The sequence below is a fragment of the Nuphar pumila genome, chromosome 2 (genome assembly GCF_984573655.1).
Source record: "Nuphar pumila chromosome 2, dmNupPumi1.hap1.1, whole genome shotgun sequence".
Lineage (NCBI taxonomy): Eukaryota > Viridiplantae > Streptophyta > Magnoliopsida > Nymphaeales > Nymphaeaceae > Nuphar > Nuphar pumila.
Genome location: NC_143250.1, coordinates 14,539,293 through 14,606,785, shown reverse-complemented (window position 1 = coordinate 14,606,785; position 67,493 = coordinate 14,539,293). Strand labels below are relative to the sequence as shown.

Here is a 67,493-nt window from a genome sequence, read left to right as displayed (position 1 = left end):
GCTAAGATTTGGAGTTCCTAAATGAAGTCCAGATGCAATGAATGGAAAGCTCCAGATCCAAGATGTGAATGAAAGGTTGGATACGGCCATGCGAATCTGAGCCAAATGAGGCAAGTAGGTTGCTAATGAAAATCTAGTGCTAATGACAATTTGTACTAATATCACTCCAAAAGTGTTGAAGACAATACAAAAGGTGGTAGTGACAATCCACAATTTTGGTCCCTTTTAACAACAATTCAAAATATGCTAACAACAATTCAAGATATGGTAATGGCATTTGAATTGTTGCTAGCAAGTAGATTGAGACTCAAATGAACTTTTTTTTGCCATTACTTCCTACTCATATATCATATCAAGGTGATTTTGATGCATTAGGAAGCTAACATCCTCTATTTTAATCATCATTTAAGTGTAAACTCAAATTTGATCATTTTGGTGGTGAAAATCACACTCAAAATAAGCCCTACCTAAACATATGGTTTTATAAAACAAGTCATTTTGCTTGGTCATAATTTCTTACTCTAATGTTGAAAAGACTTTTTTTTTTAGAGTTGAGATTTTCTATTTTATTTCATCTTTTGGATGAAAATCTTGAACATGCAGTTTTGAAAGCGAGAAAGCCAAAAATATGATTGAAAACAGAGAACTTAGTGAACTAGCTAGAGACATTTGATTTTGATGTATAATTCTCGACTAGAGACAACTTGGGCAAATTTGGAGTGTCTATAAATGTCCTTTTTGTTATCAAACATGATAAGCTATATTGATAACAAAGAAGTAGACATATTGATTTTGAGAAGATGAATTATTGACCCTGACATTAGACTTTTTGAAAAAGTCTTGTGAAAAGACATGACATGACTATAAATTATGCATGCTATAGCTAAAGGCATTGTATACACCCCATTTTTTATTGAATTATTTCATATATCAAAGACATCATGTTTTTTTTTAATTTCAAAACAAGGTTAAATTCAACTTCATGTTTAGCCTCCAAAACATCATCCTTAAGATTTTTATTCAAAAGATCAATTAAACTAGAGGATTTTAGTTTTTCAACAAACTAAAAATCAGGTCAATCCGATATTAAAATCCAAAGTTATGACAAAAAAGAGTATATTTATAATGACACATCATATGTTGTTTGTAAATCTAATGTATTGTCATCAGCAAATTACCAAATCCATGATGTGTCATTAGTACTTTACTAACGATATATAAATTGTCGTTAAAAGTCAGTCAAATCTCACTACAAGAAAATAGATGATTAGCGACGAAATTTAGCGATGGAAGTATTCTGTCGCTAGTTAACGACGGATTAACGAGAGAAATACATTTGTCGCTATAATCAATGGAATTTACGAAAATAGTGACGGAATATATTCCCTCGCAAAATTCGTCGCTAATTAGCGACGAATTTTGCGAGGGAATATTTTATCGTAATTGACGCACCATTTAGTGACGTATTTTGCGATAAAAATATTCCATCACGATTTAGCAACAGAATATATTCCGTCGCCATTTTTGTGTTTTTATTTACGGTGGCTTAGCGACGGAATTAATCTGTCGCTAAATGTCGCATAACCCCTAATCCCAACCCTCTTTTTCTTTTCTTCTTTCGCTGCTCCCTCCCGCCGCCCTCTCCCTCCTGCCGGCCTTTCTCCAGCCCCACCGTGGCTGGCTCCCGATCCCCACTAGTCGTCCGCCGTCGACGCCAGGTAAATTTTAAAACTCCTTGCGTTCCGGCGTTCCTACAGGGGGTAGACTTTCTGCGGTTTCTACAAGGGGTCGACCCCTGCAGGAATGCTGGGGGTCGACCCCTTGTTGTTCCCGCAGGGGGTCGAGCCCCTGCTGTTCCGGTAGGGGGTCGAGCCCTTGCTATTCCGGCAGAGGATCGACCCCCTATGGTTTCCAGCAAGGGGTCGACCCCACGCTGTTTCGACAGGGGGTCGACCCTATGTGTTTCGGTAGGTCATTAGGTGCTAGGCTTCTCAAGGCCTATGCAAGATGTTTTTATTTGCCTCGGTTTTTTTTTTCGGCAGGTGGTGACTTGATTTTAAAACTGCGTTTTTTGCATATTTCTCAACAGAACCAGCTTGTGCTCAGCCACCCATGGTAAGTAAGTGACAAAAATAATGCAAATTGGGTAAATACTCGTGGTGAGTAAGTGATGCAAGTGCATCACATGTTATTTAATTTATTAGATATAACACTTTATTGTTCACACACTCACTTAGTTGTTGATATCTAGGGCTGCTTTGTTGGAGTTCAGAGATCATGCTGAGCATAATTTTAATGTATAAGAATAAAAGTGTTCTTATTTTTGGAGTACGGATTTCATGCTAGGCATGGTAGTAGTTAGTGGAATATTGAAGTGTGTTTGTTGCAGGTACATGTTTGACATTTATTTGCTATGAATGATTTCGATGTATTGCAATGTTTGATGTAATTGTATCCATGTTTGCATGTAGTTACTTTCAATTTGATTATGACTTCCATATGAAATTATATAATGAAAGCATGCTTCAAATGAATGTATCATGTCATTAATAGTTTGCACATTAAAATATTAAGTTATCAATGCATGCATCATAATTCTTGTTATTGTATGACATCATATATTGCATGATAAATTTGATATTTTCTTCATTATAGCATTCTGATGGTTCTCTTTTAATTGGTTAGGTTATTATTCGTAACATCATACGAAAATGACTGCAAACCGTGAATGGATGTACCGTAGGATAGTGGACAATGAGTTATCGTATGTTTGACCTCAAAAAAAAGGTTTGTAATAAAGCAATAGTAAAAGGCTCTATTTGTGAGGCATACACTTTAGAAGAGATTTCAAATTTCTCATCTATGTACTTTGAACCTCACATTCCAACACGTTATACATTTCCGCCTTGTAACGATGATGGAGAACAAGTAACTGTAGCTGACAAGCTGTCGATATTTCAACCACTTGGGCATGCATTTGGTAGTTGTCGATCAAGGCTCTTGACAGATCGAGAGCAAGACGCAACACACATCTATATTCTTTTTAATTGCTCAACGATTGACCCATACATCGAGTAAGTATATATAGACTTAATACAATTATAAATCCTTTTATGTTCTATACGTGCATACATGGTTCGGTAATATAAGTATTTATGGTTTTCAGACAATTTGATCTGGAGTTGCGAAGAGAAGTTTCACATCTCACTGATGCAGAAGTACAAAAAGAACGTGAAACTAAGTTTGTGGAGTGGTTGAAACAGTTGGTAAGGACACTAACATAAATTTTGTACTTGTAAACAACACTAAGTTACTTAATTGGTCGTGATCACAATCATTGTTTATGTCTGTGCGTAGGTCCGTCATGGTGATGTTAAAGATCAAGGAATATGTGATTTAGAAAATGGTCTGACCAAAGTTGTGCAATGCTATAATGGGTACATCGTAAATGGTTATCGATTCCATACAAAAGATTACGATATAAATAAATCAACGATGAATAGTGGTGTGTGTGTCAAGGGTAGCAGCTATGGTGAAAATAAACATAATTACTACGCTGTTATAGAGGAAATAATAGAGTTGACTTACTTAGGCATAAATAATAGAGTAACTTTATTCAAGTGTCATTGGTTTGATCCAACTGCAATAAGACTCGACAAAGCCTCAGGCATTGTGGAGGTGAATCATAAATCAAGATTTGGAACATATGAATCATTCATATTAGCCTCGCAAGCTCAACAAGTTTATTATACTTCATATCCGAGTATAAAAAAGTCAGATAGAAATGAATGGTGGGATGCAATGTGCGATAAGTGGGCGGGGGATGCATTTCGAAATCGCTCTGCGAAGGCTGCACAAAATCGAGTGAAAATGCCCGAAGCCCATCTACACACAGGTGGATCTAAGACATTTGGAAGCCACCTGAAGAAAATGGTAACTCATTAATATATAATATCAATTTTATAAGTATTGTTGCAAACTTGTTAACTAAATCTTTTATCATTTAACTTCGCAGGAAGCAGAAAAAGGAGACATTGTACCATATAAGGATGTGTTTGTTGAAACACATAAATGAAAGACCACAGGAGACTTCGTATCAGAGAAGGCGAGAACGACAACGGTATGTATTTATTCTCTTAATAATCATTGCAATATGCAAGTTATCATAATGTTATCATTAATTATTAGTGCATACTTTAAACATTATTTTGTAGGAGGCATATAAGCAACAGATGGTAGAGCGATATGGCGATGACGTTACTCAACATCCATCATTTGATCCTGCAGCATGGGTGACTGCAGCAAGTGAACCCAAAAAGCGTCGTGTGTTCGGGTTTGGGAGTAATATGAACACTTCACTTGTTATTGCTTCTTCCAGTTACGGCTCACAGACTTCTTCTGTAAGCATAAGCTCCAAGCAACATCCTATTCTTTTTGGTGATGATGTACGCCAGATTGTTAAGGACACAATGCATGACTACTTCCATGAAACCATCGTCAATGTTCTCCGAGCTGAGTTCAACAGTTTTTTGCTAAACAGGGAAACTTCAATTACAGGTCCCTTTTAGGTATGAAAGTTTCCTGCAATATATTGCATGTCGTTAAATTTCATGTAACTTTGATTACCTTAACATATTCAGTTTTTTTGACTGCCTTAAAACATATATGAGCATGCTATAATCACATATTTAGTTTTTGATTGTCGTAGAACACATATGAGCATGCTAGAATCACATATACAACTTTTTGCCTGCCTTAGAGCACATATGAGCATGGTAGAATCACATATAGAGTTTTTCTGACTGCCTTAGAACATATATGAGCATGCTATAATCACATATTCAGTTTTTTGACTGCCTTAGAACACATATGAGCATGATCGAATCAAATATATAGCTTTTTGCCCACCTTAGAGCACATATGAGCATAGTAGAATCACATATGGAGTTTTTTGTCTGCCTTAGAGCACATATGAGCATGCTATAATCACATATAAAGTTTTTTGTCTGCCTTAGAGCACGTATGAGCATGATAGAATCACATATAAATTTTTTTTTTATTGCCTTAGAACACATATGAGCTTGCTATAATCACATATTCAGTTTTTTGATTGCCTTAAAACACATATGAGCATGCTAGTATCACATATAGAGTTTTTTTACTGACTTAGAACACATATCATTCATGATAGAATCACATATAAAATTTTTTGCTTTGCCTTAGAGCACATATAGAGTTTTTCTGACTGCCTAAGAACATATATGAGCATGCTATAATCACATATTCTGTTTTTTGACTGCCTTAGAACACATATGTGCATGTTTGAAACACATATATAGCTTTTTTGCCAGCCTTAGAGCACATATGAGCATAGTAGAATCACATATAAAGTTTTTCTGGCTGTCTTAGAACACATATGAGCTTGATATAATCACATATAGAGTTTTTTTACTGCCTTAGAACACATATCATTCATAATAGAATCACATATAGAGTTTTTTGCGTGCCTTAGAGCACATATGAGCATGATAGAATCACATATAAAGTTTTTTACTGCCTTAGAACACATATGAGCACATGATAGAATCACATATAATGTATAATTTATTTTAATATATTTTGTTTATCAATACTGACTGTTCTTTTCTTGTGTAGGTTGCTAGCGATAATCAGCGTAGCGGAGTTGAAGGGACAGATCAAGGCAATGAACAAGAAGACGCACAAAATCTTGGCAATGATTAGCTTAATGTGTTAAATTTGTTCTGTTTTTTTGTTTCGAAAATATAATTATTGAATTGTAAATAATTAAACTGGAACGATTAATTGTTTTGGTTTCCTTTTATATGAAATTTTACGTGTACTTTGTTTTTTATTTACAGAAAATATAAATTGTACAAGAAATATAAATTGTAGCGTTCTCGATATTTAATTTTCAAATAAATTTTTTTATTTTTTTTCTTATTTGCGACGGTTATATCTGTCGCTATATATATAATTTAGCGACGGCTTAGCGATGATTGTAAATCCGTCGCTAAGCCAAGGTCGCCGTTTAGTACCAGCGGATTTGCGACGGAATCCATCGTTCGTTATTCCATCGCAATTAGCGACGAATTTATTTCGTCGCCAGTTAGCATCGAAAAATTCGCGACGTAAGTTATCTGTCACTACTTCATCGCTAATCCGTCGCTAAGCCTGTTAGCGATGGAATGAGGTCATCACTAATCCACTGCTTTGTTGTAGTGTCTATGATGTGTCGTCAACACTTTATTAACAACACATGAATTATCATTAGATGATGTTGATTGTCTTAGTGCCAATTTTCATTAACAATAATTGTCATCAACAACTCTTTGAATTAAAAAATGAGGACCACTTTGAAGAAACCACTCATTCCTCTTATCCTATTTCACACAAAAAAATCTAGCCTAATCCTAATTCTCTTAAATCTCATCTAATCCCTAGATTTAGGCTAATAACCTCCATGACCAATCAAAAAAGCCACTTTAAGCCTTGACCAATAGGGTTCTGCCAACTCTTTCATCGATGGATCTAGATCCATAGATTTTGGATTTGTAATTTAAAAAGTGCCTCAAGGCACTTTAAAAAGGCTCAAATCATTTTTTTTTTGTGTTTTAAGGACATCTTGAGGGATGATTCCTTCATTTGTGTAGAGGCCATTAGAGAGGTATTCATGCACCCTAGGAGTTGTGAGAGCGGTTTAAGGGCAATCCATGCACAAGGGAGAGGGTTTTTGCAATTTCATTAGGAGTGTATTTTCATTATTTTTTCACTCAAGAAAGTGGGTTCAGATAAAAAAGCCTTATTTTTTTGTTCTTATTGAGTTTTTTTATGTGAAGATGACATCAAATGATCCGACATGGTAATAGAACACTCAAGTTATAAGTGAAAACCTATTTTATGGTTGCATTTTGTGCAATTTTGTGTGAAGATTTTTTAGAATTTTTGCTATTTTTTTTAAATTTTTATTTTTTCCAAAATTTATGATTTTTTTACAATATAATATGATACATATATTATTTTAGACCCGATCAATACAGATTACAATATAATATTTATAACCTTGAATAAAACTAATAGACTTAGAACTCAAAATAGACTTGGGTAATAACTCATTTGAAACAAGTTTCTTAATAAATGACCGACTACACTGACTCAAACAACCATTCTATGTATTTGATTTATTACAAGTAGATAGACTCAGAACACAACTAGAAGATAATGACAATGATGACTCCTTCTCCGGCTTCAAGTCATAAACAACAATGCTTGGCTAAGGGGTCTTCCTTGAATATATATATATATATATATATATATATATATATAATCACTCTCCTTCAACAAACATCTTCTTTGTTCAAAGTTCCTTGACATTCGAAGAGAGAATAAATTCAATGTAAGAATTTGTATCATCTATAAGAGTTCCTTGACATTCGAAGAGAGAATAAATTCAATGTAAGAATTTGTATCATCTATAAGTTTAGAAACGAAAACTATATTCTTTTTAATATTAGGAATACATAAAACATTAGAAAGATGAATGAGATTAGAGGTAGATAAAGGAATGAACGTATTTTTAACATGTGATATATAATGACGAGATCCATCTCTGGTAATAATACTATTTCTACAAAAATAAAGAGTTAATTTAGAAAATTTACCTGAATCCCTAGTAACATGATTTGCTGCACCTGAATAGATATACCAAACTCCTTGCTCATTCTACTTCAAATTTAGCCCAACAAGAGCAACCAACAATAACTCCTTGTTTGCCCTAGGCTTGAAAGCTAGCCTTCTATTGCGGATTCCTCTAGATGTTTTAAAACAAAAATAATAAGGCTTCCACGAAAAATATATTTAAAAAAAATGGATTCAGAACCCGAATCCAAACTTGAGATGTAGGGGTTGTTCTTCAAGATCTTGCGTCTTTCCTCCTCTGATGAGCAGAGAGCTTCAATCTTAGTTTTTGAGACGGCAACATTGCGAAAGTACTTGCCTTGGGTGAAAACCTATGAAAAATAAGAGTTTGGTGGTGGGAACTCAATTAACGATCACATAACTACCTTAATCTTCAAGAATGTCTGAACCTATATGTCGTTTATCCAACATTATCGTTGGTAGTTTCTTCAGATTTTTTATCCCAAGAGTTCGTGTTGTGCTTATAACATGAATTTCATTGCTTCTGTGGCTTTTCCTCCGTCCTGTGTGCATCAACCTCATCATGGTGTGAATTGAGAAGAGTAACGTCTTTTTGCAATTTTAAACTTTTATCACTATGGATGAGAGATAATGATTTATCTGATCAATGTTTGAAGAGATTGCTCAGATGCTTTGCACTTTTCAATGTGGCCTTTATTGTCTTTGAAGAGAGCCATGGGTTGATAGATCTTAGCCATGTGCATCTTCTCAAGAATTGTTTATTTATGATATGGGAAGCGTCTTACTTTGGGCATTGACTTACCTTTACTAGGGCTTGGGCTTGAGTATGTCAAAATTATTTCTTTATTAATGTGGTATTTTTATATTTTATATGCTTTCTTATGTAAACATTTAACTATTTTCTACTCCAAAAAACTACACTTGTTTAGCAGCCAACACCAATTCATGGAAATGCCCAAACACCCTTAAATCTAGGAAGGGTCTGAGATGTGATCGAGTCGGATCTAGGCAATACTGCGTAATCAGATTTGTAATCCGATGGGATCAGCTAAAACCGAATCCATATCCTAGTAACTTAAAGTCTGGTTCAGAATCAGATTCTAGTAGGATTTGGATCTTAGTCAGACTTCAACTCATATTCGGATGCAAAATCCAATACCCATTCCAGATTTGTACACTAACCGGATTCTACTTTGGATACCGTATCCTAATAACTGGATTCGGATTTCGGGTCGGATGTCTGTTGATATCCCCCACGAGAGAGAAGGGCGACCAAACGTCTTGAAGAGAGTTGGCAGCACCAAAGCCAGTTTTCGGAAACACATGCGGACCACGGTTTCCATGTAAATTGCAAGGCTCCCAAACATAGCAGTTGGCAAAGGGGGAAGGCGAGCCCTCCCTGCAGCGGGTGAGCGAGAAGAAATCGGAGTCTCGACAGAGCGGAGGAAAAGCGAGAAAGCTCCGTCGTTTCTTGTCTAGCCCCCATTCTAACTAAAGGTTCGACTCTCTCTTTCTCTCTCTCTCTCTCTGTGAGTTTGGGTCCTAATGCTTGTAATTTAGGTTCTCATTTGCTTTTGGTGGGAATTTAGAGCATCGGGTTGCTGAACGGCGTGTGATTCAGTTTGCTTTGGTAGGAATGAGAAGCCTAGAGTTTGTGATCAATGGGTGATTCAGTTCGTTTCAGTAGGAAGTCAGGGCGTGGGTTTTGTCCATTAATGGGTAGGGTTTTTGATTAATGAGTCATTCAGTTCATTTTTGCTTGAATTTGAGGGCGTAGGGCTTGTCAATGATGGGAGATTCGTTTGGCTTGGGCAAGAATTCGGGGTCTAGTGTGTCTGAATGCGCAGATCTATGCGTTCTAGGGATTTTCTTCGCTGCACAGGTTTAGGCTTCAGGCAGCACACTTTTCCCAAGATCATGGGACTGAACTGAATCCAGTTGATGAGAGTTTTTTTTCATGGAAATTCTTAATTTCTTGTTAATAAAACCTAGTTTTGTAGTGCATTTTGGGAGCGTTTTTGTTTGATTTTGTGCCTGATGCGGCGCTTATTATAGAGTCTTGCACTTTTGTGTACAATGTGCGTTTTTGTTTCAATAACATGACTTTCTTTTTTCTGTTTTTGTGGAAATCTACAATTCGTGGTTAAAGGGCCATAGCTTCTACACATTATGGGTTTAGTGTTTTCTTGTCTTGCATCTGGCACTGATCTTAGTGTCATTGTTAATTGTCTGGGAGTGTCAGTTTCTAATTACTGTTATTTTTAACGGTTCCGTGAAGTGTCGTTAACATGTTCTGTTTCACTGGTACAGCTAGGATGCTTTTAGTGAGAAAAACATATACGCTTGATAAAATTCAGGAAGTTTATCCCCTGGATGAAGATAATATCTGGTGTTCATAATGCTCAAATATTTTTCATTTTTCTTATTAGCAAGCGGAACTTTCCCCTTTTTAATTTTCTTTAGTGCAGGATGTCATATCTTTAAAGTGCTGACGGCAACTGTTTCATGTAACAAGCTTTTATTGAAAAGATTTTCAACTTATTGCTTGACGTCTTTGTGCATTGATAAAATGATGTTTACACTTTGTTTCTTGTTCAGTGATCTAGGTTGATAACAATGCTATCTACTTTTCATACATTGTTCTAAATAAAATAAAATCATTCACCCTAGTGCGAGAAGCTTGAGTTCCCTAGCATAGATGCATATAACTTGGGAAGTTTGTTTACTAAAATATTGTAAACCACAGCTTTCAAATTATTTTGATGTCTAATTTGATTTTTATTCGTCACTTTTTCCTTATAAAATTGGAACATCATTTTTTTGGAGAAATCCGTCACTTTTAAGCTGGCACTTTTAGGCAAGAAAGTTAAACGTGTTTTACTGTGCTAACTAAATAGGAAATAGCTGTGGCTACAAAATGGAATCATGATTCCCATGTGATGGAAATCCTGATTTATTTTCATTGGAATTCTAATACCCAAGTTGAGGAATTATATTCCTTATACATAGGAATTCTAGTTCCTTACCATTTGTAGTGTGATTTTTTCTAACACAACCACAAACCCCTCTTTTTTTATTGCTCATCTCAAATAAATGCACATATTTACATTGTATATAGAATATAAATGCACAGGACTTTTGATTTTAGTCTTATTGTTTTGATTGCAAAAACAATTCCTTTTATTTTTTTGAATTACCATATCTAGTTTGATATTTTTTTGCTATATGCTTGTTGGACTGTTACTCTCTCGCTTAATTGCAGCTGTTTGTTCTCTATTTCATAATATAGCTACATTTGTTCAAAACTTCAAATTGCTGAATTCTTGAACAGTGGAGAAATAGCTTATCAACTATGTCACAGGGACTCTTCAACTAGGTGCCGCACCCGCACTCGATGCGGTCAACCTGACCCTGGGTGCAGTCAACGCACCCAGGATCATTTATGTCCAACTTTTGGACTATATATATATATATATATATATATATATATATATATATATATATATATATATATATATATATATATATATATATAATTTTTTATATTTTTGCCGCACCCCCGCACCCAAGTTTTTTGAAAGTGCCGCACCCCCGCACCTGCACCCATGTGACATAGCTTATCAACCTAATTTGGATTACTTTTTGCATAACAAATAAATTGCTTTAGATATCTTATATGCAACTTTATTATATTACAATTACTATATTCATACCTACATTAATGTAAAAGCATTAGCAATATATAATTAGCCGTATGTTGTTAGATGTTTTTGTTTTATTAGCATATGACACATATATATAGTAACCCGTAACGTCAAATACTCAAAGTGTTCGACATTACGTCGGATGAGCGCACACAATCAGCAGCGCACACTAGTTTTGAGTAAAATGACCTTTAGGGAATTAGCTGTAGTCAAGGACCGCCACTAATTCCTTTTTTTTTTCAACACATTGACAAACGAGCATCATTCGGTGCTCATTCAAGGAAAACCCATTCGGCGTTATGAGTTTTCCTATATATATAACATTGTCCACTCTTGTACATTTCATATTGTTTAAAGGTATCATACAATAGTTGATTATAATATTATATTGTTAGGCTTAGTTGAAGTTTCTTAAAATTGTAATATGTGTGATACGTTACACATCAATTGTTGCACAAATTTTTTGTTATTTCAATGCTCTGTGTCCAAACTTTGAAATAAACTTATGAATTTGTAGTTTAAAGGTTTGGTATTTTTATTGATTATATGTGTTATTTAGTTATTCTATTAAATGATCTTAGGTAGTTTTTCTAATAAGATGATGTAATTGTTCATTGTGGACATCATTTCTTAATTATTCATTTTGGCTCACCTCTTTTTTCTTCAAAGAACTTCATTATTTAAAGTTTGTCTTTTTACATCAATCATTTTATCATTATTTCTCATAATTTCTTATGACACTTCCTGAACGATTCCCCCTACCGCTTCCTATTCGCTTCCCACTTCCTGATCCTCCAAAAATTTGGATTGACCGCTTCCTGCTTCCGATTCCCATTCTGACTATGGTTCAGGGCATATATATTAATTGAGAACAAGATGTAAAATTTATGATGAGATAGAGATCATATTTTTTAATAATTGGCAACCATCAGCCTATGAATTCACTCAAACTTCGTTCTGTTTTATTTATACTCAACATCATATCAGAGTGTACAACTTAGATGTGTGACTGATAATCATTCTAAGTTTCTAAACCGTCCCCTTTCATTCTTCACACACATCTGCCTTCTTCAAGCCTTCAACATGGGTTTATCTTTTGAAACTTGTACAACAAAATCAGACATAAGAAAGAGAGGACCACATGCATATTCCAATAATGAAACATGATTGCTTAAGACGTGAATACTACTGCCCACTTTACCTAAAGTCATATTATAATAGTCTAAATCATTGCCAGTTTGCCACTAATATAGAAGCATTTAAAAGAAAACAATCACAAACATGTTCAAAACCTCAAAAATGGAAAATATGATGAAATCTGTATATTTTCAGAAAAAAATACTTTCCTTATTTTCTTTATAATTTATAGTTTTTACTCATTTAGGCCCTGTTTTGGATCTATTTTTTTTATTGCTTACAAATATAAATTTAAGCACATTTTGTAAAGAAGAGTCTTGCCTTTACTTTTAATTAAGTGAATGTTTGGATCATCACTACTTAAATTATAATAAAGAAGAAAGGAAGATTAGTGAGTAGCGGTGATGATGGTGACCTAATGGTGGTGGTGATGATGACAAAGGTGGTGGTGGTGGTGGTGATAATGGATGACGGTGGTGGTGATAATGGTGGTGATGGCAAAGGTGTTGGTGGTTGTGTGGTGGTGATGATGACAAAGGTGGTGGGTGGTGGTAATGGATGACGGTGGTGATGGTAATGGTAGTAATGGCAAAGGTGGTGGTGATAATGGATGATGGTGGTGGTAATGATGGTGATGGCAAAGGTGGTGTAGTGGTGGTAGTGATGATGATCATGGTGATGGTGGATCTTATCAGTTCAAAATATTAGTTCATATTGAATATACCCCACCCAATCACATCCTACTTTTTGTGAAAAAACATTTAGACCCACAGTTTAATATACTTTAACTATAAATAAACTTTTATATCACTTTAAATTGTTCCTTTTCAAGATTAATTGATGAAGGCTGCAACCTATGCATTTAGTTGGTAACTGAATTATCATTTTTGTACATTTTAATAGCCTAAATAACCAATAAATAACGATATATAAACCATAGTAACAAATCTCGTTATCAGGATTCTTTCAGCAAAAGAAAATCTTAGCATAAATTAAAAAACTGTTAGGAATTCTTGAGAAAATATTGGTATATTGAAAATTTTAAAATATATAAGAAAACATAAATAATATAAAAAGCATGAAATATATACAAAATATATAAAGCTACAAATATTGCATTTTTTATAGGAAACTCTGGGGGATGAGGCCCCATCCAATTCATTCATAAATAACAATCAATTACAAAGTGATCTTCCTACTCAGGAAGCCAATCCGAGGGTTTATGTTTCTAATACAAAGCAATCTTCTCTCTAGAAATCCTAAAAAGAACATGAACCAAGGCTAAGTGAGGATCAGATTTTCTCACTTCTATACAAGATCAAGACATAAGAAAATTATGGAGACTGCATGTCTCTATCACCCATCTCAAACAGACTTGATTGCCGCAATCCACCTGGAGTTATTGGAGATGATAGTGACCTTTTCCCCTACTTGGATCGAACCACAAATTTCAGAGAGGTGGTTCATCTCAGGAAATAACAAATCTTGGGAACTAATGGTTTCGCCAATCAACAAAAACTGGTTTTCCCGGAGTACCTACTCCTACCTAATAGAAGCATTAGATTTTCAATTTTCTTAAACTTTTTTGGTTGATCAGACCCTGTAGATATTATCTGTAAGCATTATTTAGTACAAAGCAAGTTTTGGATCATGTGCTTATAGCATACATGTAAGTTTTTTAAGACCTTTAAAAATCAAACGGCTCACAATGTATCAAAATTTTATGACTTAAAAAATCATATTTTTATGTCCAAAAAACATGATCCAAGGCATGATTCCTATCAAATAAACTATGTTGAGTACACCCATAAGGTTTAATTGAGAAGATACAACTTACAACCATGATTTCTAGCATGTGAGAGTAGTTACTGCCGGAGCACCATAGCATTAGTCATCATCAATAACTGAACATGCAACTGTTGGCATCTGATTAAATGCATGTCAGGGACAAAACAGTCATTCAACTTAGATGTTATATTGTATTTTTGTATGGGATGTCCCCTATGGGGTATGGATGTAATATTTAAAAGTTTATTTGTACTATTTTGTAATCTGCCCATTAGCTCTTATTTATAATAGAAATCACAGGTGCAGCCCTTAACCTGAGAAAGAATCTCAAGGGTCAACTGCATAATACGTTCCTCTCTCTCTCTCTCTCAAGGTATTGAGTCGGTTTTCATGGTATCAGAGACATCGATTCCTAGCTTTTGCTGATTTCAGTGCTGAGTAAGGGTAAGGCTATCTTCTTCCTATTTGCCTCTTTCATCCTATTCTTCTTCTTCTTTTCTTTCTATTTCTCCCCTTTTACCCTTATTTTCTGTTTATTTTCCGAGTTTCCTTGTCATCATGTTGAATCAGATCTGTTTGCATGTTGCTGAATCTGATTCTCTTCTCTAAATCTAGCCTGTTATTGTCTTTCTTGTCCACCAATCTTTTCTTTGTAAATATCGAGTGACCCAACTTTCGTTATATCGTTTCTTTCTTCATATTTTATTTCTTTTCTCTAGATCGTCATATTATCTCTCAGTTTTTCTTAAAAATAATTTTCTTTCTGCACCTTATAGCTGTTCTGTCGATTTTTATTCTGACATCACTTTCTTGGGAAACATGCACTTTCTTAGGAAGCGTGCCACATAATATTTTGGCACTTAGGGCATAACCAGAATTAATATTTCTCTAATCTCAAAAAAAAATGTGCGACCTATGTTTTCTGGCCCTGTTATTTTTTATATGGCGTCATCTTGTTCTATTCCAATTCAGTCATTTACTTCTGTTTCCTTTATTAAAGTCAGTGTCAAGCTTACTTCCACCAACTATATTACCTGGAAGGGAGTAGTCTTGCCTTATATTCGTCACATGAGGTTAGCAGAGCATATTGATGGAACCATGGTGGCTCCACATGAGTTCATCACTTTAGAGGAATCAGATGGAGAGAGTAAAAAGCGCAAAGTTGTTTCACAAAACCCTGCTTATGAAGACTGGCTCTCTAAAGACCAAGGCTTATTACGTTGGATTAATTCAACCCTACCTGAAGACATACTGGTGCAAGTTGTAGTTCTATCCACCGCGAAAAAAGTTTGGGACAAGCTACAAAATTGCTATTCTCAGTAGTCTCAAGCTAATGCTTTGCATCTCAAGGAGTTAATCGAGTGCAAGAAGGGAGATCAATCTGTGTTTGAATATTTAACCAAGAATAAAGGCATATGTGACCAACTGGCCATGATCGGAAGCTTGTTGAGGATTCAGAAAAACTGAAAAAGTAATGTATGCTTTACGTGGCCTTGGAGAAGGATATGAGCCATTCGTTGCTATAGCTTCTTCTCAGACTCCATATCCTACTTTTGCTGAATTACGCCCAAAGTTACTTCATCATGAATCCATGTTTCCAAACAGGCATAGCAATAATTATAATGCTAATCAAGCTGCTGCCAGTAATGTTCTATATGATGCCAACATTAACTTTCCTGGCCAGGGTGGAAGAGGCCACAGAGGCGTCTGTTATAATAATTATAACGGCCGAGGACATGGAAGAGGAACAAAAATTATGGCAGTTACAACAATAACAATTATGCTGGTCGTGAAAACTTACAACAGAATATGGGCCATGGTATTCTTCCCACACCAAATCAGAATTTTGGTAAGAATTACAATCGGCCAAATGCGAATTATGGAGGAAATAATTACAGCCCTATGCCATGCTATATTTGTGGTGCTCGAAACCACCTTTCTGATTATTGCCATGAGAAGCTAGGTGCAAGGAATAATGGTAGAAATTTGTGAGTGTATAATTCCGGCTATCAAGGTGAAAGGAGTGCCAATAATGCAGATAATAGCAACATTAATAATGTGACTCATGCTCTTGAGAACATGTCTATGAATGCGCCATCTGAAGCTCATGCTTGATTCGTGGACACTGTGGCTGCTAATCATGTTACCGGAAACTCAAATTTTCTCTTTTTCATTGTCCCTTATAATGGTAAGGGTGATGGCATTATTGGTGATGGGTTGCAGCTGTCCATCACACATGTTGGATGTGCTAAAATTTCCTCCCCTTCTGGTACCCTCATTCTTAAGAATGTTTTTCTTGTCCCTTCCTTTAAAAAGAACTTGATTTCTGTCTCCCAGTTGGGTGATGACTTTGGTATTTCATGTATATTCACTCCTAAATATGTTTTCTTGAAGGACCAATCGGAGACAACATATGTTAAGGGAGATTGTCGAGGAGAACTCTATGTTATTCATAATCATGAGTTTTCGGAGAAGTTTCCTTCTTATGTCGTTAGTTGTTTTGGGTCTGGCAGTCATAATAAAGATGTTCATTTGTGACATCATCATTTGGGGCATTGTTCAATTGAGTCTTTGAATAAGTTATGTAGAAAGGGTTTCATTTCGTCCATTAAATTTGGTATTAGTCCTTTGATGTGTCATGGTTGTTAGTTAGGAAAACATACCAATCTTCCTTTTCAGTCAAGTAATAAAATAAGTGATTTTATTCTTGATCTTGTCCATACTAATGTTTGGGGCCAACCCTTACTTCATCCCTTTTCGGTTCATGCTATTATGTTGTGTTTGTTGATGATTTTTTCAAATTCACATGGATCTATTTTCTTAAGTGCAAATATGAAGTGTTCGATAAGTTTAAGAAATTTGAACCTATGTGGAAAATAGATTCAAAAGATGTATAGGTATCCTTCAATGTGATAGAGGGGGAGAATACACATCCAAGATATTCACTCAATATGGAATGGACAATGGAATAGAAAGACAATTTTCTTGTGCGGACACCCCACAAAAAAACAAGGTAACCAAAAGAAAACATCGACATATAACCGAAGTGGGTCTCATTAATGTTTTCCAATGGAGTTCCAAAAATGCTATGTACGGAAGCATTTCATACTGCCACATTTCTTATAAATAGATTGCCAATTGATGGGATTGATAATAGAACCCCATACGAATTGATGTGAGGTTTTAAAGCTGATTCCTTGATGTTGAGAAGTTTCAGATGTTTGTGTTACATGCATGCTGACCAATACCGCAGGAAGAAACTTGATCCTAAATCTGAATTATGTATTTTCATGGGATATTCTGATCAACATAAAGGTTAAGGGTTCTTTTCTATTCAAAGAAGACATGTTTATATATCTTGACATGTTACTTTTAATGAAGCTTTGTGTTATAGGGACATTTTGCATATTAATGTTACTGAGCAAAATCCGATAGTGCATGACCATCATAATGAACCATTCTTCACTTGTCAGCCTCCTAAAATCATCATGCTATCAGCTGAATTCCAAGAGCAGTAGTATGTTGTAGACGAGTTTGAGCAGTTCATTGAGTTGAATAAGGAAGATTAACCCCAACAGGATGTTCTTTATGAAAATCAGCATAACCTTGCACTTGATAAGGGACAACACCATATGGAGATCATAACATAAAAAGAAAAAAATTAATTACAACATAAAAAAATCAACAGGTTTAACAACATAATACAATAGTAGGCGATCAGAATTAACATAAAAAATTAAGGAGGTCCAACAGAGCCAAACATTCGATTGAAAGATTTGTTTCTTAAGAAAATAGATTCATGTGAATTTGAAAAAATCATCAACAAACACCACATAATAGTATGAACTAAAAATAAATAATGTAGGAGCTGCCTCCAAATATCTATATGGACAAAATAAAGAATAAAAACACTTCTATTATTACTTGTCTAAAAGGAAGTTTGATATATTTTTCCAATTGACAATCATGACAAACAAACAACATGATATAGTAGTAGGCGATCAAAATCAACATGAAGAATTAAGGAGGTCTAGCAGAGCCAAACATTCAATTGAAATGTTCGTTTCTTATGAAAATTTTATAGTTGATTTTCAAGTTTTTATCAGTGAAGTATTCAAAGCCAAAGAACCAAACACTTATAGTGAAGCCATTAAGAATAAAGGTGGTTAGAAGATATGAAAGATGAAATTGAGGCTATGGATCAAAATGATATATGATTCATTATTAAGAGACCCAAATACATGAACGTAGTTGGCAACAAATGGATATACAAAATAAAGTATAAATCAGTTGACAGTATAGAGTGGTTCAAGGCCAGGTTAGTTGCTAAGGGGTACAACCAACAACATGGCATAGATTATGAAGAGGTATTTAACCTAGTGGCAAAGATAGTGTCAGAATTGTGTTATTTCTTGCATTATCATTTGATTGACCAATATTTCAGTTAGTTGTAAAAAATGTTTTCTTGCATGATGAATTAAAAGAAGAGGTTTACATGGACCAGCCAATTGGATTTTCACAGGAAGACCTAAGAAGGTATGTTTACAGGTTGAATCACTCTATTTATAGCTTGAAACAAGCTTCAAGAACATGGTTTGAAAGCTTCTATCATGCTATTAAGGAACGTGGATTTGCTAAAATTCATGTTGATAAATCCTTATTTCTATATCATAGCCATGATGGTGTTATTATTATTCTTGTTCAAAATATTAAGAATTTTTTGAATGAAAGGTTCAAAATGAAAGATCTTGGTCATCTTATGTATTTTTAGGCATTGAAATTAATAGAAATTTTGATTCTATGAAGCTGTCACAACAAAAATATGCATATGACATGCTCACAAATTTAATAGGCATGACTCTAAGACAACCAATACACCAACATGCATGAATAATAAGTTGTCGATTAGTGAAGGGATTTTGCTGGCTGATCCAGAAAAATACCAAGTATGGCAGGTGCTTTGCCGTATTTAACCATCACTAGACCAAATATTGTATATGCCGTGAATCAGATTTGTCAGTTTATGCACTCACCCACAATTGTTCATATGGAGGCCTTAAAACACATAATGCGGTATGTTAAAGGACCACTGAACCATGGCTTATTGTATTACAAGAATGATCCAAGAAAATTGTGTGCATCAGGGCATTTGGCTATTCATATGCTGACTGGGCCAGAGACCCAGACCAAAGGAGATCTGTATAAGGATACTGGGTTTATTTGGGAAGGAATTTAATTTCATGGAAGAGTAGAAAACAGAAAAGTATTGCAAGATCTAGTACTGAAGCTGAATATAGAGCTTTGGGGAGTTTGGTCATAGAAATTTCCTGGGTGAGAGATTTCCTAAAGGTGTTGAAATTAAGAATCTCAAGGTCAGTCCTATATTGTGATAATAAAAGTGTCATTGCACTCACTACAAACCCTGTTTTGCATGACATATCGAAGCACTTTCAGATTGGCTTTCATTTTATCATGGACAAGATAGACTCAGAGGAGATAGAAACAAAGTTCATTGATTCCGATCAGCAAGTGACAGACATTTTTACAAAAAGGATTATCCATAGACAGACATGAGTTTCTGAAGAGCAAGTTATACATGTTAGATGACTGCATAACTTGAGGGGGAGTGTTGGAATCTGTATAAATGCATGTCAGGGGCAAAACAATCATTCAACTTGGATGTTATTATTGTATTTTTGTATGGGACATGCCCTATGGGGATATGGATGTAATATTTAAAAGTTTATTTGTACTATTTGAAAGTTTTTTTTACCTGTAGAGAAAAGAGAGAGAGAGGAAGGGAGAGAGAGACGAAGAGGAAACCCAAAGCTTTCGGCTGTTACGAATTTTTTTTCATCATCGAATCGTGACCTAAATAGTGTGTTTTATAATGTTACAACCATGGTTGCCAGTTGAGGAAGCGGGAGCGGGAAGCGATACGGGAAGCGGGAAGCGAGGCATTTTCAAAATTTTAGGAAGCGGGGAAGCGTGGGACCACTTAGGAGCGATTCGGGAAGTGTCTCTGAAGCGACCTAGAAAGCGTCTCGGAAGCGTCTCGGAAGCGAGGGGGAAGCGAAAAAAATAAAAATAAAAAATACAAAAAAATTGGAAAAACAAGGGAAGCGAGGGGGAAGCGTGGGGGAAGCGTGATGGGAAGCGCGCTTCCCATTAAAGGGAAGCGCGTCCCCCATTAAAGGGAAACACATCCCCCATTAAAGGGAAACACGCTTCCCAAAAAAGGGAGACGCTTCCCCCCACGCTTCGGAAGCGCGAGGTTTCGCGCTTCCGAAGCGCGCTTCCCCTTTTAGCTAGGTGCTTCCGGTAACCCTGGTTACAACACATAGGTATGGATCCGGGTCTGGTGTATCCAGACCCGACAGTCAAAGTGAGTTACAATGCATAAGTATACGTGGATCGGATCGGATCCGGATCCTTTTTCACTATTTTGTAATCTGCCCTTTAGGGCTCTCTTATTTATAATAGAAATCTCAGGTGCAACCCTTAACCTGAGAAAGAATCTTATGGGTCAACTGCAGCATACGTTCCTCCATCTCTCCTTCTCCCTCTCTCTCTCACTTTATCAAGGTATTGGGTCGGTTTTCAGCAACGACTCCTAATCTTGACTCCCAAGAAGCAAAATATATAGTTATGCTGCAAGGAATACCAAGAGTGCATTTTCCTACCTTAGGTCCACCCGTTGCAAAGCATTTAATAGCAAGAGTCACCCCTTTAGGCTAGACCAATTTGAGAAAATTTTATGAGCATGCTGACCAGACTTCCCTCTTGACTTGAGCTAACAATAACTCTTGATTCTCATGCCCTACCCTGTTTCGAAAAGATAATGACTATGTGGAATATTTGGTCCCAACATTTTTTGAAAGCTTGCTGTTCGAATTTGATTGAAAATCACCACTTAAGTTCCTAAACCAAATTTGTAAGAGGCGACCTCTTTCCAAATCTACTAGCCATATCTTGCCAAATAGTAGAAGTAATTTTACAATGAAAGAATAAGTGTTCATAGTCTTCTTGTTCTTCCTTGCAAAGGTAACATCTATTGGGGAAAAAGACACCATTTGATATATAGGCAAACTTCTTTTAACTCGTCATTCAAAAAAGCATTTTTAACGTCCATTTGATATATAGGCCAACTCCTAATGTAAGCTAAGGGCTACGAGAGTCAGTCATCATTATTGCTACAAGGGTAAAGGTGTCCTCATAGTCTATCCTGTATTTTTGGGCATATCCTCTAGCAACCAACCTAGCTTTGTGCCTTTCTAATGATTCATCACTTTTAGTTTTTACTTTATACACCCACCTACATCCTATTGGCTTTTTCTCATTTGGCATTTTTACAATATCCCAAGTCTTGGCTCTTTCTTAAGGCTTCTAGTTCAATTTTCATAGCTTTGACACACTCATGAAAGTTTTTGGCATGGTTATAGGTATTGGGTTCAAAGTATGAGTAGATTCGAGTTAGACAGGTTTTATGGTGGGGCTATGAAAGACTCATAGGATACAAACCAATTTGGAGGTTTTGAGATTCTAGAAGATCTCCTTAAGATTTGAGGATTTATCTTGTTCTGTTTGGTTGTACTTTTTAAAGCATTAGATTGGTTCTTAGCAGTTCTTCTAGAGTAAGTAAGGAGAGATGGCTCAACTTCAGAAGTGACATTCTCATTTAGATTATCGTCTACTTGAGGTTCTACATTGGGAACGTTCTCTACTTGGTCTAGACTATCGACATCGTTATCAACATCAATTTTAAGTAATAAATCCAACAAAAACAAATATTCATCATCATTCTTAGGCATACTAGAGTCAAAGTAGCTTTCCTTTTCAATAAAGTAGACATTTCTTGACATATACAATTTATTATTTTTAACATCCTAACATTGAAACCCTTTTTTATTTTCAGCATAACCAATGAAAACACATGAAATGGAATTTGGGGAGAGTTTGTCACGTTTTTCATTTAAAACAAAGCATTTACAACAAAAAAACTCTCAACCTACTATAATCTGGTTGAACACTAAATTTTTTTTTAACAAGAATAATATTTTTTAATGAAGATAATGGCATGTGATTTATCAGATAAAGGACAATGAGTGCAACATTAACCCATAAATATTTTGGAACATTGTTTGAAATCAAGAAGGTTTTAGCAGTTTCAATAATGTGTCTATATTTTCTTTCTGCTAAATCATTTTGTTGAGAAGCATTAGGACAAAACCTTTGATGACAAATGTCATTTAAATCAAGATAATTTTTAAAATCATTTGAGCCCTGAATCAGTTCGAAGAACGGATAAGTTAGAAATAAATTGGTTTTTAATCACAACATAAAAGATTTTAAAGTTATGAAAAACTTTTGACTTAATGCTTAAGAAAATAAATTCAAGTATACTTAGATAAATCATCAACAAACATAATATAATAAGAAAAACCTCCTTAAAGGCAATGGGGGGCGGACCCCAAACGTCCGAGTGCACAAATTCAAATGATTGAGAAGAAACAAAATTATGTTTGGCAAAGGGAAGAGACCATTTTTTTCAAATATGCAATTGATACAATTAGAATTTTCATTAATACAAAAAATTTTCAAACATGGAAAATATGGAATTTTAGATACACAAGGATGTCTTAAGCATTTATGCCAGTTCATAGTCACTATTTTTGGCAATATTACAATTTTTTTTGAATAATTTAATGAAGTCCATGAAGTAGAGGCTTCCTTGTCTATAACCTTGCCTAATGAGCTTCTCTGACCGGCGATCCTGCACCAACAACCATTTGATGAGAATGAAATATCACATCCATGATCGAAAATTTGAGAAACAGAAAGAAGATTCGAACTTAATTTTGGAATATGCCTAACATTTGAAACCATTTTTTTTTTTTGAGTTTTCAAGATTTGGTCAGTATTTCCTATACCTTTTATGTGTAAAGAAGTCCCATCGGCCATAGAGACAAAAGAATCATTTGAATTGGTGCGACAATCGAAAAAGTGTTCAGATTTAGGGTCATATGAAAAGATGCCTCTGAATCTAGGATCCAAGAATCCATACCGGGAGGGGAAGAGGTGGAAACCGTGGCACCAATGGTGGTGGAAGGAGCTTTGAGAAGCGGTTGGAGGGCCTTCATTAATTGGGACAAGGAGAGAGAGAGAGAGCCAATGGTTTTGGACCCATCGTCGAACCCTCTTGATTGTCCTTGATAAGGAATCAAAGCCACCCTCTTTTTGTCCATCTTCTTCATTTTAGGGTAGTTCTTTACAATAATGGCAAATAATTTTCTTCTTTCCTTCATCGTCTTGTTGATATTTATTGAAATGAGGAGGTTTGTAGGTTCTAACATTCGAACCGAGCCTAGACACGACCAACATGGTTTCTTTGGATTCTTTAGGCTCTATAGAAGCTTTGAACATAGTTCCTTCCATACAAACTTCCGTCAAAATTTTATGTATAGATCGGTCCTCTCTTCTATGTATAATAGCAATGCAAATTTTTCATATTTGAGTCTCAACCCTTCCATGAATTGAAGGAATTATTCTTCTTGAACACACTTCTTCCATTTATTGGCACCATTGGGTGTATTCCATATTGGATCATGCCTAGCCATCCCATCCCATCCCATCCCATAGTCTTTTCAACTTGTCATAATATTCTCTCACGGATTGGTTACCTTGCTTGCATGAATGAATTTTATCTCTAATTTTTCACAAGTAGGGGTATCCTTTTGAGCATACATTTCCTTTAGAAATGTCCATGCCTCATCAGCCCTTTCATAGTTCAAGATGTCACATAGATCTTGGTCCATGCTATTCATGAACCATTAAAGGACCTTAGCATGGCCCACTTCCCAATCTTTCAAGGCTTTTCGATAATCAGACAACATTTTATTTTCACTATCTTTTTTATCACGAGCACCACACACTTGAAGAAGAAGGTGATACATGAACAAGGGTGGCACCTACGAGCACCAGAAACACTTGAAGAAGAAGGTGATACATGAGCAAGGGTGGCACCTACGAGTACCACAAACACAATAGCAAAGTCCCAAGAGTTCCATGTAATGAATCCTCAAGGATTCAAATATAGAATGGCTACTATAGGCAAGAGCACAAGAACAACACACAAAGGAGCACTCACAAGGCCAATACAAGAGCACACACTTAAAAATTGTAGGCTTTATTCATCAAATATGCATTAGTAAAATGCATAACAAATAATGGGACAGAAGTCCCTATTTATAGGGAAACTAGAGGGCCAAGAGGACCCATATAGCTGTTAGGAAAGGCTCCAACGGCTAGAAATATAGCTGTTGGGGATTCCCAACAGCTATATTGTCAAGAGGACAAAACTACCCTTTATAAAAGTATAAAGGACAATAAAAATAAAATAAATAAAAATAAAAAAGGTCAGTTATGCCTCTAATGGGCAGAACCTATTACATGTACATAATTACCAACACCCATAGAGGGTATTACCCATGGTTGTCAGTTGAGGAAGCGGGAGCGGGAAGCGAGGCACTTTCAAAATTTTAGGAAGCGGGGAAGCGTGAGACCACTTAGGACCGATTCGGGAAGCGTCTCGGAAGTGACATGGGAAGCGTCTCGGAAGCGACCTAGGAAGCATCTCGAAAGCGAGGGGGAAGCGAAAAAAATAAAAATAAAAAATAAAAAATACAAAAAATTGAAAAAAAAAACAGGGGAAGCGTGGGGGAAGCGTGCCCCCATTAAAGGGAAACGCTTCCCCCCACGCTTCGGAAGCGCGACGTTTCGCGCTTCCGAAGCGCGCTTCGGGGAAGCACGCTTCCCCTTTTAACTAGGCGCTTCCGGTAACCCTGGTATTACCTATTACATGGAAGAAAAAGACACACACACACACACACACATATATATATATATATATATATATATATATATATATATATATATATATATATATACTTTGCCCCAAGGTGGGTTGGCATAGTCAGGTGGGGCTTTGGCTGCTAGAGGGACAGTCAAGGTTCGATTCCCATGGGCATCGTCCCCTCTGCGCAAGCCAATGCATAGCATAGGCCCCGAGGGCAGGGATCCTAGCCTCGGAGTTTTACACTGCCGGCATGACGACCGTAGGTATGACAAGCTAAGCCAGAGCGACCAGGTCTTCAAGCGCGGTATGGTTTCTTTGGGTTATAAATCCAAAAAAACATACTTTAACAGTGGCTACTCTCTCTCTCTCTCTCATTCATTTAGTTTTCCTAGGAATTTTGAGGGCCTAATGATTTTGTCTATCTGCTCAGATCTCCATGTTTTATGGTTTTGCTGTTTCCAGGGGAATAAAGAAGGTACTCTCTCTGTGATTTTTCAAACAAGATCAACAATAGACAAAATTCCATTTTCCACGCTTAGTGTTTCTGCTGAAATCAGCCGAAAAATCGACATGAAAATTGCCTCCTCATGAGTGAAGGCAACACTCTATTTTTGTTCTTCCTAATTCCTATTTTGCAGAGCCACGTTTGGTTTTTTGATGGGTTGGGGCCTTTGATTGGGATCCCCTAATTCATGTTTGTGTCGATCTATTTTTGTTCTTTTTTCTGTGGTGGAGATGAGGATTTGGCACCCCATGCGATTTGGGTTTTCCATGGGTCTTTGATCACTTCCTTGACAGGATTAGTTCTTCACAGAACCCTTGATTACAGGATCATAATGTAGCAATAAGGGGTTTATCACAATTGCGTCCAATGGACTTCACACCCATCAGATGAATTTGTTTCCATTAGTGTGTTTGGTTTGTTGAATCGAAGGTTGATTCAGTGGAAACAATAATTCTTTATTTTGATGTACACCATTTCTATTCGCGGAAGAAAGGACATTCATATTGGGCTTTTATGAATATAGATTAATTATTTTTACTAAATCACATAATGTTACACTCGTTTCAATGGATTTTGGCGTTCATTAATATGGATTACGTATTCTTCCTAGTTCATCATATGATACTCCTTTTTGTGGAATTTGGATTTCAATTGGATGAATAGACATGCTTGTATCTAGGAATTTATATTTCTTTAATGCAACTCTTTGTTGGGACTTGGGAGTTAGAACCAGAGTTGTCAGTCGAGGAAGTGGGAGCAAGAAGCGATACGAGAAGCGGAAGCGGGAAGCGGGAAGCGAGGCACTTATAAAATTTTAGGAAGCGGGAAGCGTGGGACGACTTAGGAGCGAACCGGGAAGCGTCTCGGAAGTGACCTAAGAAGCAAAGAAGGAAGCGACATAGGATTCGAAGGGAAGTGAATAAGAATCGAAAGAGAAGCAAAAATGTAATTATATATTTTTATTTTATCAAAAAACAAGATTTATGTCATCGTTGACAAAATAAAACATGTATCTAAGACAATATATAATATAAGTTGCAATTATCTAACAAATGCATCATTTGCAACTTTTAAGCATTTAAAAAAAATACATCAAGAGAAGATCATAATTCACATTCATGTTGCAACCATTTAACAAATGCATGCAAGCACTAAATAATGCATTAAGAAAACTAATAAATTTGATTAAAAAACATACATTTTTCAATGAAAGAATCAAATGACTTGATTGTTGTAAATCTTGTGATATCTGCAACATAGAAAATGAGAAATCAATAAACTCAAAGATTACATTAGAGATATGGTTACATTTTTAAGCTATAAAATTCTAAACTATAAATTATAAGTTGTAAAGTTCTAAACTAGGAACTTAAAATTAACATAATCCATTATTTCACTTCATCATGCAAGGTTCAAAATAAAAGTACATATCAAACCAACAAAATATTACAAGAACATGACAAAAAAAGTAACATAAAAGTTTTTAAGTTGGACTACAACTACATCATCAAAATAATAATTAAGAATTCAATAGTTCATTAATCTGTCGTCTTTCTCTTCCCCTTCAAGTCAGCAATAGATCGAGAACTTTCTACATCACGCGCTTCTTGTCCTCCACGACCATGCCTTCTTCTCCTTCCTTTATTTTCTATAATGAATATGTTAAAAAATTAAAATGTTCAAAAACCATAATTTAAAATATAAAAAATACATATATAGAAAAAAGTAAAAATAAAAAACACTAAGATCAAGTGATTAACATACCTTGCATAGGTCTCCTACTAAAGAAACGATCAATCCGGCCTTGAGGAACTGATAATCGCTCTTGTATATCTGTAGTTCTACTAGCTCTGTTAGATTGATTTGTATCCTCTTCAACTTCATTTGTACGTATGATTATTGGAGGTAATGGAGCTCTTGGTTGTACATCTTTGGGTTTGGATTTGGAAATATTGCTTGATTGTTGTGCACTATCATCCAAATCTCTCCAATGCATGTCCTCTAATTTCAACTTGTTTTCTTCTACAATAGAAAGTTCTGGATTGATATCCCATTTTCGACTAGGTCCTTTTTTGTAGCGATTGTTGCACTTTTTTATAACAAGAATATAAAATATGAATGCTAATAAACAATTAATGATAGAAAAAGAGAAAAAAAATACCGAAACAAAAGTACAACACAATTTAATTATACCTGTCAATCAATTGAAGATTGGAATGAATATACACAAAGGTATCAACACGATCTTCATTGAGCCTATTTCTTTTAACATTGTGAATATAACTATAGGTGCTCTCTGCAGAAGATATGCTAATAGGTTGAGATAAAACCTTAATGACTAATGCTCTCAACTCAGGTGTATCAACACCATAAAAACGCCACCAATTAAGCACCGACATTGTAGGATTCAATGCATCTATTCTTGCTGCATTTCGGCTAAATCTTTCACTTCTTGATGCAAAAGCCACAAGTTGTGACCTATATAGTGTAGATAGCTCTTTATTTCCAGCAGATATGACTTCAAGTGCGAGCATTACACCGTCTAAGATATCATTATCCTTGTCTGCAAAAAAAATGTTTAATAACTATAATAAGAAAATGCAAATGAAATAATAAAATAATTAAATCATTAAACTTTAAACTTTATTAAATAGATAGAATAAAATTTTTACCAGGAGAAACTCGTTTGACCCCTCCTGCTGCTGGGATCTTGAGATACTCTGACTCGTAATATTTTGGAGTAAGTATGTGGGCTAGACTATGGAGAGGCACATTCATTCTATCCCATCTATTTGAGACAATCTTATGAATCTTTTCGTACAAATCTGGTTGTCCTTTTAGATTGTCTTTGATTTCCCCCAACATGTTGTCGATGTCTTCATACACTTCACCAATTATAGGGCCTTTCTGATCACAAAATGTAATCATCTTATATATAGGTTTTGTAATCAATAATGCTAAACGTACAAAATCACAATATTCTTCATCAAGAATAATTGTTTCTCTTGTAACAACCATTTTTTTCATGGTTTCATATATGCATGATTGCTTCCAATCGCTCCATCTATCTGAAATTATTGTGAGCCTTAAGCTCTCCCTCACATCAAGCAAGCGTTTCAAAGTAGTATAATGTGAAGCAAACCTTGTTTTTTCAATCTTTATTAACTATATTTTTTCATTGCTTCTAAAGATTGCTAGTGCTTTTGAATGATTTGTGATATAATTCACAATTTCTTTACTCTGCAAATATGTTTCTCCCAACCAATGAAACTCATGTGCCAAATCCTTAAAGATCAAATTAAGTGTGTGCACAACACAAGGTGACCAAAAAATATACTTATACGTTTGTTTTAATTCTTCACCTGCTAAATTGCAATTTGTTGCATTGTCTGTAATCACTTGCACTACATTAGAAGTCCCCACAAGTTTAAATCCAGTCTTCAAAAACTCGGCAATGTTTGCAGCTGACTGTTGCACATTAGAAAAATCGCTTGCATATAAGAACATCAAGACAAAACAGTTTGATGCAAGTATATTTATCAAGTGTTTGTTCTTGATATTTGTCCAACCGTCTGAGACAATGGAAACTACAAACTCCTCAAACTTTTATCGAAATTCATTTAACTTCCTGTGAACACACTCTTTCTCACTGTCAAACAACATTGTTCGCGCTTTTTCATATGATGGGGGTTTATATCCGGGTACTTTACTAATTGTAGATATCATCTCTTCCCAATATGGTGATCGAAGAACATTGAAAGGTATGCCATTTGCATACAAAAATCTGATAATTTTGTGATCTACATCATCTCTTTCTACCTTTTTAAAGGTATCACGAATATCAACTTTTTTTCGGCTTCCACTAGATGATGTAGTCATACTAATAAGCGTCTTCGGTTTATCAATTCTTGATCTCCTCAACTCAAATGTACTTGATGAAACCTCCACTCGTCGAACTTGCCTCTTAATTTTCCTTGCCAATTCTGCATTTTATGCAACTACATGACAAAAGGCTATCCCAACACTTTGTCCCTTTGGAGATTCCATGAGATATGCAAAAACTCGAGTACATGACCCATGATAAATATTTTTGCAGTGCCTGCACATAAAAACCTGGGTTCCACTTTGTTTTCCTTGTCCACTCTTCTTTTGTTTCAATACATGGTGCCATGGCACTATTGTTTTATACATGCTAGGTGGTTCATCATCTTGGTCATCTTCAGAATAGTAGTCATCTAAGTCATATTCTTCTTTATCTTCCTCATCAAAACAATTTTCATTTCTATCCTCAAACTGATATGGACAATCTGAAGACCTCTTGCCCTTTCTTGCATTGTCATTTCGAACACCAGTAGACGATTCATGCTTCAAGTTGTACGAAGAATCATCATCGTCATCATAATTATCGTGATCATAGCTTGTGATGGTCATTAATGAAGCAAAGAAGAGGCAAATATACCTGCATCATTAAAGTATAGGAATCATTTTAGAACACTTTAAAAAAGCTATTATTAACTCCAAAGGATGAAGAGTCAAGAACACAAATCATTGCTTATATACACAAATGTATGCACATTAATATATAGTATATACTATATAGTAGCAGAAAATATGTGCACAAATTCACAAAAAATGAATAAAAAATGATTTCTTTATCTAATACAGAGAGGATTGAACATGTAAAAGGCTGATGAAAGTTGAAACTATGTTATTAGTCAAAGGTAAAATCTATAAAGCTAAGCTAAATTATCAAACAAGAAACAGATCCATTAGGATGTTATAGATTACAAAACTCACACATTAATTCCTGAACAAAAAGCATATTAATAGACACAACATTGATCGTGAAAGTATAACATGCATTAGTATGTTTTGCATTCTAAGGACAAGAGTCAAGACATATATATTTCAACAAAATAATAAATAAAGACAAATAAAGCAATTAGACAGAAAACATAATCTTCTTTTTAATAAAGAGGTTATGTGACCAGCTTGCTCGTAGCGTTGGACAAGACTTTCGTGCAGTTGCTATCCATGGAGATAAGTCTCAAGGTGAGAGAGATTGGGTGCTGAATGAGTTCCGTGCTGTACTCAGATCCCTACCAGTCATACAACTATACCATTAGATTTCGTGCAGCTTCCATATGAAATAAGAACGATGACCAAATAAACTCAGTTAAAACACAAAATGTGAAATGTTTCTCAACCACTATATTGTTCTTTCATGGGACTCACATAAGAATATGAATCACCATCATATTGATAACACAAAAGATAAAGACCATCATGTTATTGCAACAGAAAAATGAAACAAATGGTCTCTAACAATCCCTTATTCCCTAAATGTACCTTCTAGAGAGAATGAAGGGATCAAACCTGCAACACAAACCTCTACTCACAAGCTGAACCTCACACAGGCCAGACACCAGCCCTATATCACTTGAAAACTCTTCATCAACGCGAAATATGGGCCCACCATTTTGGGGAAACAATTTGGATGGGTCGAAACAGGTCTAAACTCATTGACTGACCTTATTTCCCCACCTTAACACCCTCTGAGTAGCCACACAAATCTCAGATTTCCAGAAAGTGCACCAAAATAAAATTAAGTTAGACAATAATGTCCCAAACCCTAGGTAGAGAATCGGATCTCCAAGGACCAAAACTTTCAGAAAATAAAACTGATAAGCTTTTCGTTTTCAGAAGATCAAGGTTACGATTACAAGGCAACAATAAGTTATAAGCAACCCAATAAATAATGATAAACATAGATAGAATAAATTGTTTCCAACAACATGCACATGAATAAGCAATTCTGCAGAACCGACAAAGAGTGTAAAACTTATTCCCATTTCGTCATGCTATTCATAACCTAAATGTCATATTGTATGACTGCAGAAGGATTGCTTGTTCCCTGGAAATTTTGTATCACTAAGTAGCATTATTTTCAAAACGGAACATTACTGAAACTGACAAAGAGTGTAAGATATGCATTTGTTAGAAACTATTGTCACATGATAGCATTGGAGCCCCATTAAAGGGGTACGAAAGGGAGAACAAAGATGGAAAGAGAGAGGTCGTGGGAGATACGGAGAGAAGAGATAGAGATAGGAGAGTACGTACCTGAATGGATTCATCGCCGTGGAGGTCGTCGGATGTCGGTGAAGGTCGCCGAATTCTGGGTTCCGCCGATCGGTTGCCAGAGAGAGGAGAGAAGAAGGGATGAGACTCGGATTGAGCTGCGTGAAAAAACCCTAAAGCCCTTTCGGGTTTTGTTTTCACGGGTTTTTCAAAATCTCTTTTTTTCCTTTTAAAAAAACTCGTTCTTTTAATTTTTTTTGGAAAAAAAGTTTAAAAAAAGATAAATTTGTAAAATCGCCCCTTCGTACTCCTTTAATGGGGTACGCACACCCCATTGAAGGGGTACGCACACCCTTTAATGGGGTACGCGCACCCCATTAAAGGGGTACACGCTTCCCCATTGAAACGTGCGCTTCCCCGTGCGTTTCAGAAGTGCCACATTTCGTGCTTCCAAAACGCGTATCGGGGAAGCGCGCTTCCCCTACTATATTGGCGCTTCCGGTAACCCTGGTTGGAACGTACCCTTTTCCATCATTGAGCTTTTTTTTATGGGTACTCCAAGAGTTCATGATTTGCCTACTTTAGTCATTTCGTGATTTGGTTGAAATGTAGTGAGCCACAAATGCTTGACCCATGTTGGCCTGCCACTCAGTATTTTTTGAAAAATGAAAATTGGTAAAAAAAAAGTTAATACATATTTGGGATATGGAATTTTATAGAAATTAGTGATGTATGAAGAGAAAAAAAAGAGGGAGCTATGCAAGAAGTGAAAAAAAAAGAGGGAGCTGATGATTGCTTTTGTTTCCCTTGTTCATTTACATTCACAGAATCATTTGATAAAATTGTGAAGGAATGTTAGCATATTCATGTAATCGGTCAGGTTTTGTGCTTGCACATGGTTACTTTATTTATTTCTTCATGGAATTATAGATGGGTTATAGTTTTTTACTTGACTCGGCTACTTAAATTGATGATCTTGGCTTGAAGGTTTTGTTATGTTGGTTGGGTCTTTTCTTTCCAAACCAACCATACCTTTTGTGAGTTGGACGAGTGAGATTATGTAATCACCATGGGTGTGATCAATTGCTTGCCTGTTGGGAATGTTTAAACATGTCTATTTGAGTCTTCATCCAAATTGATCCAGCATCAAGAAGCACTTTTGAGTAAATGCTTTTGTCTTCTAACATTTACACATTCTCAACAAAGAATCTAATGTTTTGGAGATAAACTTTCAACAGAGATCGTTCTCTATTTTATAGTGTTCTCATTGTTCTTCTTGCACTTTATTTCATCTTGGATTTTTATATAATTATTTAGAGACTCGCTATCTGATGATATCTTTGATTTAGTTATTTTTTTGGTATTACGTAATAATATCTCGCATAATGTATTGACTACATGCATTTAATAAATTAGCTAAAACCCACAGATAAAATGCAACATATGCATATATGCACACATACGTGGGAGGTTGGGGGATAATATAAGTATGCGGAAATCCTTGATCTCTCAATTTGGATCAGCTGAATTTGCCAAACGCTTTAGAATAAGGGGGTTGACTAAGGATGTGAGTCCTGTGTCAATCAAGAATTTAATGAATTCTCACCATCCAACCTCCCTACTCAACTTACACAGTTTGGAGAACATAGGTGTTTCTGCCCTAGACTGCTCTCTTTATTAAGATTAACCCTAGTAATCTAATTCTATTTCTGTTACATTAGTATCCTCAGTAAGGTCTGAAACCACATAGTCATGAAGGTGCATATTTACCAACAATTGCTTATTATTGCCATTCATCACCATTTGGGACATACCATCAATTGTTTGTTGCCAAATACTTTTGCATTGTTGCTTGTATTTGGATTTAGTCTTGTCCATAACATTTTCAGTTTTTTTAATTTCAAGTTAGAATTTTGTTCTCCATTTTCCAGTCTTGTTTTCAGGTTTAGACGGGTTCCTAATATGTGATTTGATTTCCACCTACTCTCTTATTGGTACATGTTGAAAGTTAAATGGATTTAGGTTTCCCATGGTTATTTCCAGACAGTGAGGTTCTACAAGAAGAAAGTAGTTCATGACTTTAAGGTCCAGCTATCACTTAATGCGTCTGTTTTCATTTCTATTATCCTAGTCCAATCTCTAAGTGAGTAGTTAACATGTGGTTCACCGCTTGATACAGTGTTTGGAGCAATCTTCTTTTCATATCTACTGTAGAGGTGCTTTGTCATATGTCAAGACTGCAAATCAAAGATGGTAAAGTTGACAATGATAGCTCGTGTTACTGATGGCCTGCCACTGGCTGAGGATTTAGATGATGGCCGTGATCTGAATGATGCAGAATTCTATAAGCATCAGGCCAAGTCCTTGTTCAAGAATCTGTCAAATAGCCAACATGATCCTTCACGGATGTCAATCGAGACTGGTCCTTACATTTTCCAGTATCCTCTGATTTTCTTCCATGTATATCACATAGTTCTTTTAGTTGACCTTGCTTTGTTTTACCATTGTTGTGTACTTTTTGTTGGATGTGTTAATCAATCACTGCATAACCTTTCCATGTGTCAAGATATTGTATTTCTTGAGATTTGCTAAAATCAGTGCTGCATGTTTTGTTCAAGTGATTATTTCTATGTGATTAGTATGTCTAAGGCTTAGATATTGACTTTTATTTGAAGCAAAACTTCTAGGGAACTACATTCCATATTAAAAAAAGAGACATTTAAGCTCTAGCATTCTCACATGTAGCCATGTGGAGCGCTGTACAAACGCTCCATTTCTTTTGATTTACAAACTCAAGTATAAACTCTTTTTTCTTGTTTAAAAAGTATCTTATCATGATTTACATAATTTTTTAAAATATTGCTGTTATTTTGAATCTATTGCAACAAAATCATAGATCATGAGATTCACAATAAAATTCTTAAAAGAAAATTATCACCATTATATATTTGTAATTTTACTGTGATTCCATGTTTTGATTTATTCTTATTTGTAAATGTGCTGACAGTTTCTTAACATTTTTCAAAAAGAATGGAATACCACTGATTCATCACGAGAAAGAAAATTTCGAAAATAAGATTTATGGCCATGATTTAGATCTTTTTTTATTGGCAAGCTGGGGTTAGTCCGAAAATCAGTTTACAGCGATCTTCCTAGAAGGAAGCTTATCCATAGAATACAAAGAATAATTCCCAAGAGAAAAATCTCTGAAACAAAAATCCAATACCAAATCCAATATTAGTGATTTATAATGGACCTGGATTTTTATTAACAATACTGGATCTAAGTTCAAGAGATCCAAGACATTACAGTTTTCCCCATTAAATCCTCTAACCAGGTTTCTTGTTTATAGTTATACTGTTATTTATCTCAAAGAAATAGATCCAAGACCCAAAACTGGCTTTTCAAGCTCCATAGGTCTCTTCTTTTGATGCCCCACCTTTTTAGGAGTTGGAGTTAGGAAACCATTCTTTCACAAAGATACCTTTCTGCCCTTGGTTTCCTTCCTAATCACGTTGGGGTTATTTCCATGAGATAAGCTTTCTTCAGTAGGATCCTTTCCTACATCAACTGCAGAAATTTCCCCATTAGAAATGGATTCTAAACTAGGTAGAGGCTCCACCAAATCAACTTGAGTACTCCTAACCACCTTGGATTTCTCAGCAGCTGCCAATCTGGAATTACCAATATCGACCTCATCATTTCCAGAAAACACACAATCCACCACAACCGAATTCTTTCCATCTTCACCCTCAGCAGCCAATGCTGGAGTGGAAGTCTCACCAGAATTAATCTGAATTATGTCATTGACTAATTCAGCAATTTCCGGTTGATCAGCCAAAAACACCTTATCAGCTTGAATATGACCCACCCTTACTAAGTTGTATTTAATCTTTCATGGATGATAACATTGCATCTTCATTATGATCATTATGCTCAACATGATCAGCACCAAAAGTAGCTCTAAATGACACTGCAATCCATCATCATGAATAAGTGAGTAAGTGGGTTTACTCTTGGACTGCTAGAGTCAAAAATTAAATTCTCTTCAACCTCTTTGATATGATCATCTTTGTGCTGGTCCAGATAAGGGCTTGCCTTCCATCATTTAAGCCAAGGTTGCCAGACTAAGAAGTGGAAGCAGGACGCAAAACAAAAGTAGAAGCGAGAAGCAAGGAATCGATTTAAATGTGAAGTAGGAATAAAAAGGAAGTGACATGAGATCAAATGGTAAGCAAATACTAATCGAACGGGAAGGGAATAAACACTAAAATAAAACTGACTTTTCTTAAATTTCATGATTTTCTAGTGTGAGAATTAAGTTCTTTTCAAAATCTAAAAATGATGATTACCAATTTACAGAAAGTACACGGGAAGTGAGTGAGCAGGAAAGAAAGCACATGAAAAGAAGCGTGAGAGAAGCGTATAGGAAGTATGTAGGGAAGCATGAAAGAAATGTGTGTAAAACATAGAAGAAGTGTGGGAGAATCAAGATTCCCATCAAGTTTCAAAAGCAAGGAGTATCACTTTTCCGAATGAGTTTTTAAGAAGCGTGCTTCCTACCTATCTATGAAGCTTCCAGTAACTCTGCTTTAAGCTGAGTTTCAAAGACCTTTTTAGGCATCCATGTAAACTTCTTTTGCTGGTAACTCTTCCATCCATCAACAAATCCAACCTTCTGATTATGAAGTTTTGGACATTGATTAAGACCATGTGAACGAGTCTGATAATGAACACAAACCTTAGTAGATGTCTCAAACTCCAATTTGATATCTCCATTGAAATCATCCCCTAAAGTTGACAGAATAAACTCCTTTGTATCAAAATTAATAGGCATGTCCACTAAAATACGAGCATAATCATAGCAGCACTTCTCCTCAGGTCGAGCATCAACAACAATCAACTTGATGTTCAGAGCCTCCAGACCAAGCCATAAACTTCTACATCCCAAACTGCAGGAGGTAAACAAAACAAAGAACACACACCCAAACAGGGATTGATCTCATACCAATAAATCTGGGAATACCAAACCCATTCCATAAATCCATTAACAATGTCCTACTAGCTACAGTCAAAGGAGCTGAAGATCGGACATGCTGCAAGTCATTGCCATTATTAAACACCACAAGAAATTCACTATTCGGCAATGAACCAAAACACGGTTTTACCCGCAACTTCCATTGATTAATAAGGTCGTTAATAAAAAACTCTCTCCAAAGGGCGTGTATCCCACTTACAAATAAGAGAATAAGAAAACTTTTTCTTCTTCTCTTCATAGAACTCCTTAGGGATATGAATATATTTCTTACCTTCATCATCGAGTGGTGGAGGTAAGTTGTTGCTAGGGCAGATCACAGGAGCACCAATGATTTGAGCCCAAATTTTAAACTCTCTTGTCCTCTCAGATCTAGGCGACCTCCCATGAACTTGCTGACCAGATTGCATGCCATCTGCACCATCATTAACAGCAGCAACATGATGAAGATTCTCCTTTTCCAGCCGAGGAAAAGAGGAAACCCTAGAGGGAGATGACCACTTAGAGCTCTCACCCACTCGTCTCAGGCAAGAGGAAACCCGCACCGTGATTTAGATTTGCTCCATATAAAAAGGCAAAATCTCAAGAATATGCCTTTTTTTATAAATCTTGAGAAGTATTTTTTGAAAATATTGGCACTTAAAAACTGTAAATATACCAATAATACAAAAGAATAAAAAAATGCAAATGTAGAGAAAATATAGAGAAGTTTTTTTAATACATAAAGATTATAATAGTACATAGAAAAATAAGTAAAATGCTTCTGAAAATAAACTGATAATGTTATCATATTTTCAGTTTTTTGATGTTTTGGATACATTATGATTATTCTATTTATTAAATGTTTTTCCATCATATGGTGATAATCTCACAATACTTTGGTGCTATTTGTGACAACAATTCTGATTGACAGAATATGACTATAGGGGAAGTGGGTGTAATATGCTATGGGTTTCTCATCTTAAGCAATCATGTTCCTTTATGAAATATGAATGTGGTTCTCTTTCTGAAGTCCATTTTGTTGCACAAGCTTCATAGAGTAAACCTATGCTGAAGGCTTGAAGAATGCAGATGTGCATGAAGAATGAAAAAGGAAGGCTTAGAATGCTTATCGGACACTTATCCAAGTTGTACACTTTGATATGATGTCGAATATAAAAAAAACAGAATGAAGCTTGACTGAATTCGTAGGATGAAGCAGGTTCAGTTGTTAAATAATATGATCTCTATCTCATCATAGTTTTACATTTGTTAGAGCATTCCCAAATTAACATGTATGCCCTGAATATCATATTTGTGTCTTGATCCATCTACATGGTATCAACTTTGTGTGTCCCTTCAATTTGCATCACCACATCTAATGGAGAACTCATTTCGGCTGTCAATATTATTTGTTTAACTTGACTGAAAGCTACAGCTATATAATTGAGGGCCGGGTATGTTATCTGACAATGTGTGATCGTTCTTATCCAAAGAAGCTTGCTTTTCAGTACCTTGAAGATCTCAAAAATGAATTTGAGAAGGCCAATGGAAGCCAAATTGAAACTGCTGCCAGACCATATGCTTTTATAAAATTTGGTATGTCTCGGATTATTTGGATCTATGAATTCTTAGTTTTTTGCTTTTAACTTGTTGGGCTGATAAATTTATTTTTCTTTATTTTCAAGATGCATTTATTCAGAAGACCCGGAAACTGTACCTGGACACTCATACCCAACGCAACCTTGCAAAGTTGAATGATGACCTGTATGAAGTCCACCAGATAATGACTCGCAATATCCAAGAAGTCCTTGGTGTTGGAGAGAAGTTGGACCGTATGTTATTCTGCCACGGTCTTTCATTATGATACTGGATAGAAAAAACTGATATTAGAAGATATTTAATTTCCCTTTGCATTCAAGAAATTCTCTTTGATTGCGCCTGACTTTTCGCTGACCTTACACAGCCACACCCTCAACCCTATCCATAAACCTGTTGCACTGTGTCGACATGGGTACTTGGTCTTCCACAAGTATCCGTGTCACAGATAATTTTAAAGTACTTATTGAGGGTTAGGTGAATTTTAAAGAAAATTACGTAGTTTATAGAGTGGTAGAATCTATTTCTTTCTGCCTTCAAAATTTATACAAAACAGCTCTTGTATATTAGAATCATTCTATAAGGTAAAATGTGGATAAGGTTCGAGAGAGAGGTTAGAGAGAGATTTTGCAGCAATAAGTGTTTGGAGAAAAAACTCAAAGGAGTTAAAATGTTGCATCTATTCTGCTGTAGTACATTTACATTTGAACCCTTTTAACCGTAGATTCTTGCTACAAATTCTCATTATGGACATAGTGCCTATCCATGAGAAAGTCAAGTTTTAGGCTGCCATTATTTAGTATACAGTGAATAGCTGTCTTGGTTAAGATATTTTCCCTTATATGTCTTGTACACAAAATTTCCCGTGTAATGTAAGTTTGTAGCCCTTATCATGTTAATTCGAGTTTCATGCTCGTTACATCCTCATTTCTTTGCCCATTCTTAAAGACCTCTTTTTTCTTTTGCCCAGAAGTCATTAATTAGAGATAAAGATCTGCTCAAGAAATCTTTACCCCTTTTTTTCTTTTTTCTTTTTGATCCACATGGTTCTTATGGTTTTATTGGAATCACCTTTATTGGGTTTTCATTTTTACAGAGGTCAGTCAGATGTCAAGTCGGTTGACATCTGAATCTCGTATATATGCTGATAAGGCAAAGGACTTGAATCGACAGGTTAGCTACTTCTGATGATTCTTTATAACAATCAGAGAGTAATTGTTCCAGTTTATTGTATTCTTTCTTATGGTTCAGTGGATCTTAAACTTTTTATGCTTTCATATTATTACTTTATTAGTGAATCCGGCACCCATGTGACACAAACTAAGAGCCTCTTATGATTCTGGTACTTTATATGATTATTTAGCTTTTAGAGAATTTCCTGGCAGGTTTTGTATATATAGATTTAACAGGCAAAAATAGAACAGATTAGCCATTGGTTCTTTCCCTGTCAAAGAAAAATTTTCATCTGAAACTCTCTCTCTCTCTCTCTCTCTCTGTGAAAACGTATAAGTAAAAACTTGATATTCAATATTTGCATACATGGCATCCCAGAACCCAACATCAACACCCTGAAGCTGAACAGATGTAATTTCTCCCAATTTGTGCAAGTTATGATATACAAATCACACACAATAGCTGTCAATATGCAGTAACATGATAACATCCTTCAACTCATGTTAAGGACATAGCGGTTAGTGATCAAAACCAAGGTTATAAGTATCGTATCGTTACCCATATCGGTTGGGCCCAAAGTAACACTGTATCGTATCATAAAATATCATAAATTTTTAATAAAAAAATTTAAAAATCCAAAACAATCAAGAAAAATCAGAAAAAATTAACAAAAATTCTAAAAAAGTCATATCACCTATGTCACAGGGATTCGGCTAGCAGGGTGCCGCACCCGCGTCGACGCGGGTGCGGTCAACCTGACCCTGGGTGCGTTGACCGCACCCAGGGTCATTTTTGTCCATTTAAAAAAAAATTGCCCTATGAAATGTGCTGCGGAATTTAAAAAAAAATCTTTGGGGGGGCGTTGCCCCCCTATAACCCCCCGCCAGGGGCGGCCCCAGCGGGACCCGCGTCGAGGGGAGCCCCCGGACTCCCCTTCCTGCAAGGGCAAAAACAATGAATCGGGCTCCACAACTCATCACTTTCATCTTTGGGGACAACCATATAAGATAAAAAAATGGTAAAAAGTAAGTTGGGCATAAATGTCATGGACCTTAACAACTACCATACATTCATACATATACACTATACATGATATATATATATATATATTACATTTTTGCCCCTACCGCACCCCCGCACCCGCGCCCGCACCCATGTGACATAGCATATCACATGAAACAATGATGAATTGCACAAAATACAACCATAAAATCACATATGAAGCATTTATGTCTCTATGAGCCGCATAAGACATTATCATACATCAACTAATATAGAATCATAGATAATATTGCATGCATATCTGAAAAGAACATTGCAAAATATTAAATATCTTATAATTAAAAACATGACACAAGACTCATACTTTCATATTACATAAACAAAAACAAAATAACTAAGTTTATGAACAATCAATAATCATCATCATTATCTTTCTTTTCTTCTTCTCCTTCTTCTTTGATATCCACATTGACTCCAAGATACATGGGGTCCACCTATCAGTTTCTCTCTATGACTACCTCATCTCATCACAATATGCCTTCACTTTTTTCACATTAGTATTTAAAACTTTTCCTCTCAAAGCATGATATGAAAGCATCTTGTATCCAGGTTCGATACTGGTTATGACATCTGCCATGACTTGAAGATGAAAAGAATTTGCCGCATTGAAAGGAATGCAAGCATCATAGAACCATCTCCCAACCGCGACATTCGCTTACTCGACTAAATGTTAAGGAATCATCGTTGTCCGAATGTCAGGTGCGCCTCAAAGGCAGTCCTAGGAGGGAAAAAGCTCTTAATAGAGCTTCTAGCTCTACCTCTTCCTCTTCTTTTTGTGCCCACGGCGGCTCTACTACTGGCACAAGCCACACCTTTTCCCTTTGCTGCATAACTTCTTACTTTTGGTCCTATGCTAGGAGTTATAAGATCAGAAGTAGGGAGCTCATCTTCGTAATACACATCCTCCCAGGGCTCTTCATATAAGAAAATCAACTTGTGATACCTGCAATAGAAGGTGTGAAAGAGGAAGAAGAATATGGTGTCAGAGCAACCCACGGTTTTTGTTACGTAGCTCTTCTTGTTTTCATTGCCTTTTAGTATGATTACATTAGGGTATGATAATTTACTCAAATACCTTTAATATGGAAAAGTATTACATATGTAATAATACAAGATTGAATCGGATCTTGAGTCTATCATGATCCTATCCACAACACTACAAACAATTGTTATTTTCTAACAGCCCCCTCATACATATGGATTGAATCATGGACATTAGGGGTGGCAATCGTGTCGGGTTGGCGGGTCGACCCGACGGGTTGGCGGGTCAGCATACCTCAACCCGAACCCGACCCGTTTAATAAACGGGTAATCCGACACGACCCGCCAACCCATTTAATAAATGGGTTTGGTAAACGAGTTCTCAGGTTCGCGGGTCAAGTTGGCGGGTCGGGTTGGCGAGTTGATGGGTCAGCGGGTCGGGTTGGCGGGTTGACGGGTCGGGTTGGCAGGCGGGTTGACCCACCCGCCTAACCCGTTTATTAAACGGGTCAGCCGGGTTGGCGGGTTGGCATACCCCTAACACGAACCCGACCCGTTTAATAAACGGGTTAGGCGGGTCGACCCGTTTATTAAACGGGTTGGTTTTTTCCGAACCCGCCTAAGAGGCGGGTTGGTGGGTCGTGTCAGGTTTTGCCACCCCTAATGGACATCTTGCTCTTTAAGAACCAAAACCTTGCACTTGTAAAGCCTTTGATAAAGATATCAACAATTTGGTTGTTGGAATTAACATACTTTGCTTCAATCTCCTTGTCCTCAATCTTCTCTCAAATAAAGTGTTGATCTATTTGAATATGTTTGGTTCTACCATGATTTACAAGATTTAATGATATCTTGATGGCACTTTGATTATCACCGTATATAACAGAACAAGCAATCCTCTGGTTGAGGTCAGATAAAATATGTCTAATCCAAGTAACTTCGGCAACAAGAGCAGCCATGGAACGATATTATGCTTCAACACTTGACCAGGCCACAATATGTTGCTTCTTGCTGATCTAAGGTACCAAGTTGTTGCCCAAAAATACACAATATCCTGAAATGGACCTTTGCATATCAGGATCTCCAGTCCAGTTAGCATCAGGAAACCCAAAAATGATTAAAGGATCCCACTTATTTGAAACATATAGTAGACCATCATTGAGGGTACCTTTAATATACCTTAGGATATGTTTCCCAGCCTTCATGTTGCCTTCTCTCGGGTCATGCATAAATTGTTACACCTGACCATATGCATATGTAATATCTTGACGAGTAAAACTCAAATACTGCAAGCCCCCCACTATGCTTCTGTAAATTGTTCCATCTTGGATGTTCTTGGTTTCTCATTAACAGGCATGGGAGTGGAAATCGATTTACAATCTCTCATCCCAGTTATGTTTAATAAATCAATTGCATATTTTTGTTGTGAGAGAAACATTTGGTCCATTGTTCAATCAACTTCAACTCCTAAGAAAAACTTAAGCTCACTCAAATCCTTCATCTGAAAACATCCTTTTAGATATTCTTTCAGCTCAGCTATATGCTGTTTGAAACTCCCAATAATCACGATGTCATCCACATATGTCAACAAAATGGTAATGCCATGCTTTCCAATTCAAGTAAAAAGGGAATAGTCTACCTGTCTTCGTTCAAACCCATATCTCTAAATACCATCAGAAAATCTTTGGAACCAAGCCCTGAAAGCTTGCTTTAATCCATATAATGATCTATGTAAAAGGCATACCTTATTCTCCGGGTTTCCTTCCGCAAAACCCTGAGGTTGCTCCATATACACCTCTTCCTTGAGTTCTCCGTGTAGGAAAGCATTCTTTACATCCATCTGATGCATTTCCCAATCATGCATTATGGCAAAGCTGAACACTAATAAGATGGGTCCTCATTTTTTTCATAGGACTGAATGTTTCATCATAATCTAATCTGTATTTTTGTATATACCCTTTTGCTACAAGACGAGCTTTAAAACTCTTTATGCTGCCATTTGCCTTTTGTTTTATCTTATATACCCACTTGCTGCCAACAACATTTTTCCCAACAGGTCGGTCCAGTACTTTTCATGTTTGACATGTGTGCAACACGCACATTTCATTGTTCATGGCCTCAATCAAGCGGCAATCCTTTGCTGCCTTTGAGTAATGTTTGGGCTCTTGCATTCCCATCATTACATGAAAATAAATGTGGTACCCATGATTGAAAGTATTATAACTCACCCATCTGTCAATCAGATGCTTCTCTCTAGTAGATCTGCACATTCAATTGTTGTTTCTGATTACTCTAATTGCTGCCCCTTCTATGATAAACCTGCCTAAACCTTAGGTTCAGCCTCTTCATGATCTTTCTCTATGCACGGACTGTTATCTCCTGAACGATCATTATGGCTGTCCTGACACTCCAATGCAGCATAATGCATCATAGGCACATTTATCCATTCCTGCACATCATAATTATTAGAGTATTTTTCCATACCAGGGTCCTTTTCTGTGAAGGAAAATTTTTGCTCATCAAAGGCAACATGTCTGGACACAATAGTACAATGCTTTATCGGATTCCAACAATGACATCCTTTGTGCTCATCATCGTACCCAACAAATCATCATATTGAGGCCTTAGGAAGAAACTTGTTACATTGAGAATCATCAACATGCACATAACAAACACAACCCCAAACTTTAAGTTCAACCATATAGGGATCTTTCTTGAAAAGAACTGAGTAAGGTGTTTGATTATCCATAATCTTCATTCGCAATCTATTTATGATGTGAACAGCACTATGAAAAGCCTCACTTCATAAGCCCAAACAAGCATGGCTCATATGAATCATCGTCATCACACTTTCAATGATGTGTTGATGCTTCCTCTCAACTATACCATTTTGTTCGGGTGTACGAGGGCATGATTTTTTATTCAATATGCCATGGTTTTGCAAATATTCCTTGAAAAGATTGGAACTATATTCACCCCCTCCATCACCGTGTAAACAAGTGATGGATTGATCAAAAAGGTTTTTGACAAACTTGTGAAAACTACAAAACAAGCCAAACACTTCAGATTTTTGTTTCATGAAAAAGATTCATGTGTAATGGTTGTACCCATCTATAAATGTTATATAATATTTGCTCAAAGAATAAAAAGCAATGGGAGTTGGGCCCCAAACATCTGAATAGACAATTTCAAAAGGATAAGAAGCTCTTTTATTCATAACTGGAAATGGGAGTTGATGACTTTTACAAACTTGACAACTAGAACATAGACTATTAGTCATCTAACTTTTTTATTACAAGTGGGACCAGACACTAAACCAGAACTAACTAATGACTGCAAAAAAGGACGACCATAATGAGCTAGCTGAAGGTGCCAAAGGTCAATCGATGAGCTCGAAGAGGAATTAGATTAAAAAAGAAGTAGCTGGAATTTTGGAGCTTCTTTGATAACATATAAATTCTCATCTCTTTCTTCCTCAATGTACATTTCCTTCGAATCTAGCCCCTTCACACAAACAAACAAAGTAAAGACAACAGAAGAATTATTTTGTTGACAAAGTTGGAAAACAGAGACAAGATTATGCTTGAGGCCCGAAACAAGAAAAGTATTAGATAAAATCAAAGGTGTCGGGATGCTAGAAACATGAGCATTTCCTATCTGAGTAATGGGGTGAACAGTTCCATTGCCTGTAATGATTTTACCATAGCCAGTATAAACCTTAGGTTCATAAATCTTACCCTCATCACCTGTAACATGGTTGTTGACCCCTGAATCCAAGAATTGTGCCTTCTCATATGACCCTTTCTTTGTTGAATCCATCTGCATTTGCTGAAATGAGGTAGCCAAAACTTCTTGATTTTGTGGATCATTACCCTGTTGCAACTGTGTGTAATTTGTGTTATGTTCCACCTTCGCCCCAGCTGCTACTTCATAACTGGGTAAATCCCAACAATCAGCAGCATTGTGACCTCGTTTCCTGCACAACTGAAACAAAGGGTCCACGATTTTGATTTTGGTGCTAAAAATTCAGATTGTGAAAATTTTGGGATTGATAAGTTTGTTGCTGTTGCTGTAAAGGAAGCAATCCTCTTCCACCTTATCCATAATTCCTTCCCCGACCTCTTCATCTAAAGTTGTTATGTCACCAGCAACCTATACCTTGTCCCACATTAACATTAGGGACTTCAATGGGCTTATCTCGCTGATCATCATTTCATGCATTAACATACGAGGCCTCAAATTGCAGCAGAATGGGTCGCAGTTTTTCATACAAAGGAAGATATTCCTTGTATTCAAGCGATATTGCCAACCTGGAGTACTCCGGTCTAAGCCCTACAAGAATCTATTGTACCTTATCTTTATCTGAAACTGGTTGCCTGATCAAGGCCAGCTCATCGATGATGACCTTTATTTTATTCATGTACTCCATAATTGAGGCCGACTTGTGTTTCATGTTAAAAAATTGAGCCTTCAAATGCATTGCCCTGGATTCAGAAACCTGAGAATAAACTTCATGAAGCTTATTCCAAAGTTCTTTCGCACTCATGCCATCATCAGTGCTGATGAGAACATCCTGTGAAAGAGTGGACAACAATTATGCAACTAACATCTTATCCTGTCTAACCCACTGACAATAGGCGGATTGCATGTGAGACCGCTTCCAGTATTCTCTTATCCATCATTTTTCTCTGTTAGGTATTCAACAGGCTTTAGATCAGTCATCCAGGTGTCCCATCAGACCCAGACTTTCTATAAAAGGAGTGATTTGACATTTTCATATGAGATAGTTGGAGGAAGTTAATTTTTCAGGAACAAGTTGAGAAAGAAGAGGACCCAAATCAATAGTAGGAAGCTAAGCCATGAGAATCAGATGGGGTGCAGAAAAACACACTGCGTTAATTAGGTACGGTACGCCAAGTTTTTTTTTCCTCGGCTAGGTCACATGAGATTACGATGACACAGAATAATACCAATGCACCCAAATGAGGATATCTGAAGATGATTCAGATAAAAGAAGAACATAGGAAAAATGTAAATATATATATTTATGTTAGGAAGAAAAGAAGGATGTTGCAATTACCTTTTTTTTTTCTTATTAGTTCTGCAGTAGGGAGAAACAAAGATGATAAGAAGACAGGTGCGTGATTATATTGCAGAAGGAAATATGCGATTTGTGGGCATAAAAAGGAATCACGTTTTTTTTTAAACGTGAACAGTGGATCAGAAATAGAAGAAATCATGCTTCCCCTTTTTTTTTTGCAAAATGTGAACAGGAAATAAAAAGCAATAGTTTTATCCTTTTGTTTTTTTTAAAGGATGATCAAGAAGGGCACGAAGGAGAAAGGAAGAAAGAGGAACAAAGAGCACAAGTCAAGAATAGGGAGGAGAAATAGGAATATCAGAATAAAACAGATCCGATTAGGATTACCTGGATGCTATGTCACATGGGTGCGGGTACGGGTGCGGCACAATTTCAAAAATTTTGGACACGGGGACTCGGCTATATATATATATATTTAAATATATATAATTATATATATAACAATAAATTAACACATAAAGATTGTAAATTTTACAGAAAAAATAAAAAAGTAATTCTTAGCACAAACTTACCAAAATATAACACATAAAGAAGCTTGTGAGTATGAAAGATGCACAAGGAACCTTGCAGTTTGAGCTGTTAACACCGAGTAGGGACATGATTCTGCTGCGGCAAAGGGAAAGCAAACACAGAGACCCCAAAAGGCATCAACTTGGCAAGAATGAGGCAGAGGGTGATGAGTTGTGGAGCCTGATTCAGATTTTTGCCCTTACAGGAAGGGGGGTCCGGGGGCTCCCCCCAACGCGGGTCCTGCTGCGCGGTCAGCGGGCGGGGGGGCAGCGCCCCCGAAAGATTTTTTTTGGCTTATGTTTGAGAAACTGAGGTAGGGGGCGGAGCCCCCTACCTGAACACATATATGAGGCAGGGGGCAGCCCCCTGCCGAAAAATGCATCTGATGCAGGGAGCCCCCTGCCGAAAAACAAGGAGGAAGGGGGAGCCCCTTGCTGGACGAAGTGGAAGAAGAACAGAAGAGGGAGGAGGCATACCTGAGACCTGTGGCTGGCGTCGCCTGCGGCTACGATCATCGGGGTCTGGGTCGCCTGCTTGACTGCAGGGGATGAAGACCGGACGACTGGGGGGAGGCAAAGATCGACAGGGTAAGCCCCTCCCCCTATCGTAAACCCCTCTTTAGGGTTCGGCCCCGACGCGGGTAACATTTTGGATTTGGGTCGGGTCCGAATTCGGACCCGACCAGAATCCAAAATGAGTTTGAAAATGGACCTTTATAGACTCGGTCAAAGTTGACCAAGTCTATAAAGTGGACAGACTCGGCCCAGGTGCATTAACTGAGTCTGATACCTATTGACCGAGTCTGCCCCGTGTTCGAAGTCGCACCCGTGTCGATGCGGGTGCGTCGCCTCTCCAGCCGAGTTCGTCTGACATAGCCTAGATGAGATGTTCTCTGATACCATGTAAGAAAATCAACTTGTGATACCTGCAATAGACGGCGAGAAAGAGAAAGAAGATGGTGTGTGGAATAGAGGAGCAACCGACAAATTTTGTTATGTGGCTCCTCTTGTTTTCATTGCTTTTTAATATGATTACATTAGGGTATGATAATTTACTCAAATACCCTTAATACATAAAAGTATTACATATATAACAATACAAGATTGAACTGGATCTTAGGTCTATCATGACCTGATCCACAATACTATAAACAATTGTTATTTTCTAACATCGCATACCCCATTTCCGCCTCATTCATCTTTTTTTCTTGTCTTTTTCCTTTCAGACCATCAAGTAATTGCTGCCATCGCCATTTCACGACATCTAGAAATTTCTTTGACGTGCATGATTATGCATTATGATGTGTTCCAGCTAAATAATGGTTTAACTGAGAGATACCACCCGAAAAAGAATTTTGACAATAGTTGCACTTGACTTTTAATCGGTTTTCACTCGTTACTTGAGTGCCCCATTGCCATGTCGGATCCTCTGATGCCATCTTCTCCAAAAAAAAACTCAATAAGAAGCAAATAATAGGGATTTTTTTACCTTAACCCACTTCCTTGAGTGAAAAAATGGTGGAAATGCACTCTTGAGAAAATCACAAAAGTCCTCTCTCTTGTGCACGAATATGCCCTCAAATCGATCTCACGGTTTCTAGGGTGCGTGGCTTCCCTTCTAACAGCCTCTAGATAAATGGAGAAGTCTGCGCTCAAGAGGCCTTTAAAACCTAAAACTTAAAAAGTAAGTTTCGGGTCTTTTTTAAGTGTGCCACACTGAATATCGTACGATACACGTACGATACACGGTTGTATCATACGCTACACCCGATACATGTACTATACACACTCGTATCACGATACGAGTGTGTCATATAGTATTTTCAAAAGGTAACGATATGTATCATATTGTATTGTACGATACAATATGATACTTAGAACACTGATCAAAAGCTCTCTATTTTGTTAACCATTAAAGAGATGTTTCCTATCTTTATCTATAATTTATTCTAGTCAATGGAAGTGCTCCCCTCCAAGTGATGACTATAGGCTCTACTCAATGTACGGAAAATGAAGGTTACTAGGAAAAAAAACGGAAAAGATAAACATCTTGGGAAACAGAAATGGGAAACGAGAATTTTTAGGTTCATATGAAATGGAATATATATATATATACCAAAAGTGCAAATACAGTAATGTTTGTCAAGAATATTATAAGTTTTCACGACTTATTTTTTATGATAACTAAGCAAGAATTGGTAAATTAATTTAGAGGAATGTGAAGTACCTTGCTTAGAACTATAAAACAATCACACATGCTTTTTGTACTTCATGTACAATTCAGAAAATAAAATGCCAAAAATATATTAGAATATGAATGGACATGGATCCCTTATTGGATCCATATCCATTTCTTGTTTTATAATGTTATAATTTGTTTTTCTTATAGAGGGCATTTTTGTCTTTGTAAAAGGGTTATAACCCTAGTTAATATAATGAAGGTTTACCGCAGCCGACTGTATGGAAAGCGGCTGCTGATTCTCAGAAAGCACGAGTTCCCATCTTCCTCCCTTCCCATACCTTTCTCGATCTCCCCAACAACAAGTCCTGTCAGTCGAAGGGCAGATTTATCATGGTATCAGAGCTGAGAGCCTAACGACGTCATCATATTCTTCTAGAAAGTGCGTCAAAGAGGTTTGCTTCAAAATCCAAATCCTTCTACCGTCCTCTTATTATTTCTTCTTTTCTTCCTCGGATATTCTTTTCTCTCAATCCCTTTCTGTTTCTTCTTTTCTCTTAACGCCTCCTTCTCTCTTAACGCCTCTTTTGTGTTTCTCTCTTAACGCCTCTTTTTTTTTCTCTGGGTTGCTGTTAAAACGTGATACGACTCTGTTCTTTCTTTCATTCATATTACTTTTTGGGTTGCTGTTAAAACGTGATAAGCCTTTGTTCTTTTCTTTCATTCATATTATTTTATGGGTTGTTGTTACAGCTTTCTTTCATTCATATTACTTTCTGGGTTGCTGTTAAATCATTATTTTTCTGGGTTACTGTCCTTAAAATCAGAAAATCAATATATTTTTGGTTGATTCCTTGGACTCTGATCTGCGTATTTTGTTGTGGGTATCTTTCCTGGATCATGTTACACCTTCGTTTCATCATATGCCTCTTGTTTTACATCACATCAACATATTATTTGAGTATTTGGATTCTGCTGACAACATTATCAACCTTCAGTTTTGAATATTTGGATTCTGCTGACAACATCGTTAGCCTGCAGTTTGCCTGATAAAAAAAAAATCTTTTAGCCTCAATTCGGTCATGGACCCTTCTTTCTCCCAATCTGCTCTTTCTTCTAGCTTTTTGGGTCAACTAGTTTCAGAGAAACTCAATAACAATAACTTCTTGACCTGGAAAAGACAGATACTACCCTTTATTAAAAGTCAGGACCTCTTTGGACACTTGGATGGATCTGTCCCAGCCTTGTCAGAATTTGGTTTGCAGGAAATTAAAGATGCAGGTTAAGCTATCTCGACTAAACTCACTCGAAACCCTGAATTTGTTTCCTGGATGAAACGTGACCAAGCTCTAGTTGCATATATTACCTCCACCTTATCCCAGGATGTTCTTATTGCCATTTCTGATGATTGCTCTGCCAAGGAGCTGTGGGAAAGATTGGTTCATACATACTCACAGATTTCAGAAGCCAGAATCATGTACCTTAAGCGTGATTTCCAATTACTCAAAAAGGGGACTATGAATACTATGGAATTCCTAAACAAAGTCAAGAGTATCACTGATCAGCTAGCAGTGATGGGGTGTAAGGTATCAGATCGAGACACGGTGCAACAGACATTGAATGCATTGGGACAATAATATCATGTGTTTGTGACCTCCTTGTTATGTCTACCTGAGCTCCTTAAGTTTGAAGATCTGCGAGCCAAGATGTTACAATATGAGGCCACGTTGAAGGGTTTAAGAGGTGAAGCAAGTGGACAATATGATCCTCATGAAGTCCTTGCTACAGGCTTTGGTTTAGGGCGCGAACGTGCAGACAATTATTTTGGTGGAGGACGAGGAATAGGGAGGGGTGGGCAAGGAGGACGAGGATTGCTCCCCACTCCCAGTGGATCATCCAATTTATTTGCAGGAAGTCAGAACAACAAGAGTGTTCCCATTTGCTATTAGTGCAACAAACGTGGCCATATCAAAGCCAACTGCTGGTTCAATCCCCAAAATCCTCAAAACCGCAATAGAATACAAAACAATAGAAATGTTGCTACATCAAGATCTGCGAGTACCTTTCGGGTTCGTGATGATGCTAAGGATCTCTCTTGTTTGCTATGGCTAACCTGAACCTAAAACAGAATGACGATGGAATATGGTATGTTGACTCTGGGGCAGCAGCTCATATCATTGGCAATGCAGGTAAGTTCTATAATTTAATCCCCTATTTTGGTAAATCTAATATTGTAACTGGAGATGAGACTCACCACCCTATTTCAAATGTAGGAAATGTCCTCATCCCTTTGTCTGAATCTTCATCCATTCCTTTATCTAATGTTGTCTATGCACCAAATATAAAGAAAAACATTGTTTCTGTTTCTAAGCTTGTTGATTCTACCAATTCATCTGTTGAATTCACTCTTCTGTCTTTGTCAATGATCTTCAAACAAAGAAGATGTTCGCTAAAGGGGAGCGACATAGAAACATGTATGTCTTCAATGAAGATCCAACCTCTACTGTTCTGAAGCCCCCCAAGTCTGATCACGTCTCTAGAAGTGTGTTGAGTATATCTCAATGTAATAAGCCAGAACTTTGGCATTCCCGTCTTGGTCATTGTAGTCAAGTCTTTATTGAAAAATTAGTGTCCAATGGTTTCCTTCCAGAGTCTGTTTCACCCTCGTTAAAAAATAAAATGTGTTTCAGTTGTCAGGTCTGCAAAAGTCATGTACTTCATTTTCATCAAATAAATAAAAGAGCCTCCGTGCCTTTTGAGATAATATGTTCTGATGTTTGGGGCCCAACCCCCAATGTTTCCTCTTCTGAAAGTAAATATTATGTATCCTTTATTGACCGTTTTTCTCGCTTTACCTGGATATTCTTCATGAAACACAAATCAGAGGTTTGTCTTATTTTTTATCATTTTCATGCTTACGTTAAAACCCAATTCTCTCAAAATATTCAAATTCTCCAATGTGATGGAGGTGGTGAGTATTCCTCTAAAGAATTTTTAGATTTTCTCCAAGATAATGGGATACATCGTAGAGTTTCTTGCCCGTACACTCCACAACAAAATGGAATTGCTGAACGCAAATACAAACACATTGTGGAAAGTGCAATGAGCATGATGCATGGTTCTAACGTCCCTATTAGTCTTTGGACAGAAGCTTTTCATACTGCCACTCATGTGATAAATCGCCTTCCTATGCCCATTCTTGAAAATCAGTCCCTATTATGTTCTCCATGGTGTACATCCAGATTATGATGAGCTACGAGTTTTTGGATGCCTATGTTATGTTCATATTGATAGATCCCTGAGAACTAAATTTCAGGACAACGCCTTTGCATGCCAATTTGTTGGTTATGCAGATGAACACAAAGGTTACAGGTGCTATGATCCTGCAAGTAAAAAAATCTGAATTTCCAAAAATGTTGTTTTTGATGAAAATAGTTTTCTGGGGAATGAAGCTGATCACAATCGTGAACATATTGACACTACTGATAATTGGTATGATCCATGGCTCAATGCTGAACTTATTTCACATGGTGCGGAACACACTAATTTGGCTTCTGAAAGTTGTGTGATGAGACAACTTCAGATGAGGCATCAAGAATAGAATATTTGAGATACAAAAAGAATGTCTATACCAGGAGGCTCAAAGAGCAAACCGATGTGCTTGCTGAAGAACACGTGGCATTGTCCAATAACAGAGAGGCACCAAGAAGATCTGGTAGGATAAGACATCCTATTGAAAAGTGGGTGAGTTATGATAAATTTTCAATGGATTTTCAGGTTTTTCTGTCCAAGATTGAAAAACACGAAGAACCACTTGGTTTTTGTCAAGGTATTCATTCTAACAAATGGATTGAATCGATGAATGAGGAAATCAAGGCGCTTCATGAATGTCAAACATGGGAGATAGTTGGGCGTCCCCCAGATAAAAATGTTGTTAGCTCAAAATGGGTTTATAAGATTAAATATAAACCGGATGGTAGCATTGAACGGTACAAAGCACGCCTTGTTGCCAAAGGTTTTACTCAAAAATACGGTCAAGATTACGAGAAGACATTCAGCCCAGTGGTGAAAATGGGAACTATTCGTATTATTCTTGGCCTGACAATTGAACATGAGTGGACTCTTAGTCAGCTTGATGTTAAAAATGCATTTCGGCATGGGGACTTAAAAGAAAAAGTTTACATAGAGCAGCCTCAAGGTTATGCAGAGGGAGACCCAAAGAAATATGTATGCAAACTAATCAGAGCATTGTATGGCTTAAAGCAAGCCTTCAAATCATGGTTTGAAAGCTTCTCCTTAGAAATTCAGAACCACGGTTTCATTTGTTCCCAACTAGATCATTCTCTATTCATATACAAGGATGGTACTACTGTGGTTTTCTTACTTATATATGTTGATGATATCGTGATCACTGGTAATGCCCCTGACCACATTCAGCAAATTAAAGTGCTACTAAGTATGCGATTCAAGATGAAAGATCTTGGGGAACTGAGATATTTTTTTGGTGTATAAGTGGACAGCCAGGATGGAAAAATGTCATTGACTCAACACAAATACACTCTTGATCTTCTTGCCAAAGCAGGAATGAGAGATTACAAACCTCTGCCTACACCTAGTGTTATCAATCAAAAGCTCAGCATTTGTAATGGTGAGTTGTATCCTGATGCAAGCAAGTATCGCAGTATAGTGGGCATGTTACAGTACCTCACTTTTACTAGACCAGACACCGTATATTCTGTAAATCAAGTATCTCAGTTCATGCATGAACCAAAAACTGGTCATATGGATGCCGTCAAACGTATTCTTCGCTATCTAAAAGGCACAGTGGGTGATGGACTCACATATGTTCAGTCTTCATGTGGGGCACCAAAACATGATATATTGGCTTACACAGATGCCGACTGGGCAGGGGACCCAGATGAAAGGAGATCTGTTTCAGGATATTGTGTTTTTATTGGAAAGAATCTTGTCTCATGGAGCAGCAGAAAACAGAAGGCTGTAGCAAGATCTAGCACAGAAACTGAGTATAGATCTATGGTAGTTGTTACAGCTGAAGTGACTTGGATTAGGCATCTACTTATAGAAATGAGAGAGAATGTCTCAAGTTCGAATCTTATGTGTGATAATAAAAGTGCCATACAAATTGCAATCAATCTTGTTCATCACAGTCAGACCAAGCATATTGAGATTGACCAACATTTCATCATACAAAAGATAGCAGACAAAGAAATTGAACCAGTTTATGTGTCTTCAGAAGACCAAGTCGCTGATGTGTTCACAAAAGGTCTCACAAGAAACCATTTTTGGTATCTGAAGAACAAGTTGCACATGGTTTACTCCCATGCACAACTTGAGGGAGGATATTAGAATATGAATGGACATGGATCCCTTATTGGATCCATATCCATTTCGTGTTTTATAATGTTGTAATTTGTTTTTCTTATACAGGGCATTTTTGTCTTTGTAAAAGGGTTATAACCCTATTTAATATAATGAAGGTTTACCGCAGCCGACTGTATGAAAAGAGGCTGCTGATTCTCAGAAAGCACGAGTTCCCATCTTCCTCCCTTCCCATACCTTTCTCGATCTCCCCAACAACAAGTCCTGCCAGTCGAAGGGCAGATTTATCAAAATAAAGTATTTAAGTGCAACATAGAGCTTCATGAAATAAGGTAAAAATGGTGCAGTTACATTATATTGTGAGATTTTTTTGTTTCATGTATCACATCATACATCTTTCTTAACATTAAAAATATGTAAAAGAATATATCTTTTAAAAACAAGTAACCAAAACTTTTAAATGACACATCTCATCTTTTTTTTATAGAAAAAAGAATTCTTATTTAAGTGAAATGCATGAGAAACTCATAAAAATATACTTTTTATATAAAGTATGTTTCTCAAGTAATATGAAGTGTTTTTCCCATGAGTTTCCCACAAGTTCCCACACAAGTCTCCTAACATAGTCACAAATATCAGTCTCGGATATATCTCTGGCAAGGCAATTTCTCAAGATAATACAGATTTAGTTGATAAATCTCAGGAAAATCTCGGTGCTTAAAAGTTTTAAAAAAAATATAAAATAACAGAAATAAGTAAAAAATAACATGTTTAGATAATAAAACACATATAAGCTGTCACGTGGATATGGCTGAAGATACGAGGATACAACCATTTTTTTGAAGTTTTCAATGTAACTAGTATACAACGGGATACAAAACAATAGTCAACATGGAGTATCTGTGACATAGCATATAAGAGAAGAAATAAAATAAAATATTAGAGAGAAGAAAAAAAACCTTTAAGAAATATAAAAGTAAAAAAGTAAAAGTGATAATATCATGATATTATCACGATAATCTCGCAATATTTATAAATTTTTGATAATTTCAAAATATCACAAATTTTTGCCTTTAATATCGTTTCATGAATTTATGGCAATATTATCATGATATTTTCAAAATATTGCCTATATCTGTGACTGTTTCCAAAACGATGGGTTTCATGTTTCCGAAACAGTTATGTAAGAACGGGTTTCCCACATGCAAATAGAGTTTTTGGTAACCACAGACTTAAACACCATAGCATTTCCTGTTATGGTAGTTTGAGTTGTACTCTGGTTGAACAAAATAATTGATTAGTAGAGATTCCAACATTAGATGGTAATAAATGTTGGAGGTTGAGGAATATGTCATTGCCCTACACTAAATCTTTTTCTCCTGTTTCTAGCTTTTCTGTGGTGTTATGGAGCTGAAGAATTTCAAGGAATGATGCCTTTAGTCCTTTAACGAGTTTATAGCACTGAGTCTCAATATGGTTTGACAGTCAATGCATGTGAAGCATGGTCATTTCATTTAACCTTCAGATTGATGGTATAGGCATTAGGACTAGGATTTGATACCTTGATTTTAGTCGGTCCTGATTGACTCACTCTATTAGCTTGATTGCAATTGTTTTCTTGAGTACAATGGCAATGTCCTATGGCATTTTATACTGGGGTCCTATAGCCTTATAACTACCGGACTGTCACCTGGGTACGGGTACGGGTAAAGGTGCGGGTACGGGTATGGGTACAGATATGGAGGGTACAACCGCATTTCCAAAAAGATGTGGGTACAGGGACAACAACAACAACAACAACAACTACGCCTTCATCCCAAAACAATTGGGGTCAGCGATATGAACCAAAAAAGAAATTCATTTTGGGTCTTCCACATGAATCATTTTCCTCCAATCATTTCTATCCAATGCCATGTCCTCGGTGAGGTTCAAAGCATTCATATCCTTTCCTATCATCTCCATCCAAGTCTTCCTAGGTCTACACCGACCTCTTTTAACTAATATATTTTCCCATTTCTCCAACCTTCTAACTGGCGCATCATTAGGCCTTCGCCGAATATGTCCAAACCACCGTAAACGATTCTCTCGCATCTTATTTTCAATGGGTGCAACACCTACCTTCTTACGTATCTATATATATATATAATTTAATATAATATAGGACACACAAAATGGCCTGTCTGGTACTTGTACCCATGTCGACATGGGTACGCCACCTAAAGTGGCATGTCACGGTAACATAGCTACTGGATGATGAGCCACATAGCTCCTGAAAACCTATTTGTATCCAAAATTTCTTTGTGCGAATAATATTTTGTAAATCCCCTGTCAAACCTGATGCATAGGCTCAGATGTAAGTAGAAGCTCATGAATTAGGAGTGACATATATGTTACATGCACAAGCAAATGCAAAGTTGCAAACAAATATTCATGCTAGTTACTTATTTATGCAAGCTGGTGCATACAGGAGAGGCACGCACGGGTCAATTAGGTTATGTTGTAAAACAACTTTTAGCAAAACTAATACTAAAGTCATCCACTCGATCATTTTTTATTGGTTTCAGCTGGATTTTAGTGTAATATTTACAAGTCTACAGCCCCCATCTAGTCCATATCTCTAGCCAGGAGGCATGTGCCACACACTACAGGGATACCTGGCGACTACTTACCACAGAATTAAACTTAATGTGTTTAAGTTGCTTTTTGTTAATTTTTGCTTTGTGTTCATTTGGTCTTCCTCTTCACTCGAATGCATCATGGTTCTGGCTGTAATGACTGAAAATAAAATGAAAATTGTGGCGTTCAGTTGACTTCCTATAGTCAAAAGGATAACTGATGTAGCGTTACTGCAGGCTTTGATTCGCAAATGGGCTCCTGTTGCTGTTGTCTTAGGAGTAGTCTTCCTGCTGCTTTGGGTGCGCAACAAATTATGGTGATGCTTCTTTGGTGATTGCAAGGCTAGTCACTCAAACACTCATATATTTGTCATCCATGAGCAATGCTGGGTTTCAAAAGAGAAATTGGCGCAGCAAGTTGACTTCGTGACAGTTTTTGTAGATTTACACATGGGATGAGCAAGTATATAAATGGTAAGTGTTAGACATGTATTATTTATGATTCTAGGCATTAATGTGATCTTCTACCCATGCCAGACGAGACTCAGAGCAGTGAATACATGAATGTTCTCCTATGGTTATTGCATTATATCTGTGATTATATTTTCTTAACTAAGACCCTTTTGTTCTTTTTCCCCCTAATAATGAAGATTAAGAAAATTTCTAGAATTTTTACTTTTTGCAAGTAGTTATAACGAACTTATAATTTGCTTTGTTAGCAACATATAGCAGGTTGATCATCAGACGTGAAATAATGAGGATGTCTTTAAGTTCAGTCTTTGATTTGATTTCCATTGTTGTTCACCACATTAAGCCCGTCTTCCTCTTTCCTTTTAAAAAAAAAACGTAGGCCATCTTCTCATACGGTGTTGCTATTAAAATGAGATTGCTTTTGTTTACTGGTCTGAACCTGATACAGGCTAGATGATCGCTGCATGCCTGAGTTATACCGGCCTTAGCCAATTTGTATGGGAAGAATGTCTGAAGGTTGTTCAACCTTTTATCGCTTTCAAACTATATGTATTTATCAAGTTCTTCAAGCTTTCTTCCTTTCAGACTCAGTATTTATCAAGTTCAAATTTTCTTTACGAATAAAATAGTTTGTTCTTCCTACATGTTCTGTGCTTATGATAACTCCATTAGCCATTGAAGGAAATAATGTTAGATGGCGTTAGGGTGACAGAGAAGCGTTGTTTTTGAGAATCAAATTTTGCCTAAACAATGTTATGCTTTTTGGATGCCAGTTTTCCAAGACAATATTTTCAAAATATCATTTTGAAATGCGAACTTCTGAAAACGAGAAGTCTTTCTCTGAAAACAATTGTTTCTGGGCTAGGCTTGCTTATTGGAACCTACCTACCTCTCTCTCTCTCTCTCTCTCTCTCTGATTTTTCAAAAGAGGCTGCTCCTTCTTGGGAATGAGGATTGTGTTGGTGGTGTTGATTTTTAGTAGGATCAATCTTCTCACTATGAAAAGAGTTCCTCATACTTCTACTTTACTCTCAAGGTCGGTCCCTAGGTTTTTGCCTTGTGCCTGCTATGTCATTCCTCGGCCCTCCAAACCAGTCATATGGTCCCTCCAGTGCTGTCGCTCTTGCTTGCCCCTGCCCCTGCCCCTGCAACCCATTTGGTCCATTTCCTTGTGCCTTCTACCCACTCAGTTCCCCAACATAAACTCTGCTCCTGTCCTTGAGCCCTCGACATGGTGGGAAAGCTCTATGGTCTTTGAAAATGAAGCTGACATCTTGATCAGCAAGGCTGTTGCAAAGATGGTGAATGGTGGACTGTTAGTAGTAGGGAGTGGTGATATATATATATATATATATATATATATATATATATATATATATATAGAGAGAGAGAGAGAGAGAGAGAGAGAGAGAGAGAGAGAGAGTTGAAGGATGTGTTGAGTTTGGTGCCAAGGTCCCTTGCTGCAACGTTGAAATCAACATAAAACTATACCCTGCAGGCAGGGGGAGTACTCAAAGTTTTACCGACTCCAAAATAAGGGCACGGTCAATGCAACACCTCTCCCTTGGCCTGTAGTGGAATGTCTATACGAGAAAGATAGAGGAAAAGTGATGGAAAATGGAAAATCCTGACCCTTTCAAAATGAGGAAGACTTTTTTGCTGAGAAAGTTTTTTTAAAAAGTACACTAGGAAACTTCTCATATCAAAAACTCTCATTGGGAAAACTTTTTTTTCTCTCTTCCAAACCTACCCTAATGGATCGTTTGACGCCCAGGGGACCTTGCGACTTTCCCCCCCTTGTTTTTGGGGTGAAAGTTTCCCCAAAACGACAAAAAAGCTGGGGGAACTGTTTGTTGGGGAGTGTGGGGGGAGTTTCGTTTACAAACACACCCTAACAGCAGTTTATATATCCTCGGTAAAAAAAAGTTAATGATGCCTAACAGAATTTTACTTCACAAAAGGGTGCCTTTGGGTGCACATGAAGATCCGTGGACATGCAAATCAAAGTTAGATCTAATGTGGGTCCCCCAATCAGAGGAACTCAATTCCAGCTATAAAATCCCCAAAATAATAGAGATCCCTTAGATTTTTTGTCCAAGAGGCTAAAATGGTGTGTGTTGGTGTTGACCAGAAATCCAGGCATGTTTTAGAGGTGCAAATGGGTTGTACTCAGACTGGATCTTGCCAGATCTAAATCCAAATTTGAAATGTAAAGAGTAGATCTGAATCCGAATCCATATTAAAATCAGATTCGAGGATGTAAGGTTGACTCAGAATCCAAAACACGTGGTAATACTGGATCTGGAAAAAAATAGAACAAAAACAAGTACATGTAAAAAATGTAATAGGATTGAATTTTGAATCAGATCAATTTGAGATTCGACTTAAAATGATGATCTGAATCCGAAAGTAATCTGATCTGAATGTACATTTGCATCTTAACTAAAAGATCCATATTCTGAAAAATCATGCCAGACTCATATCCGTTTCATTTGCAACCTTAGTCTTGACGTGAGATCCTACGATCTTAGATCCAGGTGCATTCGAACGTGCCCATAGGGATCTCCATTTTTGACAAAATAGATGGGGGGGCTCTGCTTGTTTGGTAGGAGTTGTTAGTGCACGTCACGTTGTGTTGGGATGTTGCAAGTTCAAAACCCAATGGTAGGATCTATAACTGGTGGGGGTCTGCCTAACCCCCACTGGCCTATAAAAAAACAAAAGAAAACTTAGTTGTGTTTTTCTATTATTTCCTATAAAGATAGGTGTAGATAATTTCCTGAAGAATAAATAACTTTCATAATAGTGAGATAGCTGGAGCCGCTGGATTGTTGGCATTCGAGCTGGTTTAGATCATGAACAAATCCTACAGCAGCATTTGGCAAATCACAGTCAAACAATTATAAGGTTTTTTTTTTTAAGGCAAGCTGGGGTTATACAACAGTACCAGGGGCGTAGCTAGGATTCATGTGAGGGGGGGGGGGGCAAACAAGGGTGTATAAAAAAAAAATTATTTGTGTGATAGTCGGGGGTTCGGGGGCAGCGCCCCCGGAAATTTTTTTTTTGAGATAAAATAAAAATGGCTACAATTATTAATAAAAATCTATTTCATATGGAATCAGGGCAGGGCTAGGACTGGGCTTTTTAAAAAAAAAAATCTATTTCATATGTTAACATCTTTTTAAATTATTTTATTTTTTTTAATTCCGCAGTTTGATAAAAAAAAAAAAAACAGTCCCCTTGCTCTCACGGCGTTGGGTAATTCTTTATGGCATGTCCTTTTATTCTTTCAAACCAGTGAGACCTAAGTGCTTGTTTGATGGCTTGTTTAGGATGGAATGAAATGAACAAACAAAACTAACAAAACACTCGTTCTATTCGTTTTATAACTATACCAAGTTCAACGTTTGTTTCGACTATACAAGAGGTTGTGCTTCTTGTGTCCAATGTTTAGGTTGTGCTTCTTGTGTCCAATGTTTGTTTTACACTGTGTGCAGGCAGAGGGAGAGGAACGAAAAAAAAAAGAGAGAAACAGAGAAAGTAATGATGAAGTCGTTGGTGCCTCATCATCAGCCTCACCACCTGTGTCGGCGGCCCCCAACATCACCTCACGCCCTGTCGCCCTCACCCAACGCCGGTCCTTGATTCCAGTGACCTATGTGGAAGTTAATGCTAAGTCCAATGATTTTTTTTATACAAGCTGGACTTGCCATAGTATTTCCAATATTCTCAGTTCGGTTGGAAAATGGGGATCAATCATTCCCAACTTGGATTTAAGAGAATGAAATTAAGCATACCCAAGGGCCTTTGTCTGCACATTAGATTTGATGGAACATACTCTGTTTGCAAAGTTTCATTTTGAATTTTATCTCAAACGATGTGACAGTCTATTTTGATGTGTTTAGTTCGCTCATGAAACACTGGATTGGCAAAAATGTGAAGTGCTGCCTGATTATCACAAATCAAAGTGACCGGATGAAATTGATCAACTCCAAGATCCTGTAATACATAAGTTAGCCACGTGAGTTCACAACATGAAGTAGCCATCAAACGGTATTCTGCTTTAGCTAAAGATCTTGAAACCGTAGTTTGATTCTTTGTTTTTCAGTAAATGGGGTTGATACCAAGCATGGTACAATACCCTAAAATGGATCGTTGAGTCATTGGGCATGCAGCTCAATCCAAGTCACAATATCTAGTGAGCTCTAAGGAACTGGTAGACGATAGTTAGATATCTCGACCAGGAGTGCCTTTAAGGTACCTCAAGAGTCTTAGAGGTGCATCCAAGTGAAATTGTATAGGCTAATGAACAAATTGACTGAGAATATGAACCGGATAAATAATATATGGACGAGTGAAGGTGAGATAGATGAGTCGACCCAAAAGTCATGTATTGACTCGCATCATGAAGGGGTTCAACTTTAGAATGATTCAGCTTAAGGTGTTGCTCCATCAGGAAACCCATGGGTGGTGACCCCAAATATTTAATGTCATCATGGATGTCCAAAGTATACTTTCTTTGAGATAGAAATATACCCTATTTGGATCGGGTTACTTCTATTCCAAGAAAGTATTTTAGCACACTAAGATCTTTGATCCAAAACAGAGTTGAGTAGACCTTTTAAGGACTTTATGTGCTCTTCATCATTTCCTGCTACGATTATGTCATCCACATAAACTAGCACAAAAGTGCAAGTTTTGCTAACAATCTGGCTAAACAAGAGTATCGATTTCTTTGAGAGCATGAGAAAGTTTTAGAAACCAATTCCAGGAGGATTGCTTCAATTCATAAATTGATTTATTTAAGTGGCAAACCATATTGTTCCCATTATGAGAGAATCCAGGAGGCAATTGCATATATACTTCTTCATCAAGCTCACCATGAAGGAATGTGTTGTTAACGTCAAGCTAGAAAAGATGCCAATTTTGAATGACTGCCACTGCTAATAAGCATCTCACAGTGACCAATTTGTCTATGAGAGCATATGTTTCATTGAAACAGATTTCTTCAACCTGGGTGTAACCTTTAACTACCAGACGTGCTTTATATCTTTTGATCGTGCCATCAGAATTGTACTTCATTTTATAAACTCACTTGCAACTGATAGGTCTCTTGTCAAGTGGTAATGGCACAACATTTCATGTGTGATTTTCCTCAAGTGCCCAAATTTATGCAGCCATGACATCTTGCCAATGTTGTTGTTTAATAGCATGTGAGAAAGATTTTGGTTAGGGGCAACGAAGAATGGTAACAAGAAAAGCCATATGTGTTGGGTAACAAGAAAAGCCATATGTGCTGAAGAAAATTTTTGGTAGCTAAGGTATTTGCTAAGTGGGTATCGTGTGCCCTTCATACTTTCTACCTTTGATTGGTTGGGAAGTGCTTTGGTGTGACATTCATAATCTTTGAGATATGCTGGTGTGATTTTTGACTCGTGAGATCATCAAAGGTGAGGATCCATGATATGATTGTGAATGGTAGGATGGGTTTCAGTGGTAGTGACGTTGGAGGAATCAGCATTGGAGGTGACGTTGGGTTGATCAATGTTGGTGGAGATGTTGGAGTGATCAATTTGTACCTCAATAGTTTGCTCTAAAGCATTCTGTTGGGCGTCATCTTGATAAAACTTGGGTATGGGGATAGGAAGGACATTATATTATCCATCATTATTTGAGGCACATTTATTTTCTTGAAAAAGGAATATGTCCTTATAAAATTTAACGTCTTGACTAGTGAATATGTTACGGGTATCTAGATCGTACAAGCGATAACTAACTTGTCTGAAGGGATATCCAATAAACATACATTTTCTAGCACGAGCATCAAATTTATGCGTAGAATTAATGTTATGTGCATAACAAAGACATTCAGATTTTTTTAAAAGATCATAGCAAGGAATTTGACCAAATAAAACTTCATAATGTGTCTTTCCCGTTAAGGCTTTGGTAGGTAACCTATTGATGAGATATGCCGAGGTCAAAACACAATCACCCCAAATTTTTAATGGTAAATTTGCTTGAAATTGAAGAGCCCAGGCTATATTAAAAAGATCACGATGTTTGTGTTCAACAACCCCATTTTGTTGAGGGGTTGACACTCAACTATGTTGATAAAAAATCCCTCTCTCATTTAGGAAAGCTCACATTTCTTTAGAGAAAAATTCAGCACCATTGTCACTTCTAATTTAGAGCACACAGGTGTTAAATTGATTGTGTATCATGATAAAAAAAATTTGTAAAACATAAAATGTCTTGGATTTGTACTTCATTAAGTATACCCATGTTGATCGACTAAAGTTGTCAACTATGGTCAAGAAATGGTGAGCTCCTGATAATGACAGAGTTTGATATCCCCTCATATGAATCAATTTAAAGGGGTTGTGAGTAGAAATGACTCCATTAGGAAAGAGGATAAACATGACAATGATCATTAAACACATGACATTCGATCTTATTGGAATCAATCAAAGTTTGTAGATGAAAATTAGAAACATAACCGAGTTTAGAGTGCCAAAGATAAGAAGATGTGAAAGAAACTGAAAAAGCAAAGTCATTAGCCATCTCTAAAAAATAAAACTAGTTTCGCAGTTTACCCCTCCCAATCGTCCACCTCGAGTGAGGGTCCTGTAAAACACAAGAATCATGATTAAAGAAGGCAACACATTTTAGTTCTTGAGTAAGTTTTGGGATGGAGATGATATTGAATTTGAAGTTGGGAATGCAAAGTACGTTGGATATTTTAATGTGACTGGTCAAGAAAATGTCTCCTACATGGGGTGACTGGCGTTGATGCTCCTGTAGAAAGTTTAATGGGAAGACAATTTGCAGGTTTGGAATTTATCAAACTAGAAAAAGAATGGGTCATATGATCAGTTGTGTTTGTGTCCATGATCCATTTTTAAGAAAATGGGATGGAAGCGCAAGAAAGGGAAATACTTGCTAGGTTGACCGATGGTTCTGTTTTACCTTGGGCAACGAATGCAAGCAGTTGTTAACGTTGCTCATGTGTAAATTGTGGGTCAACTACTTTCTCTTTGCTATTAGCAACAATATTGGCATTCAAAATTGGAATCAGAATTTAAGTGACTGACCTTGGCAAAAAAGCCATGACAAAAGTAGCATTTAGCCTTGTTATGACCCACTTTACCACAATAATCACAGCGGGGGCAGACATGTCCCTGGCCTTGTCAATTTTTTGGATTGGCTTAAAAACACATTTGGGGATTGGAAGCAGTTGTAGCAAAAATAGAATCATTAGTGGTCGATGGTTGGATTCACAACTTTCTTTGTCTCTCCAACCGAACAATGACAGAATATGCCTTAGGTAACGACGACAATGGGTCCATGAGTAGTAGTTGGCTTCGTATTCAAAACTCTCATTAAGATCCATTAAAAATTGCATGAGTCTGTCTTGTTATTGCATGTCATGGATGAACTTCATTGCCCCACACGTGCATATTAGAAGGGTCATGTATAGGGGTGGCAATCGGGTCGGGTTGGCGGGTCGGGTTGGCGTGTCAGCATACCTCAACCCGAACCCGACCCATTTATTAAACGGGTCGGCTGTGGCAAACACGAACCCGACCCGTTTAATAAACGGGTAACCCGACACGACCCGCCAACCCATTTAATAAATGGGTTGGGTCGGGTAAACGGGTTTTCAAGTTCGCGGGACAGGTTGGCGGGTTGACGGATCGGGTTGGCAGGTAGGCAGGTTGGCGGGTTGAACGGGTCGGGTTGGCAGGTTGACGGGTCGGGCAGACTGGTTGGCGGGTTGACCCACCCGCCTAACCCGTTTATTAAACGGGTCAGCTGGGTTGGCATACCCCCAACCCGAACCCGACCTGTTTAATAAACGGGTTACGCGGGTCGACCCGTTTATTAAACGGGTTGGCTTAAGCCCAACCCGAACCCGCCTAAGAGGCGGGTTGGCAGGTCGGGTTGGCGGGTCGTGTCAGAAATTGCCACCCCTAGTCATGTATGAAGCCAACTCATCTGAGAGCCCTTTCATCTTGGTGTAGTATGCTGCAATAGAGGTTTCCATTTGTTTGGAGTTTATGATCTCCTGTTGAATATGATAAATGTGTGGAGCATTTGATTGGGAAAATGTTTTCCTCAACTCACTCCACACTTCAGCTACAGAATTTGCATAAATGGCATTGTTGGCTAGGTCCTTATGGATGAAGTTTATTATCCACGAAAGAACTAAGCTATTGCATCTTTCCCTAGCTCCGTAGGCTTCTTGATAGGGCCATCCATAAATGTCATTTTATTCTTGGAATTCAAGGACATCATCATGGCTCTTTTCCATGTCAAAAAGTTTTCACCAAGGAGAACATGCAACACCAATGGATTTCTCAAACTATCTAAATGATGAACATTGTAAGGGCATGTCATATCATCATTCGTAACTGAGTTATGTGATGGTTCAGAAGCCATGATCAAGTTTCTTACACATCACTTTGATACCATAATAAAATTCATGGTGTGGTGAAACTCAAAGGTATGGTGAAAAAGATGGAAGAGAAAGATGTGATTTAAATATACAGAATTTACAAAATGTTGTTATACAAAGAAAAGTTATGATAATAATGGGATTTCCTTCATTTTAACAATTGTTGACTATTCCAACTACTGAGAATGTTTCCTTCATTTTAGCAGCTCCCAACTGCATTTGATTCTGACGATACTTCAATAGCTTCTTGATTCCAGTGATCTATGGGGAAGTTGTTATACTAAGTCCAACGATTTCTTTGATACAAGCTGGACTTACCATATGATACAAGCTCGACTTGCCATAATCTAGTAATATTTCCAATAGGTTGGAGTTGCTCCAAATAAACTCATTTTTGCTGGCACACCTGCATTAGAGAAACCATGTCAGCAAAAATAGTTTTAACTGGCTTTATAATTTTTGTGCCAATAAAAGCAACTTTACACTGGCGTTATTGTTGCGGTGCATCCATAAAAAGTTGTTTTTCTGGTAGTGAATGCATGGGATGGCGGAATTGGTACTGTCCTCTCTCGAGGACACCCTATCGTGTGCATGAGTGAGGCCTTGCTCAACTGGAGACGTGCCTTGTCAACCCTCGACAAGAAAGTTCATGCAATGATTCTTGTAGTGGAAAAGTTGCGCCCTTACCTTGTTGGTTGCAAGATCATCAAGTGGGACTTCACGACGGTAATGGTGAATTATGTGTGTAACCTCCCAAAATTTTTAACTTGTAAAATTTAGGAAAATTTTAAAATTTTATAGTTAATCCTTTTAAAGAGTTAAAACGATAATATGAGTGAATATTTGTTTGAAAAGATCAAGTTAGCCAACCCTGAGCGGGTTACAGATGAAATATCCAGCAAATGGATTGAGTCCCCAAATGTCTCGGATTTGGGTTCACATTTTCACACAATCATTCAAATCCATAATGATTCAAACCAAAGATTTAGATAGAAATAATTTTATACAAAAAGTCTATATACAAAATGCCAAAATGTGCTCAGGAGCGAACAACAAAGATAATGGATTCTTGATATTGTTTCACCATCGCTCCATCGGCTATAGCAGTTGTCTACTCATCATTTCTATTTCAATAAGCAATGTGAATATTAGGATTTTGTTTCAACATTAACCTACATGTGGTTACTTGCATAACAAATACATAGAGACAAACTGAGTCCATTAGAGGGTTTATTATCCCATGTAGG

General features: G+C 36.9%; 1 protein-coding gene across 1 annotated transcript; it reads left to right on the top strand.

Annotated features, from left to right (window-relative positions):
- The first annotated feature begins 8,991 nt into the window (after positions 1–8,991).
- On the top strand, positions 8,992–57,989 carry LOC149844836 (25.3 kDa vesicle transport protein SEC22-1-like). Its single transcript, XM_089995312.1, has 6 exons — positions 8,992–9,174; positions 33,927–34,185; positions 38,200–38,360; positions 38,450–38,596; positions 39,457–39,533; positions 57,558–57,989. The coding sequence occupies exons 2-6, from the start codon at positions 33,998–34,000 to the stop codon at positions 57,639–57,641; spliced, it is 657 nt and encodes a 218-aa protein (XP_089851438.1). The 5' UTR covers positions 8,992–9,174; positions 33,927–33,997; the 3' UTR covers positions 57,642–57,989.
- Positions 57,990–67,493: the final 9,504 nt, after the last annotated feature.

Excerpts from the sequence above, each read along its gene's own strand:
- LOC149844836 (XM_089995312.1), top strand. The coding sequence starts at position 33,998 with ATGGTAAAGTTGACAATGATAGCTCGTGTTACTGATGGCCTGCCACTG. Across the intron at positions 34,186-38,199 it reads ACTGGTCCTTACATTTTCCA|CTATATAATTGAGGGCCGGG; the intron begins GTATCCTCTGAT and ends TGAAAGCTACAG. Across the intron at positions 38,597-39,456 it reads TGTTGGAGAGAAGTTGGACC|AGGTCAGTCAGATGTCAAGT; the intron begins GTATGTTATTCT and ends TCATTTTTACAG.